The sequence below is a fragment of the Musa acuminata genome, chromosome BXJ1-1, assembly GCF_036884655.1.
Source record: "Musa acuminata AAA Group cultivar baxijiao chromosome BXJ1-1, Cavendish_Baxijiao_AAA, whole genome shotgun sequence".
NCBI lineage: Eukaryota > Viridiplantae > Streptophyta > Magnoliopsida > Zingiberales > Musaceae > Musa > Musa acuminata.
The window spans coordinates 32,953,131-33,025,219 of NC_088327.1; the positions used below are offsets into that span (position 1 = coordinate 32,953,131).

At 31.1% G+C, this 72,089-nt stretch overlaps 1 protein-coding gene and 1 long non-coding RNA gene across 3 annotated transcripts; both read right to left on the reverse strand.

Moving 5' to 3' along the window:
- Positions 1-8,206: 8,206 nt before the first annotated feature.
- On the reverse strand, positions 8,207-15,473 carry LOC103974440 (B3 domain-containing protein Os05g0481400). 2 transcript variants are annotated; one of them, XM_009389276.3, is made up of 7 exons: positions 15,264-15,473; positions 11,600-11,665; positions 11,069-11,167; positions 9,880-9,914; positions 9,638-9,809; positions 9,347-9,553; positions 8,207-8,631 (listed from the first exon to the last, which is right to left on the reverse strand). In XM_009389276.3, the coding sequence occupies exons 1-7, from the start codon at positions 15,333-15,335 to the stop codon at positions 8,446-8,448; spliced, it is 837 nt and encodes a 278-aa protein (XP_009387551.2). In that variant the 5' UTR covers positions 15,336-15,473; the 3' UTR covers positions 8,207-8,445. The 2 variants fall into 2 exon arrangements, with proteins under 2 accessions (XP_009387551.2, XP_065046286.1); XM_065190214.1 differs by lacking the exon at positions 11,600-11,665.
- A 23,977-nt stretch (positions 15,474-39,450) lies between these two features.
- Positions 39,451-40,042, reverse strand: LOC135587609 (uncharacterized). Its single transcript, XR_010475929.1, has 2 exons — positions 39,881-40,042; positions 39,451-39,545 (listed from the first exon to the last, which is right to left on the reverse strand). It is a non-coding gene; the product is annotated as an uncharacterized LOC135587609 (long non-coding RNA).
- Positions 40,043-72,089: the final 32,047 nt, after the last annotated feature.

The following is a 72,089-nucleotide window of genomic DNA, read 5'->3' on the forward strand; positions in this document are numbered from 1 at the left end:
TGCGCCAAATATCGAAAGTCGTTTCGAACAAAGAAACCTGATTAAATTTGTTTTTGTCTAAAGCGCAAAATAAGGCATTCATAGCCTTTGCATTTAAAGAAAAAGCCTTCTTCTCCAAATCATTCCAATGGATCATTGGAAGAGAAGACTTTAAAAATCCATTTTCAACAAGATTCCAAAGTTCAAAATCCATGGAAATAAGGAAGATCCTCATTCAGGTCTTCCAATAGGTGTAGTCCGTCCCATTGAACATGGGCGGACGTGTAATAGAGTGGCCCTCTTGGTTTCCAGCGTATGCATCTCTCTTGAGTTTTAATCCGATTGAGAGTTAACCCCACTTTGATATCAATTGTTAGGATCAAGAGCACTAAGAGAGGGGGGGGGGTGAATTAGTACAGCGAAAAACTTTCGACGATTTAAAATGATGTTCGTATGATAAAAACGATTTCGATACGAAAGCTGATTTGGAAGTACTTCAACTTAAGATTAAACGAAAGTAAAGTTGAAGTATAGTAATGGAGGCAGTTTGTAGTTTAAGATAGAGAGCAGAATGTAAATGCAAACCGAGATTTAGAGTGGTTCGGTCAATCTTGACCTACATCCACTTTTGGCTTCCTCCTCCGATGAGGTCACCGATGTCCACTAGAGGTCTTCCTTCAATAGGCGAAGGCCAACCACCCTTTTACAGCTTTACTCCTTTTGACAGACTTAGGAGACAACCCTTACAGATTTTTCACTCCTCTCTTGAATGATCAAAACTTAGAAAAAAAGAGGGAGAAGAACTTTTGGCCTTTACAATACTTTTGAGCTCTAGATTTCATAGAATAACATCAAGATTTCGGTGTCCTTTCATGCAGGAAAGGGTGGGGTTTATATAGGCTCCAAACTGGTTTGAATTTGGAGCTCAAATATGTCATCTCTCAAATTTCTCGGGTCCTAGCGGTACCACCGCTTGGCAGAGCTCGGAGACTAAGCTTAAACGGTACCACCGCCCAGCCTCACTCGGAGACCAAGCTCAGGTAGTACCACCGCCTGATAGGGGCGGTTCCACCACTAGTATTCCTGGGAGACTGAGCTCCTGGGCGGTGCCACCGTTGGCCAAGAATTCTAGGTCCAAATGGGCTAATCCATTCAGCCCAATTTGGGTCTGTCAAGGGCCCAATTGCCCCCAGATTAAGTTAATGCGATCACCTCCCATTTCTAACTTAATCTATATGCTAACTACAATATTTAATACATTAATATTGTAACTTATGCTCCGGTGCGTCAATCGCTTCTTCCGGCGAGCTTCCGGTGAACTTCCGGCGAACATCCGACGATCCCTCGGCGATGCTCCGATAGACTTCTGACAAACTCCTAGACTTGCGATGATCTACTTGGTGAGTTCCGACGAGCTTCTTTAGTAAGCTCCTAGACTTCTTGGATTTGTTCCTGTAGAACCTCCAACGACCGTCCGGACTTCCGTCGAACTCTCGAACCCCCAACGTGATCATGGTCTTGACTCCGGCACAACTCATACTACATATCTTACTTCCATTATAGTTAATCCTATACATGCAAAACATACTTCGATCTAGACAATTAATACTAAGTAATAATCAAGTTGTTTGGCATGTCATTGGTCCCTCGACGCTTCGTCTGATTCTTCGGCGCATCGTCCTCTCCTGCGGCCTATTGCCCAATTGGCTAGTTGACTCCGCAACTTCGATATCCTTGGCACAATGTTCGCTCTTCTTGGCCCGATGCCCGAATCCACAACCTAAAGCCTTATGTCGACACGTCGACTGATCTACCGGCCCGAGGTCGAATCTTCTAACATGTTCCTCTGGCCCAACATGATTTTTCCTGTTTTAATTATCTCATCTTGACCGAAGCATCCCGTGTCACTCGAAACGCAGATTAAAACATAAACACATATCAATTAGTTTTATCATCAAAATACGAGATTCAACAAGAAGCTCGTCGGAACTCGCCAAAGAATATCGTCGTGAAGTCCAAGAGCTTTCTACGAGTCTGTTGGAACATTGTCGAGAGATCGTGGGAAGTTTGCCGGAAGATCGTCGGAAGCTCACCGGAAGAAACTAAGACCTGGGGACTTGTTTAGCTTAGTGTATGCCTTAAGTTTCGTAGTTAGCACATAATTAGGTTTGGATTTCGGCCAACCCAATTAGGGGCCAGTTGGGCCCATGTAAGGACTGTGTTGGGCCCAATGAAATGCCCAAATAGTGACCCAAGAAGTGACATCGTCATGGCATAGTCCCCTAGTATGGTGCCAGGTGGTGGTACCGCTAGTCTGAACGGTGGTACTACCCAATGGTAGGTTGCCAGGTGGTGGTACCGCCCAACGTAGTGTCAGTGTCAGACTGACACTGGCAGTGGTACCGCCCAGCATAAGCGGTGGTACCACCCATACCTAGGAAACCAGAGATGAGATGTTTTTAGGCTCCAAGTTTGAATCAACTTGAGACTTATAAATACCCCTCTTATCCCTGGTTAACTAACACAAGACTTGAGAGTAAAAATAGAAAGAAACGCTGCTACAATCTTATGTGAGCTCCTCTCAAAAGTTCCAAGTGTTAGAATAGTTTGAGAGAGGAGTAAGTGGGGATGTAAGGGTTATCTCCTAAACCCGGTAAAAGGAGAATCAAGTTGTAAAAGGTGGTTGGTCTTCGCCTATTGAAGGAAGACTGATAGTGGATGCCGGTGGCCTTGACAGAAGAGGAATTGGTAGAGTGGATGTAGGTCACGATGATCGAACCACTATAAAAATATGGTTTGTGTTTCCTTTGAGTACTTTACTTTTATAGCAAACTGCCTCTCCTCTTTACTGTGCTTTTACTACGCCTACACTTGCATACGCTTTCAAGTTTTCGAAATCAATTTTCAACGTACGAAAGAATTTTCAGAACCGACGTTTTTACTGCTGCACTAATTCACCCCTCCCTCTTAGTGCTGACTCTTTTCCTAACAGTTGGTATCAGAGCCTCGTTTTTCTCATTTGGTTTAACACCCAAAGAGAAATAGCTCTTTTCGGCTTTTAAGAGGGTCACTCTCTCATTCGTCCTCCCTTGTTCAATGGGATGGACTACACATATTGGAAAACTCGAATGAGAGATTTCTTGCTTTCGTTAAATTTCGATTTATGGAATATTATCAAAAATAGATTTCAAAGGTCTTCTCTTCCAATAAACCATTGGAATGATTTGGAGAAGAAGACTTTTTCTTTAAATACGAGAGCTATGAACGCTTTATTTTGCGCTTTGGATAAAACTGAGTTTAATCAGGTTTCTATTTACAAAACGGCTTTCAAAATATGGCACACTCTCGAAATCACACACGAAGGCACAAGTAGAGTAAAAGATTCTAAAGTCAATCTTTTAATCCACGATTTTGAACTATTTCATATAAAACTAAGCGAAACCATTGGAGACATATACACCAGTTTTTCATATGTCGTCAATGGTTTAAAAGCACTTGATAGAAGTTTTTCGGATTTTGAACTCGTTAATAAGATTTTACGATCTCTTTCTAAAAATTAGGATTCGAAAATAACAGCAATACAAGAAATCTAGTTTGTGTTTCCTTTTAGCACTTTACTTTTACAGTAAACTATCTCTCCTCTTTTCTGTGCTTTTACTATGCTTACACTCGCATACACTTTCCAGTTTCCGAAATTGGTTTTGAATGTACGCAAGAATTTTTAGAACCGACGTTTTTACTGCTGCACTAATTCATCCCCCTCTCTTAGTGCCGACTCTTTTCCTAACAGCTTTGAGTGTCACGAGTAGGTATCAAGCGGATCTAGGCTTGGAGCATTAGAAAGTAATAAATTGTATCCTTAAGTACTTAAGAAGGACTAATGATCTTTTATTGATATATGGAGGAAGCAGCCTTAGGGTTAAGGGCTATATAGACTCGAGTTTCCAATCCGATATTGATGATAGTGAGTCTAATTCAAGGTATGTGTTCACCCTAAATGGAGGAATAATATGCTGAAAGAGTTCCAAGTAAGATACTATTGTTGACTCGACCATAGAGGCAGAGTACATTACTACGGTAGAGGTAGCAAAGAAGGGAGTCTAGATGAAGAAGTTCATTACCGATCTAGGAGTTGTACCGAGCAACAAGGAGCTTATTCTCTTATATTGCGATGACAATGAGGTGATTGCTCAAGCAAAAAAACCCATGTCTTATAAAAAATCTAAGTATTTCTAAGGAAGTTTTACCTGATCAAAGAGATCATGGCCTGAGGAGATGTAGTAGTAGAAAGAGTTCCATCCGAAGATAACAATATAAATCCACTAATAAAGTCATTATTTCATATTGTCTTTGAGCGTTACAAGGGTTTGATGGGGATCAAGCATATAGGTGATTAGCTTTAGGTCAAGTGGGAGATTACTAGTCATAGGTGCCCTATAAGCCAATCATGTGAGTGATAATATATATGACATGATACATACTCTTTTTGCTAATTATTTATTTAGTATTTTTCTCACTTTATATTGCTTATTGTATGTATTATGATGTCCATGGATCTGTGTAATGAGAATCAAATCATGATGAGGTCACAATAATTAGATCGATTCACCTTTAAACACAAACCCTAAATAATCTCGGTCATAGGTCACTCGAGAGGGACATCAAGATGACCGGATAGATTGGTGTGCTATATACCCATCCATATGATAGAGGCGACTAGTCTCATAGCTGCTTGTGCAAGGATACTAGGGATATCGCGTAATTGCTCATTGGAGAATATGTTCACTGATTGATCTACTCACGGAATGTTGGATAGTTGATGATATCTCATTGTCAAATAGCGATTTCATCATCCCAATGGTGTATTTAGTCTTTAGACTTCAGATACCAAAGATGTCCTATATGAGTACTCCACTCTTTGATACCAAACTTATATGCTTGGAAGTTCTAGATCTAGCATAGCTAGTCATCGGGAGTGACAACCAACCTTATGAGGGTTATTGAGTATCAATAGATGATCATCCTCTTTCGATATCATGAGAGAAATATCTCATATGTTTTTACTTAAGCAAATCCCTAGCCATGGTCATTTGAATGAAGAGAGAAAGAGTTCTCCGAGAGAATTCGATTAGAGCGAGACTCGAGTAGATTTTGTATGGGCCTAATAGCACCATGCCCGGTATACGATATCTAGGATATTAGATAGATGAATGACTCTAGATACATAGTAATTGAGGACAGATAGGTCTAATGGATTTGATTCCCCTATATCCTCTAGGGACTACGATGTAATGACCTAGTACGTTCGCAATCGATGAGTCGAGAGAATTATTATGGAGACAATAATTTATTGAGCCAGAAGGAGTTTTGATAAGTATGACTCATCACCAACTCGATATTAGGCCTAGAGGGTCACACACATATGGTAAGTGTTCCAACGAGTAGAGGTTCAAATATAAGATATCTACTTGAGCTCATATCTTATTATATATCCATAAGCCCCTAAATTATTGGATCCTATAGATTATTGGGTAGAGACCCACTAATCTAAGTGGCTTGGATAGTTAGATGGAGATCTAGTACCCAATTGGGCATGATTCATTAGGGTTAAGTTACTATAGGGCTTCTATAAATATGAGGGAACCAAAGAGCCATAGGTCATTTCGCTGCCACCTCCTATTCTCCTTTCTCTTCTCCTCCTCCTCAATCAGTAGCCTATATTTGGGGCTTGTGGATAGCAAGAAGGGTCGGCCCCTTTTTTATTGTGTGGTGCGCACAGCGAAGAGATTTGGGCAGTGATTTCAAGAGCGTCTTCGTAGCCCCTGCCATGTGAATTACTATTGGAGAGGAAGATAGTTGACTTTCTTCATCCTGTCCCACATATCTATAGGATTTCAAGGATATACGATCTCCCTAGATAACACACATCCCTTAACATGTGCATTTTTCGATTTCGTAGGTTTTTGCGCATAAATCTTCATATGACGATAAGAGACTATTTTTCTATAGAAATCTAAATTTTTTTTTTTTTTCTTCTTATGCTCATGTGATATGTAGATTTTTAAGGGAAGAGATGTAGAGAGGAAGTAGAGTCACGATAGTAGATGGTAGGGGGGAGGGGCATTTAAAGAAAGTAAGAAAAGTTGACGACTTTTGTGGTGATGGAAAACGTATGTGACCATAATTGTAACACATATCAAATCTACATTAAAAGTATATTTTTAGCCATGGTTTGAAAAAATTATAACTAATATGTTGTAGTGTAAAGTATAAATTATTATAATGTAAGGAATTGTTGTTTCTCACTCTTGATAGTATATATATATATATATAACAATTGGACTGTCAGATACGTACAAAACTTGGGATAAATAGAACTAATTTGAAAATATATGAATACTTAAAGCAATGTATATGATACTTTATCATATCCAAACACTAAAATAATATGCTTACCTTGATTTTTATTGTTCAAAAATAATAATTAAATTATTTCAAAAAAAAGTGGACGAGTAAATCAACCATATAAGCCCTAAAGAAAGAGTCAAATTTTGGTTATTTAATCGTACAATAAAAACAAAATCTTTCCTTTTTATTTTATTTTTTTTAAAGATAGTCTTACTTCAAAATTATTCAAATATAATCCATCTGCTACATTTCTATATAGTCAGTCCATTTCATTTATCATACAGTTGGTTCTACTGTCGTCTTCACATTCACAATTACACAAAACTTAAGACACAATCATAATCTTCTGCTCAAAGGTTTAAGTCACACACACACATTAGGTTTTCTATCATCCCATATACTTTGCACTCCCGCTTGTTTACTTCACTATCATGCAAAGGACTTGCTGTTGGATACTTTATTATTGTGTCAAGAACTCTTCATCTATTTCTTGAAGGCTAAAACTGATATCTTGTAGGCAAGTCAACTAAGCAAGTCAACAAGCAGCCGATCATAACAAACAGTCTCGTACTAAGCATCCCATTTGCTAGCTTGGTAAAAATAAGCGGACACGATTTCGATGGTCATGTCATGTTCACCAACTTCCTTATTGGGCCCATAGAAAGTTGAGATGATGGCATGGGGGTTTAAATTTTAGGGTTTATCAAAAGCAGTTCTGATCGATCTTTCAATTGATCTTTCTCTTTGTCTCTAAACTCGAGACTCACTCCTTATCTCGATAAGGATGAGCAATCATCACCGACGACGACGATAGCTCAACACACATTTAAAAAAGAGCATCCTCCTCAGGTAGAAAATCCTAACACCTTTTTTTTCTCTAATATTACCCATAATATGTCTAACATAATTTATATTAAACCTTGTCATTCTAAATAATAAAAATATTAATCTAATCCTAAAATTACTTATCGTTACAATGGATCCTCAATCTACACCAAGAGAATGCTTTAAACAAGCACTCCACAAAATTATTAAGATTCGAAAAAGATGGTATAAGTCATAAAAGAACAATCTTATGTTATGACTCTAGCTAGGAAAGTCATAATTGAGAGGGGCATTCATGTTAACCTACCTAGCCGACCCCTATTAAAGAGGCGAAGAGGTCAAGTAGGATTAGAAAATTATTTCTTAAAAAAGCATTTGCAATGGATCCTCAATCTACACCAAGAGAATGCTTTAAACAAGCACTCCACAAAATTATTAAGATTCGAAAAAGATGGTATAAGTCATAAAAGAATAATCTTATGTTATGACTCTAGCTAGGAGAGTCCTAATTGAGAGGGGCATTAATGTTAACCTACCTAGCCGACCCATATTAAAGAGGTGAAGAGGTCAGCTAGGATTAGAAAATTATTTCTTAAAGAAGCATTTGGAGTTGTAAAGAAAGATGAGTCTTAAATATGAGTTCTATTAGGAGTTGTTCTTAAAAAACATTATGAATTGTAAAGGAATAAAAGTCCTGAGTAAGAGTTCTATTAGAAGTTAGGATTTAGAAGCCCTATAAATAGTTATGTATTCATCCTCTTTTAATAAGCAATAGATGAATCTTTTCTATAGCCCTTGAGCAGCAATTTGAAGAAAGAAACCCCTGTAGAGTTCCAAGGATACCGATCTCCTAAAAAGATCAACTCTAAGTTTAGAATTTGCAAAGATTCTAACATCTTATCTCAAAATCACTCCAACTACTTCCTGTATCACTTCAACATTAAAAAAAAAAAATCATTATCAAAGCCCAAATCGGCTACAGGAAGACTGTATATAACATAAAAAACATATCTTTCATTTCCCTCCAGGAGTTCATACAGTCGTTCACTGATAGATCACTAGTGTCAACCAAGCCAGTAAGCATCAAATCAACTCAACCGCAATCTATTCCAGGTTGCAACCTCACTGCAGCTTGATAACCACGTCACACATTCTACAGGCCAATAAAATGTTTCCAAAATGGACTGACATGAATGCCAGAATATATGATCTATCTTTCTTTATAATGACAATCTAACTGTAGGCAGATTTTTTAGTCTTTGCGGGTTTTCTTCTAGAGCCAGATCTTGTTTTGAGACTTTGAGAAGCAAGTAACTGCTCCGGAGATTCTTCTGTTCCCTGTGATTCTGTGCCTTCTGTATGCCTATTCGTAATCTTATCCTCGTGAGCTTCACTATCAATGGCTTTTATAATGTAAATCTGCAATCACATAATTAATGTCATGAACTTGATGCAGTTGTGATAATCAAACAAGAAATGGCTTCACTATCAATGGTTGATAATTAATATCAACCAACACCCGAGATATGGACAACTCTACCCAAGTCTAACTCCAGTTATAAGTATATACTACAACAGTACTTGATGCAGTAAATGTCATGAACATTGATGTAGGTGTGGCAGCATCCGGTTGTCATCTCGGTAGAGTTCTTCGAATATCATTCATCAAAGTATGGTATCTTTGATATCTTGATCCGTCAGAATGATATCAGCTTCCAATAAGTAAAAGTTCTCCTTCGGTAATGTAATTAGATATGCTCAGATGTATGCTGCAAAAACTGGAGTGACATAAAATGGATTCACTACCTACCGAATTAAATTTTCACAAGAGCAGACCCTTTCCCTTTTTTACTGTAAACTTTCATTTAGTGTTATTTAAGTCCAACAATCAGATTAGTTTGCTATTCATGACAATTCAATTTTGATCCTGCTACAAGACAAATATTCAAGTGTGTACATATTGATTCCTACTAGTTAAATGGTTTCAGATATAATATTATGAAAGGCAAGAATTATCAGTCCTAGTGGTATTCAATATATAATAGTTGAGAGCATTCAAGTCCAGTTTAATATGCAAACTGATCAGTAAATTGACAGACAAAAGATGAGAGCATAAAGGTGCACAGAAAGTTACCTTAAATCTAGCTGGTTCCCTTAACTCAAATACCAAGACATCACCATCTTCCAAATTGTGTTCCATAGCAAAACCTCTCCATCCACCACTTAGACCAGTCCGGTTTCCGATGTAGATGGCATCAAATTCATTTCCATTCTCATCTTCCAGTACCATTTTCAGTTCATATGGAGGAAGATGTTCCTTGCAAAACCTCGTCGGAAGACCCTTATTACAGCATATAAACCCTTTTTATGCTTATCTTAGGCAACTATGATATATCTCAGCTTCATATTTAAGCAAACAACTTACAAGCCAAAAGCAACTAGACACATGCGATCGAACCATAGATTTGATAAAAGATGGGTAGATTGGATCTAGATTGCTTTGAAGTTCCTCAGCTTTCTCTACAGCACGATGTTGTTCTTCGTATGATGCAATTCTTCCGGTATACACCCTTCCACGTTGTTCACTCTTACAGTATCTGGTGAAAATGATATGCATCAAAGTAACATACTTCAAGAAACATTGCAGTAGAGATCAATAAGTGATACCTTCTGCGATGTGATCGAAGTTCTATATCATCCACCTGAGGAAAATTTCTTAGTAACTTTAATGAACTAGCTTTTGTAATTGGAAATTCTCAGCATGAGGTAATGGCAGAGAGCAATAATTAATTACAGGTGACAGGCTCCTCAGGTTCAAGAGAGGATTTGTAGTTTGTCATGACATGAACTTACCTTTCTTTCTAAGCCTCAGAGCTAAAGAGCTATACCACACCTTAGAGAGAAATCTGACCTTTTGCATATTAAATCAACTAAACAACACTGATGCTACACAAGGGAGATAACTCATTTATCATTAGTGGTGAAGTTGTGGTCGAGATGAACCTAACAATTTGCATTACTACACAAAATTGCTACCAATCTCCAAGAAGTATTGGAATTTCATTGGACCGGCTTGCAATGGTCGAGCATGCTGCTGCTATCAGTTGTTATGCACATAATATTAATATCAGTATTTGAATGGCACTGCAACAGGCTACAATCACCCTAAGTGTACCATACCCTACTTTTGGATATAAACATTCATGTGCTACTTTGAATTAGGTTAAGAATGATGGTGCTTCCATAAATCAGCCCCCTGCTAAAATCATTTAGCATTTTAAATAGGCAGTGAATTTCTGGCCAGACATTTCGGCCATAGACTAGGTAAAGGTACAACTTTACTTTTCCAACAATTGGTCTATTCATTCACAGTCATCTCCCAATCCAAAAGAAAATACACTAAGATCTAGAAAGCACCCATATTTTCTAGACCTCCTGTCTTTATAAAAAAAAAAAAATTGAACACCTTCCTTCTAATCCAAACTGGTAAAATAAACAAAAGGATCAAGTGCACATACAAAAATAAACAAAAGGATCAAGTGCACATACATGCATTGCATGGTATCTCAAAGAATAGCACTTGTAAGTTTAGTCTTCTGATATGCTGGATACGAGGATATGTGAAGACAACTTTTGTGCTTAATCCATGGGCTTAATTTTTTCAAAGATATTTGTATTTCTAGAAACTATTGAAGGATATGTTTTGGACTAAAATCCAGAGTCAAAACCGAACATCAGATGTCAAGATATACACTTGTGATGTGAACCTTTTTTTTCCTTTTTCCCACAAGCCATGCGTGTACTTGAATTAAGACACAAGCCTTGTTTTTCTTGTCATGATACGACACATTCTTACTTGATCACGATATGAAGGAACTAGATTTCTAGCTCTTGAGGAACGCCTTATTTCCATCTTTCCAAAATTTTTCTTCATTTTGGGGCTTGCACGAGGTTTCTGCAATTAAAAAAAACTAATGAACACAACAAGGTCTCATATAAACTTTAATTTAAGAGTATGGTTTCTACTAAAGATGCAAAAGACATCACATTTCAGAATTCATTTATATTGAATATTCAGATGCACAATCGTTGTATGTTTTTGCAGTGACCAACCAGGCACCAAGAAGCAAAATAACAAGAATGCTTTCAGTTCTCTAAACAAATGTCCTAATCTTCACATCAAATATCTGATCAATAATTCAACTGCATACTCAAGAATAAATAAAAAAATAATGTACTTCAGACATAAAAGTTCTTGAATAAGCTAAAAAAGTGCAATTGTGTTAGCAAGATTTTTCAAAATTTATAATCAATACATAATAAACAAGTTAATTTTCAATTGCAATAGAAGTAATAAACCGAACCTCAGGCTCATAGCTGAACTTACCAATAGCTTATGCTCGCACTTTGCAACTTCTAAGAGGCTTTTTGAGATACGTGATATCCCTAATTCCTTCTCCACCAAAGAGAATTAAAAATAATAATTATTAATTAATAGAGAGATACAACATGGAAACTATCTTTACCATGAATCATATCCATCTCACGTCTACAAGTGTAAGAATAATTATAAAAAAAAATGCTTTTCAGAGAAAATTTGTAACTACCAACATTCCCAAGGTTTTCCTCAACATGTGATTCAATACTAGTCATTTTATTCAGCACAAAATATGTTCATATCATTAAAATATATTATTCAGATTTTTTGGAATTTTTTTTTCAAGACAACTTGATCAATCCTCGTGGTTCTTCATGACCAACTGATCCAAGTAATGGTGAATTTATACCACATTATCCAATGGTCAGTTGGAAACACGGATCTCTTATTTACCACAAAATTAGTCATAAAACTTAGAATCCAGGTCACAAATTCCATCTAGATCCTTCTTTTAAAATATAATTAAATTTCCACAACAGTGTTAAGTCCAGAAAACAAGCAACAGCAAACGATTGTGTGTAAGAAATTGTGCATTTGACCTTACAGATAAAGAATAATTTCAGCTAAAATCTATGTTGTCCCTGAAGATATTGCACTAAAGCTCACAGATTCATGGTGGTGAAATTGTTTCCACATTAATTCAAGAATATATAGGCATCTCATTATGCACAAGCTATAATGAAGTATATCACCTAATAGTTAATATCAATTCAAGTTACAAGTTACAATGCCCAAGTTACAGTGTTCTAAAACTGGCAGGTTGCTTCCTGCTGCTAATAGTTAATATCAATTCAAGTTACAAGTTACAATGCCCAAGTTACAGTGTTCTAAAACTGGCAGGTTGCTTCCTACTGCTAGTCTGCTATCTATTCTCTTTTACATTGCTTTTCACACAGATCTATATATTATTCTTATATGGCATGTCACCTTCTTCCATGATAGGCACATAGGTATGAACCCAGCCTAATCATGGAATAGCACCCTTGTTCTGTGCTCTAGTCTCACTGTTCTATTTAGTTGTTGTGGCAAACAAAGACTTCCAATTTTCCTCCTCCGATTTACACAACTGCAGTGTAAATCTTAGTGACTTAGCATCTTACCAATTTTACCTATGTTTTCTCTGTTCTAAAAGGCAGATAAAAAGGTTGAGCTCATGCATCTCCCTCCTTGACATTCTAACTCGGAAATAAGCATTTTACTTTCTTGTGCAAGTCCAACAACTGACAGAAGTTGCCTTCCATTTCATGGTACCTCCATTTTGTTTGATAAATCTTATAATTGATATGTTTTATCTTGTTGTCATCCTCATAATGTTGAGAGGGTGGGCCTTGGTACAATAGTAAGATTGCTCCTTTGCAACCTAAGAGATCAAGATTTGAATCACGAAAATAGTCTCTTTAAATATTTAAAGGTAAGGCTGCGTGCATTAACCCCCTGCATTGGCGGGAGCCTCATGCACTCAAATGTTATACATAGAAAACTTCATAAGAATCAATTTGGTAATGTGAAAGTATATTAGCATTTTGTAGAAAAGCATTGAACTTAGAGGAGTAGGGAAAGAACAAAAATCTTTGAGGTGAATATGTGGAGAAATCCCTCTTACACCTGTGTGAGCAGATTTCCACTTTTGTCCACAACAATTTTCAGTATTTTTCTTTCTTATATTTTAACATCACAAGGAAAGTCTTTTTGTCATGAATTCCTTGGAATCTTATTGCAGTATGTTATTTCAAATAACCTCTTCTGAATACCATTAGAAGAATATTCAGCCAATATTGTTAATCCCAAGGTCTTCAATTTCGAATAATACCACCCAGTACGGGCGATACATATCGGTCCATCAGCAGACCAACATACAGACCGCTCGTTACCGGGCGGTTTATATATATATATATATATATATATATATATATATATATATATATATATATATATATATATATATATATATATAAGGTGATGTCACGTTGCGTCGGCAACATCACCTTTTATAAAAATATTTATATATAAAAAAATCTTTTATATATAAATATATATATATAATATTTTGGCGATGTTGCCGAGGCGACGTCGCCTCGATTTTCTGTGGCATCGCCCCGTGGGGAGAAGAGAGAAGCGACATTGCCGAAATTTTATTATATTATATATATATATATATATATATATATCGAACGGTATACCGCTCAGTATACAGTACCGTACTAAGCGAATGTCGAAACTTCAATACAGTACAATATTTCAATCCTTGGTTAATCCAATCATATTCTTGACCAAAAATATAATAGTTGCTCATTTATATCTGTACTAAATTCCTACATATTTTCTAGGTCATTCCTTGTCTTTATGCTATTCATATATACACTTACGATAATTAAAAATATTGCATTTTTTTTCATTCTACAATATCATTCACATGCATCTCATGTTTTCATTGTGAAATATGTTTGCTCCCATTTCTAATATCAATAAGTAGGTTTTTCGAGTTAAAATTATCATTCTGTAGTATTGAATAAGCAATTCTGGTCTGGCATACAATTGTTTGAATATGTGTTTGTGTTTCAGATTCCTATTCCACCATTCAAGCAATTATTAGCATCAGGCTAGAGAAAATTTTGAACTTTGTTAACTCATCTTACTTTGACTGGATCATATAGACCCCGTTTGTCACTGTTTATACTTACGAAAATGCTTATAAGAAAAACTACCTATATTTACAAGCTCATTTGTTGGTTTCTTTTTATAAAAGCACTTTTAAAGATAAGGTTGTTCGAAGAAATTCAAATAGAGTAGAGATGAGTTTGCAACTTCTACATAGGAATAAGCTTTCACAAGATATGTCAAATGCAAAGAATTAATAACTTGTAAAAAAAAACACTAGATTATCAGCATCTACTTTGTTTAGAAACTCCATTACAAACAAGTCACCAAACAATCTATCTTTCCCTTTTTTATTTTTGAAATGTCCAAATATACATTTTGAATTTCCAATTAGTTATGTTCTTTGGATAGTTGATCGACAATTCAGCAAACTTTGTCTGGTGGAATGCAACACGTCCATGATTAGATGCAAGATTGGAATTGAAAATCATACAAAATCTATTTACATTACGTTCAAGCTTGGAGTAACAGAAAAGAAACGTCTGGATTTTTCAAAGATAAAGATAGGATTTAATTCTCATTGCAGCTACACTCATAAGCCATTTGGCCATATACTTTTAGCTATAATGATGTATGGTTTCCTTCCACCGATAAGTAAAGCCATCTACTTTCCAGAAGATCCCATTAATCCTTTCCAGAGACTACCCGGCTCATTTGAGGCCTAAAAGAATCATCTACAAACCTAAAAGAAGAGCAAAACCGTGTAAAAGTGATCGATATAAGGCGTTTAATTACCAAAAGCACATGTTATAATCGTTATACAGCGTCAAAACTCTACCAAATGCAACAAAGTTCATCTTTTTTTGTCTGTTCAAGGAAAAGACACTTGATCAAACAGAGAAGATCTTATCTGTTCTAGAATGAACGGAGCTAAAACGAAGAAAAGAAAAAGAGATGAAGAATGAACCAAGCAGGGCGTGTACCATTTGCTCTTCCCGTTCATTAGGAGAGTTACCTCGAGATGCTTAAGGTTTTGCTTAACTCTCTGCCTCCGGAGCTCTTCATACGAGTTTGGATCGGCAGCCATTTGCTATTCTGTCAGATGAGGTGGTTGGGCTTAGCAGCCAAAGCCTGAGCTCATGGAGTGCTTGTTGTGGCGTCCTCGCACACTCCTTTGGGGCCAACAACGCGCAACAGTGGAGAAGAAAAGAAGAGAAAGCAAGGCGTCGAGAGTTGAGACGGAGTTTGAAATTTGAACCCCCCCACCATGGAAGCGTCTTGTCTTGTTCTGGTGCTGATTGATACATGCATCGCGGTCCGTCCGATTGCCTACCGAAGGTTGTGATGTTAGAACGGGGCTTTTATTTTGTATTTTGGGTTTGCCACCCGTTTGACGGGATACCTGCCTTCTAATTGGTGACAGGAGACGTACGTTGTCGGGTAATGTGTTTAACGATGAAGAAGGAATGGGGGTGGGGTGGGGTTTCCTAGAGTTCTTTAAAGGGCAGGGGGTGACGGGGAACTGCTTCGGGTCCCATGAAGCTCCTCCCGACTGTTGTGAGAGGAGGGCATTAGGGGAAGTTCTCTGAAGCACAGTATACGTCTTTCATTAATTAATAGAGGGAATTGAAGCAATGAGGCAGTCAAAGATGGCATGCTGATGCAAGTTGGGGGGAGTAAATACAGTCAAAGTTGGTACATCGTAAATATTATACTTTATGTCAATCGTGAATCAGTATTCATTGCAGAAATAATTTGGACCGTCATTTGATATAATATATTTTTTTTATTTTTTTATTTTTCAAGGAATAACTTGGACCCAACTTAAAAGAGATGAGCTAAATAAGTAACTGATCGGCTACTTATAATACGTACTTTACTTGTGTTTTGAAATCTCATTGTATTGAATAATTTTTCTAGGAAATATTCATATCTTTCAAATACTCTTAATTCAAAAAATATCTAAACTACATCGCCACTGTCTCCTCCGTCATCGTTCGTTGCATATGCCTGTCAACGTTACCTCTTTCTCCCACTGTCAGACCCTATCGACAGTGAAGAGGAGAGGAGAGAAAGGGAAAAGAAAAAGAATGCTGAAAGAAGGAGAGGGCAGGTGATAGGGAAGGAGGAGTGAGAAGAGAGTGAGTGACAATGACGAAGGGGGAAATGAAGGGATGAGACATGGGGAAGGATAGGTGACAGGAGAGGAGGAGGGGGTTGGGGGAAGGAAGAAGGGCGGACTACCGTGATGTTAGAGGTGTGGCAGTTTTGATAATTTTTTTTGAATTAGATGATCCTTCTATTAAGAAAAAAACTAAGATGAGAATATTATTTGAAAAATATGAAAATCGTCTTATTACTGCATTCATGGATTAGAATAAAAAAAAATGAAGCTGAGTTTTTTCTTCTCGTTCCTTATATAAGGTGAATAAAAAAAATTTTATGGACACCTTCTTAATGTAATATTTTTTTATTTTTGAATTATTTATGATATTCATGATTTTTATTTGATTATTTTATTTAATAAAAAATATTTTAATATAAAATTATTAAATGAATTCTTATTAGCAGCAGCAGCAGCATCTCACCAATAAAAAAGGGAGCTCCAACAAAAGAAGACTGACCTCCAATGCTTTGCAACTATTACCGAGTCTTCAACCTTATATTCCTCCACATTCATTCAATGCAAGGCAATGGCTACATAAACGACGACTTCCTCCAAATAGTGACAAGAAAATAACAACTGCGCCCACCTGAGCTGCAACGAACTACTTTCTTCCCCCTCTTACGAAAGATTCCTCTTTGTCTTTTGTTTCTTTGGCTTGGGTTCACAACCTACGAATGGAGACTGGCCTTTGGAAATCAGAAAAGGAGAAAGAAATATTGGAATTAGATGTAAAAAATGACTGGCATTGTGATTGTTAGTGGACAATTTTCAAAATAACCCAAACATAGAACCTTATAAAACTAAATTAGAAGCCACAAACTGTTCAAAAATACAAGCAGCTAATGCACATTAATTTGAAGAGGAAAACTCCACAATTAAGTATCAAGACCTTCCACACTGGCAGAATCATCTATTCATATGATGTTCCCATCTTTTGCAAGCTCAATTGAGTTATTGACGGCAATCAAAAAAGGCTAATCATATGTTACTAAGTGCCATGATGGGACTACAACTGCTAAAATTAGATACAGGTTGCTACGAACTGAAAAAGATTAGAAATACGTCACTATCAAACAATCGTGGTCATGTTTTATGACAACATTTCATGGATAGATTCATAAACTTTCAAGATTACAATAGTTTGAAATTTCTTTGATGCATCAATAACCTACACAAAAGTAATTTGATTTACATAATAGTGACATGAGAGCATTGAAAACATTTGAGATTCTCACTAGATTAGATCAGGTTTCTTAGCAGTCTTATGATAAGTTTTTAAACTGGCTAGCAAGTAATATATGATTGAATCTCAACCTTTATTAAAGATTCTGTGTCTCCATGATAATGCTCTTACACCATCTGTTTGGAGAATAATTTATGCATTCCTCCAAATTTCAATAGGTTTATAATCAACAAGCAGTGCATACACATCACATATATATAGGACTACAAGAAGAAATTGCATGCTCAACAAAAAGACATTATAAAATAAAGAAAGACCAGTGTTTGATTTCAAATCAAGTTCAACTAGCATAAGACACAAGATAGCTAATTGGATTTCTCTATTCTTATTCAGCTTTATACATTTCACTTCTTCCATTTTATACATTATTAAAGTTGCTATATACAATGAAGATTTCAATTTAAATAAAAAGTGTTAAAATAATATAGTCTTGTGCATAAAATTCAATTGATCCTAATATTTATATTGCCTCACTCTTATGATGAATAATTCATCCATCTACACATTACTTCAATAATGCAAAATTTATTTTTTTTACGAATAATGAAATGTTAGTCCATCACGTTTCGAAGACAACTTCTTATTGGCCTAACGATCTTCCTTCTTTTAACGACAATGTAATTTTTTGCACTAGCATATAAAGAGATTGCTTCAACATCATCTATATATAAAGAGATAGCATATAAAATTTAATTGACCCTAATCTTTATATTGCCTCACTCTTGTGATGAATAATTCATCCATCTATACATTACTTCAATAATGCAAAATATATTTTTTTTACGAATAATGAAATGTTAGTCCATCACGTTTCGAAGACAACTTCTTATTAGTCTAACAATCTTCCTTCTTTTAACGACAATGCAATTTTTTGCACTAGCATATAAAGAGATTACTCCAACATCATCTTGAGAATTAGAATAATTAGCTAAAATCTTATATTAGTAATTGATAGAAATAATAGAAGATAAGAACAATAATTGAAGAAGCTTTATTGTAGAAATGAAATAGCTTTAGCTTGAATACATTAACATGTTCCTCTCCTATTTATAGGATTAGGAGGAAGGATTTTCCTCAACAGAATAGAGGATTTTCCTCAACAGAATAGAGAAATTTCTTCATATAGTTAGGAAAATCTTATCTTCTATCATGCCCCCGCAAGATGGTGCTCCTGACAAGGATACCAATCTTGGATCGATGCAAAGAATTGTTTACAAGCGAGAGGCTTCATGAGTAAGATAAGTGTAGATCGCTGCTGCTGCTGCGATTGCTGTTGCTGTGATGGCACAGGCGTTCCCTTCATTCTCTAAGTCTGCCGAATGTTGACAGATCAGCGAAGACTACCACGGTGAGGAAGATGAGGATTGACCACGGAGCCTCTTAGGAATGCAACGGCATTGATCGCTGGCCGAAGGGTGAAGCTTCACTTTTCTCAGCGACGTTGGTCGTTGGCCGAAGGCAAGAGCGAAGCTTCGCTTTTCTCAACGACGTTGGTCGTGGTTGCGATTACGACGGCTGCGACGGTAGAGAAGAAATCTACAGCAATGTTGCAGTGATGCTACTACAGCAAAGGAGGAAACTGCAATAGAGGAGGAAGTTGTAGCAGAAGAGGAAGGAAAATAGCTACAACGAGGAAGAAAGGTGGGGCAGTGCTGATGAGCAGCACTAGAGATGCCGTAGCGGAAGGGAACGGACGTTGGCGCAGAGTGGCAACACCAATGATGAATTGGCAGCGAGAAGAGAGCTTGCTCTAGGCAAGCGGCTCTGATACCATGATAGAATGAGAGAATGAAGAATGAAATTATAAGGATAAAGCAAAAAGGCACACTTCAAGTAGTATCATCATGTGAAGTCTATTTATAGATAGTGAAAGAGGATATTTCTTTAACTGAGTAGAGAGATTTCCTCATGCAGTTGAGGAAATCTCATCTGCTATGCAGTTGAGAATATCTCTCTTTTATCAGAGAAAATCTCTCTGTTATCATAACTATATGATAAGATTTTCCTCATATAGTTAGAAAAATCTTATCTTCCGCAAGATGGTGCTCCTGACAAGGATACCAATCTTGGATCGATGCAAAGAATTGTTTACAAGCGGGAGGCTTCATGAGTAAGATAAGTGTAGATCGCTGCTGCTGCTGCTGCGATTGCTGTTGCTGTGATGGCACAGGCGTTCCCTTCATTCTCCTTAAGTCTGCCGAATGTTGACAGATCAGCGAAGACTACCACGGTGAGGAAGATGAGGATTGACCACGGAGCCTCTTAGGAATGCAACGGCATTGATCGCTGGCCGAAGGGTGAAGCTTCACTTTTCTCAGCGACGTTGGTCGTTGGCCGAAGGCAAGAGCGAAGCTTCGCTTTTCTCAACGACGTTGGTCGTGGTTTCGATTACGACGGCTGCGACGGTAGAAAAGAAATCTACAGTAATGTTGCAGTGATGCTACTATAGCAAAGGAGGAAACTGCAACAGAGGAGGAAGCTGTAGCAGAAGAGGAAGCTGTAGTAGAAGAGGAAGGAAAATAGCTACAACGAGGAAGAAAGGTGGGGCAGTGCTGATGAGCAGCACTAGAGATGCCGTAGCGGAAGGGAACGAACGTTGGCGCAGAGTGGCAACACCAATGATGAATTGGCAGCAAGAAGAGAGCTTGCTCTAGGCAAGTGGTTCTGATACCATGATAGAAATAATAGAAGATAAGAACAATAATTGAAGAAGCTTTATTGTAGAAATGAAATAGCTTTAGCTTGAATACATTAACATGTTCCTCTCCTATTTATAGGATTAGGAGGGAGGATTTTCCTCAACAGAATAGAGGATTTTCCTCAATAGAATAGAGAAATTTCCTCATATAGTTAGGAAAATCTTATCTTCTATCAGTAATAATATAGTTTCACTTACTGAAGATATTTGGAATAATATATGATCACGAATTATGCATGTTTCGAATTTTGCATTATTGAAGTAATGTGTAGATGGATGAATTATTCATCACAAGAGTGAGGCAATATAAAGATTAGGGTCAATTGAATTTTATGCATAAAGCTATATTATTTTAATAATTTTCATGTAAACTGAAATCTTAATTGTATATAGCAACTTCCGTAGTATCTAATAATGTATAAAATGGAAGAAGTGAAATATATAAAAGTTGAATAAAGAATCGTGATAGCATATAATTTATAAACTATGCTTGTTATATCAATAAAGTAAATATTTTATAAGAATATTATCATCTTTTGACATGATACTTATAGTTTATATAACACTATTAAGATTTAAATTAAAAAAAAATTATTTCATATCTTTCAAGTGCATAAAAGTAACTAAGAGAAGAATTAAAGTTTATTTTATGAATTACTAATTAATAACTTAGTAATTTAATATGTTATGCTCTTCTTGCGATGAAGTATATAAAGTATGGTGTAAAACTCTCCATTCATAGAATTCTTATTTGAAAAGAGACCCAACTTAATTTTTTATGTTATCAATTTAGTATTCTTGTAATATGTAAAAATCTAAATGTGGATTGAAAATTCTCAATATTACAATTTTATATTTGAATAATATCTTGTTTACCTTGTTCAGGAATATAGTTGATGATCCTCTTCGTACAAGTTAAAAATATTAAAATACAGATGTATTGATTATCAACTTGACTTTTTCGACTCCTTTGTTGATTATTTTATATCAAAAGAATAATATTTTAAAATAAAAATATATTATCTCATGATAATTTAAATCAAAATATGATGTTATCAATATTGTATTTATTGATAATAAACCTGAAAATATTTGTAATAATTTATCTTTGCTTTTATGTTAATTCTTTTACTCAAATCCTAAAAAAGATAAATTTTAGTAATGTATTGTTAAAAGGAGTGAACTAAAATGTCAAACATATTTAAAATCTAAAATGTCTCAATTGTATAAAAATTTTACAAAACTTTAGTTTTACCTACTCTAAGATTATAACCACTTAAAGATCAGGATGAGTTTATTTTAATGGTCCAATGCTAGTTTATCATAGGCAACTAATAAGGTATTTATACTTTCTTTTTATAGCAATTTTTTAACTCATTACCAACTAGTGATTTGAAATTAAAATTTTTTCATTTAACTATCATGTAAGTTATTCATCATTAAGAAATAAGAGCTTAGAATATTGTTATAATATAATAGAGTGAGGATTTTGTGTGTTGGTCTACTTTTGTAGTAGAAATTGGAACTGTCTCACGAATTATCAATTTATGGCAATAGACTATATAATTAAATAATATTGAGAAACAATACATTATATTGGAACAATTATGTAATATAATGACATAACAATATTTTATGTGGTAATAGTTATATCCAACATTCTTTTCAAGAAAACATAGAACTGATTGTTATAATAATATTTTTCATGGATGAAAGTTAATATTTGAAATTTCATTTGCGTTATCTTTTCTACAAGTTCACATTTAACCATTTCAATTTTATCGATAATATTTAAGAGACATGTATATTAATAATTTTTAGATCATCTCGAAGTAAAATAATGACAACGCAAAATGCATTACAGTTTATTGTTTATAATATTAAGACAATGAGCTTATAGGTGTATAGGGACTACAGGATTATGTAGATGAGTAATGATAAAAGGTTTTATATCGAATGATTTGATGTAATCTCCAACTATAGCCTCTTTGATAGCAATGGCTAAAGAACAAAATTAATTCAATTAGTAAAATATTTTGAAACAAGATCTAAATTTTAACAAGCATACGAAGCAATAAAAACTATAGTTGAATATAGCAAAATTAGTAAAAGAAACAAGCTTTTAGATTTGCATGAAAAGAATTGAAGATAACTCTTCACGTAACATATTTCCCATATTGTTCACATTTAGTAGAACTTGGAGTTATTTATCATTAGTTTTAATATCAAAACTATAATAATGCTGGACCCTACTTTATTTAAAATACTATAAACAAATAAATAATAATTATTACTAACCTAAGATTTTTGTCAACTTTTCTAATGCTGAAAATGATGTTGGAGCAAGCTCATCAGACGCTACCGGAAAAAATTACATTGTCGTTAAGAGGAGGAAGACCATCATACTAATGAGAAGTTGTCTTAGAAATATGATGGGCCAACACTTGATTATTTGTAATATTGAAGTAATATTTGATGAATTGTTCGTCACAAGAGTGAGTTGCTTTAAAGATTAGGAACAATTAAACATTATGCATAAGGTTTTAGTTTTTGAAACTCACCATGGTCGTCTAGAAACTGAAATCTTCATTGTATATTGTAACTTTCTTTTTTTGCAATAATATATCTCATGGTAGAATTGAAATGTATATAAATTAAATAAAGAATTGTGACCTGATACACTATGCTTATTATATTTATTAATTAAATATTTTATAGAAATAATGTAATCATTTAACATAATGCTTATACTTTATGTAACAATCTAAGATTGTTGTACGGTAAGTTAAAAAAAATCTATTCCATATCCTTCAAGTGCATAAATATAATTGAGAGAGGAATAAGCATCTCTTTTGTAAATTAGTTAGTAATCCTTTAGCCATCCAATACTTTATGTTATTTTTGGTATCAATTACACGAAGCATGGTTCTAAACTCCACATAGAGAAATCTTATTTAAAAATAGAACCAACTTAATTTTTTTGACGATCAACTTTCTTGTAATTTTTGAAAATCTAAACATAATGCAAAAATTCTCACTCTTAGAAATGATGATTTGAATAATATCTTATTCACCTTCTCCATGAACCTAGTTGATGATCCTCTTCGTACAAGTTAAAAATATCAAAATGTGGATGAAATTATTGTCAATTTGACTTATTAGAGATGTTTGTTCATTTTTTTATATTAAAAGTATAAAACATTTTAATAAACATCAAGTATATCATGATAATTTGAGTCATAATATGATGTTATCACAATTTTAAACAAGCATGGTAAAGTTAGAAATATTTGTAAAAAAATATTTTTCATTTTGTGTTAATTTGTTTCCCTCATGCTAAATAACAGAGATAAATTTTAATAATCAAGTGTATAAAGGTGTGAACTAAAAAGTCAAACATAATCAAAATCTAAGAAGACAAATTTGATATTTTATTAAAATATCATAAATATTTGTTTTGCCAACATTGACATTACAATCACTTAAATTTTAAGATCAGTAAATTCTAATGCTCTAAGATTATTTTATTATAGGTAAATTATAATGTATTGAGAATTTCTTTTTATAGAAATGTTTCGACTTGGTAAATGCTAGTGACTTGAACTAAGAATTTGTTCATTTAACTAGTGACTACATTATTCATTATCAAAACCTAGTAGCTAATAATATAATTATACTTTAATAAAGTTAGTGTTATGTACATTGCTTTGCATTTGTAGAGGAAATTGAAAATCTACCCCTATTACAAGAATTGCACATTTATAATAATAAACTATATAATTGAATAATTTCAAAAAAAATATCCATCTTGTTGGAAAATTTCTATAACATAATGATATAACTTTATTTCATGTGGTAATAGTGATGTCAAAACTTCTTTTCTTATAAACTTGGATGTTTCTATTTCTAGAAATAGAAATAGAGCATTCTTTGATATAATAATACTTGTCATGATTATGGACAATCTATAACTGCTCAAAATTGAGATGTATAATTTCATTTGGGTCATTTTTTCCTCAAGTTGACATCTAACAAAATTAATTTTATCAATAGTATTAGAGACTTTTATTTTATCATTTTTTATTCATCACATATTATGATAATGATAATGCATAATGTATTAAAATTTATTTTTTATGATATTAGAAAAAATTAGCTTAAGGAGATGTAAGGTGTAATGGATTATAACGGGGAGGTATGATTAAAGGTTTAATATCAAAAGATATGATCTCATCTCCAACTATCGCCTCTTTGATAGCAATAGATAAAAAATAAAAGTAATTCATGTTAGTAAAATATTTTGAAAGAAGATTTAAATTTTAATAATCATATGATATTATATAAAATGTTGAATAATACAGCATAATTAGTTTAAAAAAAAAAGATATCTTGATGGCATTAAAAATACTAGACAAATTTTCACCAACCACTTGTTTTTATGGTCCACATTGAGGTGAACTTGGTATGATTGATTATAAGTTTTAAAATCAAAACATGCATAATGTGTGATCGTATATTACTCCAAATATCTTAAGCTAGTGAAACTATATTATTACTAATATAAGATTTTAGCCAACTATTCTAATTTTCAAGATTACATAGGAGCAATCTCTTTATATACTAGTGGGAAAATTTCCATTGTCGTTAAAATAAGGAAGATTGTTAGGTCAATAAGAAGTTTTCTTCTAAATGTGTTGGACTAACATTTCATTATTCATAAAAAAATAAATTTTGCTTTATTGATGTATTGTATAGATGGATGAATTAGTTATCACAAGAGTGAGGCAATATAAAGCTCAAGAGTGAGACAATATAAAGATTAGGGTCAATTGAATTTTATGCAAAAGGCTACATTATTTTAATACTTTTCATGTAAACTGAAATCTTTATTGTATATAGCAAAATCCGTAGTATTTAATAATGTATAAAATGGAAGAAGTGAAATGTATAAAAGGTGAATAAAGAATCGTGGCACCATACAATTTATAAACTATGCTTGTTATATAAATAAAGTAAATATTTTATAAGAATATTATCATCTTTTGACACAAAACTTATAGTTTATATAATACTATTATGATTTAAATTAAAAAAAATTATTTCATATCTTTCGAGTGCATAAAAGTAACTAAGAGAGGAATTAAAGTTTACTTTGTGAATTACTAATTAATACCTTAGTAGTTTAATATGTTATGCTCTTCTTGAGATAAAGTATATAAAGTATGGTGTAAAACTCTCCATGCATAGAATTCTTATTTAAAAAAGACCCAACTTAATTTTTTATATTGTCAATTTAGTATTCTTGTAATATGTAAAAATCACAATATGGATTGAAAATTCTCAATATTATAATTTTATATTTAAATAATATCTTCTTCACCTTGTTCAGGAATATAGTTGATGATCCTCTTCGTAAAAGTTAAAAATATTAAAATACGGATGTATTGATTATCAACTTGACTTGTTCGAGTCCTTTGTTGATTATTTTATATAAGAAGAATAATATTTTACAAAAAACATCTTGTTAGGATCGAGAGCACTAAGAGGGGGGGGGGGGTGAATTAGTGCAGCGGAAATCTTTCAGCGATTAAAAACGAAAGCTGCGTTTGTTCGATAAGAACTATTTCGATGCAAAAGCCGATTCTAAGATTACTTATGATTAAGTGCAGTTTACGTCTAAACACAGTTACGTCTAAGCGCAGTTTACGCAGTTTGCGTCTAAATGCAGTTTGCGTCTAAGCGCAATTTGCGTCTAAATGCAGTTTGCGTCTAAATGCAGTTTGCGTCTAAATGCAGATTGCGTCTAAGCGCAGTTTGCATCTAAGCGCAGTTTGCGTCTAAGCTCAGATTGCGTCTAAGCGCAGTTTGCGTCTGAGCGCAGTTTGCGTCTAAGCGCAGATTGTGTCTAAGCATGGTTATAAATGGAGTCAAAACGTAAACGTAAACTGCAAAGAAACTCGTTCGTAAAAGCGCAGAAGACAGTTTGCAGTTATAAATAGAATCAAAACGTAAATGTAAATTGCAATGTAAAGATCGTACGAAAACACCGATTTACGTCTGAATGCAGATTCGGAAAGATCAGAACTTAGAAACTTGTTCGTAAGAGCGCAGAGAGCAGTAGCTATGTAGGAGGTTTGCAGTAATGATAAAGTGCTCAAAATAAACGGAAACCAGAGATTTAGAGTGGTTCGGTCAGTCTTGACCTACTCCACTTTTGGCTTCCTCCACCGACGAGATTACCGACATCAACTAGAGGCCTTCCTTCAATAGGCGAAGGCGAACTGCCCTTTTACAGTTTCACTCCTTTTGACGGGCTCAGGAGACAACCCTTACAGAACCTTTCTCTCCTCTCTTTACAACTCAAGACTTGAAGAACAGAAAGAGGAGAACTTTTGGACTTTACACAAATTTGAGCTCTTAGAATCACAGAAAAGATCAAGAATTCGGTGTAGGTCTGTATCTTTTCAGTGCTGAATGGGTGGGGTATTTATAGGCCCCAACCCAGTTCAAATTTGGAGCTCAAAACAATCAAATCCCGGAATTCCGGGATCAAGCGGTTGCACCTCCTGACTGGAGAGGTTGCACCGCCTGGCAGAGCTCGAAGACTGAGCCTTTGGGCGGTGCTACCTCTGTCAGGGGCGGTTGCACCTCTCTGCCAGAGCTCGAAGACCAAGCTCAGGCGGTTGCACCGCCTGGCAGAGCTCGAAACTTGAGCTCTGGCGATGCTACCTCCTAACAGAGGAGGTTGCACCGCCCAGTCTCGCTCGGAGACTGAGCCCTGGGCGGTTGCACCTCTTGGCTGGGGCGGTTGCACCGCCCAGTCTCGCTGGGAGACATAGCCTGGGCGGTGCTACCTCCCTGCCTGGGCAGTTGCACCTCCCACAGCAACCTGGGTCCGAATGAGCTGAACCATTCGACTCAATTTGAGTTCTTCAGGGGCCCAATTGCCCCAGGATTAAGCTAATGGGATCACCTCCCATTTCTAACTTAATCAAAGTGCTAACTACGATTATTTCCTAAAACATATTCTGCAGCTTGCTTCGGTGCGTCACTCGCTTCTTCCGGCGAGTTTCCGGCGAACTTCCGTCGATCATCCGATGAACCCTCGGTGATGCTCCTGCGGACTTCTGGCAAACTCCTGGACTACGACGATCCACTTGGCAAGTTCCGACAAGCTCCTTTGGCAAGCTTCTGGACTTCTCGGATTTGTTCCCGCAGAACCTCCGACGACTGTCCGAACTTCCGTCGAGCTCTCGAACTCCCAACGTGATCATTGTCATGACTCCAGCGTAACTCCTGCTGCATGTCTTACTTTCATCGTAGTTAATCCTGCACACTTATCTCAACACATACATTAGACAACAAATGACAATTGACTTCATCATCAAAATCCAAGATTCAACAATCTCCCCCTTTTTGATGATGACAATCAATTGATAATGGAGTTAACCTTAACTCCCCCTGTCTATATGCCATACTTCTTGAATTTAAAAACTTTATAAATTCAAGAGACATATTCCCATCATGATTCCTATCATGATGTATCTCTTTGAAGATGATGTCAAGGCTTGACATTCATTTTCAAATATAACAAGTTTGAATGATGGTAATTGTAGCAATTCATCATATTGTAAGATATCGACATGTAAAGCTGTGAATCAAGATTTTGATATCATTACATGATGTACACATTTCGAATATTTTAGCAAGTGTAGCATTGCATCACATGGTAAGATATCAGTTCGTACGATGCAAATTTTTGTTTGATATCTTGATCCAGGGCATATGGCAATCATATATTTCTTGGTGATGCAAGTATGGCCTAATCATAGCATCAGTGATAGCAACCATATCAACATCAGTAATAGCAACCATATCATTATAAGTGATAGCAGGTATGGCCTAATCATAACATCAGTAATGGCAACCATATCAATTCATATTTTTCTCCCCCTTTGTCATCAACAAAAAGCATGGTAGCATTATCAAAAAGCATGGTAGATGTGATTCCAGCAAGTTATCAAGCACATAAAGGAAGGCATGACATATATAATACTTTGAATATCTCTTCTCCTTGTTATGCTATAGTTCGTTGCTTGAAGGAGGAAACTCATTTTTCAAAAAGTTTTCATAAGAGTGTACAGGAAAATCCTATTTTTAGCATTCAAACCGAAAATAAGATGATCTTCTTACATGCATTCAGATATGAGTAAGCTACTAATTTTCAAAAACATTTGTCACATAATTTCCAACATGTTATTTTATCAAGTGATACCAAGGCATGTAATAGTAATCAATAACGTCCGAAAAATAATTTTAACTAGTTTAAGTATTGGGACACATCAACATTCCTAATTCTCTTCTTATGAAATCAAATTGTTCTTCACTTAGAGGTTTTGTAAAGATATCAGCTAGTTGATATTTCGTATCAATGAATTCTATTATTACATCATGATTCGCAACATGATCTCGTATAAAGTGATGTCTGATATCAATATGTTTTGTTCTTGAGTGTTGTATAGGGTTTTTTGTTAGGCATATTGCACTTGTGTTATCACATTTAATGGGAATATTTTTAAGATGAACTTTATAATCTTCTAAGGTATTTTTCATCCAAACAACTTGTGCACAGCATGCACTTGCTGCAATATATTCAGCTTCGGTTGTTGATAGTGCAACCGAGTTTTGTTTCTTAGATGACTAGGAAACAAGGGCATGTCCTAAGAATTGACATGTTCCTGATGTGCTTTTTCTATCCAATCTACAGCCAGCGAAGTCCGCATCAGCATAAGCAATTAACTCAAGCTTATCTGATTTTGGGTACCATAATCCTAGATTTGTGGTACCATTAAGATATCTGAGTATTCTTTTAACTGCTTTGAGATGAGATATCTTAGGGTTTGATTGAAATCTAGCACAAAGTCCTACACTGAACATTATGTCTGGTCTAGTTGCGGTGAGGTAAAGTAAACTTCCTATCATACCCCTATAGGTTTTTTGATCGAAGCTTTCTCCACTTTCATCAATTTCTAACTTAGTGGAGGTGCTCATAGGAGTGTTAATAGCTTTTGAGTTATTCATATTAAACTTCTTTAGTAAACTCATAGCATATTTAGTTTGACTAATAAAGATGTCATTGCTTAGTTGTTTAATTTGTAGACCTAAGAAGAATGTTAACTCTCCCATTAGACTCATTTCGAATTCAAGACTCATAGTTTTAGCAAAGAATTCACAAAGAGATTCATTCGTAGAACCAAAGATAATATCATCAACATAAATTTGAACAATGAGAAAATTATTTTCAAAGTTCTTGATGAATAATGTAGTATCAACCTTGCCTTTTATGAAATTATTTTCAATAAGAAAAGAACTAAGTCTCTCATACCAAGCCCTTGGAGCTTGTTTTAAACCATAGAGAGCTTTAGTTAATCTAAACACATGATTAGGGAGACTATTATTTTCAAATCCAGGAGGTTGTTCAACATAGACTTCTTCGGAAATAAAGCCATTAAGAAAAGTGCTTTTAACATCCATTTGAAATAATTTAAAATTATTACTACTAGCGTAGGCAAGGAGCATTCTTATGGCTTCCAATCGAGCCACAGGAGCGAAGGTTTCTTCATAATCGATACCTTCTTCTTGGTTGAAACCTTTGGCCACTAATCTAGCCTTGTTTCTAACCACGATACCATTTTCATCTTGCTTGTTTCTAAAGACCCATTTAGTACCAATAACTAAATGGTCATTTGGCCTAGGAACAAGCGTCCACACCTCATTTCTCTCAAATTGATTCAATTCATCTTGCATTGCGATAATCCATGAATCATCTTTCATGGCTTCATCAACACATTTGGGTTCAATTTGGGAGAGAAAGGCGGCGTTGGCATAAAAATTTTTAAAAGAAGATCGTGTTTGAACCCCCTTTGATGTGTCTCCTAAGATTAGCTCCTTAGGATGAGCATCTACATACTTCCAATCCTTGGGTAAGGAAATATGGGAAGTGGATGCATCCAAGTTGCTAGTTGGAGACGGGGTTGCGTTTAAATTCAAAGAATCAAAATTAACATCATCGTCAAGATCATTTTTCCTAATTTCGGGAATCTCATTGAAAACAACATGGATGGATTCTTCAATAATTAAAGTTCTTTTATTGAAAATACGAAAAGCTTTAGAAACCGAAGAATAACCAAGAAAGATTCCTTCATCAGATTTAGCATCGAATTTTCCTAAGTTATCCTTTTCATTTAAGATAAAACATTTACACCCAAAGACTTTAAAATATGAGACATTGGGTTTTTTGTTATTCCATAACTCATAAGGAGTTTTGGTGAGTAAGGGTCTTACTAGAACTCTATTCAAAATATAGCATGCAGTGTTTACGGCTTCGGCCCAAAAATATTTGGGTAGGCTATGTTCATTCAACATGGTTCTTGCCATTTCTTGTAGATTTCGATTTTTTCTTTCTACTACCCCATTTTGTTGAGGATTTCTTAGAGTAGAGAAGTTATGGTTGTATCCATTGAGTTCACAGAATTCTTGGAAGTCATGGTTTTGAAATTCTCCACCATGATCACTTCTAATTGACGAAATCATAGAACCCTTCTGATTTTGAACAAGTTTACAAAACTTGGTAAAATATTTAAAGCATTCATTTTTTTGTTTTAAGAAGTAGGTCCATATATATCTGCTATAGTCATCAACAATGACAAAGGCGTACTTGCTACCTCCAAGACTCGATGTAGAGATTGGTCCGAATAAGTCCATATGGATCAATTGTAAGGGCCTAGAGGTGCTTATTTGATTCTTAGCTTTGAAACTACCCTTAATTTGTTTACCTAATTGGCAAGCATCACATACATTATCTTTGATGAACTTGATATGAGGAATTCCTCTTACAAGTTCTCTAGATGATATTTGAGTGATTAGTTTCATGCTAGCATGACTTAATCTTCTATGCCATAGCCAAGCATCCTCATTCATAACCACAAAACACATTTCATCACATAAATCTGTTAGGACTCTAGCTTGGATGAATCTTTTCTGCAGCCTTTGAGCAGCAACTTGGAGGGAGGAACCCCTATAGAGTTCCAAGGAGGCCGATCCCCTAAAGAGATCAACCCCAAGTTTAGAATCTGCAAAGGTTCTAACACCTGGTATCAGAGCAGCATTCTTGGCATCTCGCTGCCCTTCCATAGCCATCCATCAACCCTCCACAACCATCTAAAGCAATTCCCACAATTGCTTAAAAGATCGTCACCGAATTCCGCCATCATCTCCACCACCGCGGATCATCCTTTGATCTCCCCGTGAATTGCAACAGGTTCTAGTTTCCTACCTTACTGCTACTGCAATTTAGTTATCCTTATTTGAAAATCAAAAAAAAAAAAATCGTTCTTATATTGCTGCATAAACTTTTCGTCACAAAGTTTTCATCTCTACGACGAAAGATACATTGCAGAATTCCAGCCGCATAGCACCATCTTTTTGATCTTGCTACTATACTTTTTCTATCCAAATTTCTACGAAATTTTTATGACATCTTTGACACTTCCTAACAGTGGATTTCCCTTTGGTTTCATCAAAAAATTCTCAGTATAAACTACTGATCTTTTATGTCCAATCTGCTGCACTTGAATTGCAGAATTCAAGCCGCATAGCACCACCTGTTTGATCTTGCTACTGTGCTTTTTCTATCCAAATTTCTACGAAATTTTTATGACATCTTTGACACTTCCTAACAGGAGATTTCCCTTTGGTTTCATCGAAAAATTCTCAATATAAACTACTGATCTTTTATGTCCAATCTGCTGCACTTGAAAATCTTTGCTGCAGAAAATTTCATCTGCATATCGTTGCCTTAACCCATCTATTTGCAATCTTTTTTGAATGAAATTTCTTATAGACTTCATATATCATCTTGGCTTCCATCTAATATTGATCTATTAAGAAATTCATCTCTAAAAACGATTTTATGTTGCTGCAAATTTTCATCGTAACCCGCTGAAATTTTTCGACGATAATTCTGTAATTGCAACTTGCACCAATTTCTTTGCTGTTATACTGCCGAAATTTTCTTGATTAAATTAGATATCCTTGCTGTCATATAAACTGTGATTTTGCTATCAATTCCCTCCTCATTTCTCTCAAGTTTTTGGTGGAAATTACGTCGAGAAACCTTTGTTTCTTCGACGACAATTCTACTCTTACAAGACAGCACATACTTGCTGCAACTTCCACGGATTTCTGTCAAACCTTTGCTACCATCTACCATAGATCCAAAACTTTCATCTACAGCCCTAAAACTCTACCAAACCACACCCTCAAACTGCACCCAAAATAGCCACAAAACAAGCCTAAACCGCAGCCTACATCCACTAATCCACCAACCCTTTCGACCATCACTTCTCTCAACCTATACATGCCTTTAACCCAACAACAAAAGAGAGATCTTAACATCATAGATTTGGGGGCATATACTATGGCATCTAAGGAGGCAATCAATGCTAAATTCGAAGCCTTGGAGGCGCGAATGGAGGATAAGATTCGGACGCTCTTTACCGAACTTAGATTGGGCCGACCACTAAGCCCGAAGAAATCATATCAAGGAGAGAGCTTTGCCCAATCACACCAAGCCCGAAGAGATGACTTCCAAGGGAGGAGAGGCTCTATGACCGACCCCAACTATCCATGCATGAGAGTGGACTTCCCTAGATGGGAAGAAGGAGACCCGATTGGTTGGATCTCGCGCGCGGAGCGATATTTTCAGTACCACAAAACCGCAGATGCATCTATGGTGAAAATTGCAGCTATATATCTTGAAGGGGATGTTGTACAGTGGTTTAACTGGTTTGAAAATACTTATGGAGTCCTTTCATGGCAACAATTCAAAGAAGGACTGCTGATCCGCTTTAGACCAACCGATTACGAGAATATTGATGGACAACTAGCAAAGATCCGACAAACTTCCACCATTCAGGAGTACCAAACCAGGTTTGAAAGGTTATCTAATCAAACTCATGATTGGTCTCAAAAATAGCTATTGAGGACCTTCATTGAGGGCTTGAAGCCGGAGATCCGAGGAGAAGTTAAAGCGCGACAACCGTATACGCTTATGGCAGCCATCTCTTTTGCACGACATCAAGAGGAGCAATTGAATCATGAAGCTCGGAGGACTAGGGTCGCTCCTCAACTAGTAATATTGAAGCCCTCAGCCCCCCCTACTGTCGACCAAGTCCCTACACCAAAGAGGTTAACAAGAGAAGAGCTTCGGGAGCGATATGCGAAGGGGTTATGTTGGCATTGTGACGAGCCGTGGAGCCGTGAGCATCGCTGTAGTAAAGGAGGACTTCTTATGATTGAATCGATAGAAGAAGAGGTCATTGAACATCTAAAAGAGAGCCTTGAACATGAAGAAGAAAATGTGGAAGAAGAGCCACAACCGACTGACGTTACAGTACACGCACTAGCCAGCTACTCAAACCCGCAAACGATTAAAGTTGGAGGCCTTCTCAAACAACAACCGATCACTGTTCTCATCGACACGGGCAGTACTACTAACTTCCTATATAGTAAGCTTGTTGTTCGGATAGCATTACCTATCGAGAATCGCTGCAGGTTTGATGTTAAGGTCATCAACGGACGGATTTTGAATTGTGATCGTAGGCGCCCGCAGGAGAAACTATTGCTGAAAGACCAAGAGATAATTGCAGATTTCTTCCTTTTCCCTCTTAACAATCATGAGGCCATGCTCAGAATTAAATGGTTGACGACATTAGGTGATATTTTCTGGAATTTTATGAAACTAATTATGAAATTGTATAATAAGGAGAAAAAGGTGACATTGCACGGGAAACGTGGGGGCGACATAACAACGATTTGCACACAACAAATGGAGAATGTTTTGCATAAAGAATGCAGTGGCTTTTTGGTACAACTTGAGCAGCAAACTAAGGGAGAGCCAATAGAATTTGAAGATCCAAATCTACTTCCTTTGCTTGCTGAATTTTCAAATATATTTGACTAACCGTGCAACCTACCTCTTACCCGTCGGCATGATAATTGTATAACGATTCTTCTAGGCAAATCTTCAGTAAATACTTGGCCATATCAGTATCTACATCTCCAAAAGGATGAAATAGAAAGGATTATAAAAGAGATGCTCGAAACAGGAGTTATTCGGCCGAGTTGCAACCTCTACTCTTCACCGGTGCTAGTTGTACACAAGAAGGACGGAACATGGCGAATATGCGTTGATTACCGAGCTCTCAATGGCATAACCATCAAGGATAAATACCCTATTCCAATACTAGATGAATTGCTATATTAAAGGGAGCACAAATCTTCACAAAGATGGACCTTTGATCCGGGTATTATCAAATACGAGTGTACGAAGAAGTCATACCGAAAATCGCCTTTCGAACACACAACGGCCACTAGAAATTTTTACTTTCTTCAACAAAAGTTGAGATATCTTGGGCATATCATATCAGAGGAAGGTGTGACGGTGGACCCCTTCAAGATTGGAGTAATGCAAAACTGGCTGACCCCGAGAAAAATAAAATTGCTATATGGCTTTCTAGGTTTAACAGGCTACTACCGCAAGTTCGTGAAAAACTATGGAAAGATCAGTGCACCACTTACTTCCTTACTGAAAAAAGATGTCCTCCAATGGTTGGACAGAGCCTCCACGGCCTTCGACAAACTTAAGGCAGCCATGACGACAACGCCGATGCTAACACTACCAGATTTCAACCGACCCTTCATTATTGAGGCCGACACATCTGGAGTCAGAATTAGAGCCATTCTCATGCAAGATGGTCGAACACTCGCATACACTAGCAAAGCATTATCTCCCTCCTATCAAAATAAGTCAACATATGATAAGGAGATGCTCGCCATTGTGCGCGTAGCAACGCGGTGGAGACCCTACTTGATTGGTCGACGATTTCAAATTAAAACCGACCAAAAAAGCCTTAAGTACATTTTGGAGCGAAAGATATCATCCCTTGAGCAGCAAAAATGGGTAACAAAACTTCTTGGATTTGATTATGAAATAACTTACAAAAGGTGGAAAGAGAATATTGTTGCAGATGCGCTTTCGCAGCTACTTGAGCAAGCTGAATTTTCGATCGTTTTACTTCCAACCAGCGACTTCCTTGAGGATATTAAGATGGAATGGCAGGAAGATTTGGAGACTAGTAAGATCAAAAAAAAAAAAAATAGAGGAAGCACCAAGCTCCGTGGCTCATTACAATCGGGACTCAAAAGAATTATGCTATAAGGGACGCATTGTACTTGTGACAAATTCTACTTGCATCTTCAAGAGCAGATTTTGGACAAAGTTATTCCATATGCAGGGTACTAAATTGAAAAGGAGTGCGACATATCACCCACAAATCGACGGCCAGATAGAAGTTGTAAATAGGTGCTTGGAGACAGCCCAAAGCCACCCACCAAATATGACTACCCAAAGAGAACTCCAGACCCAGCCAAGTGCCATTATTGATCGACGGATCGTGACTCGACGACGACGACCCACTAATGAAGTGCTAATACAGTGGGTGAAACTACCAATAGAAGATGCCACTTGGGAGAACTATGATGACTTGAAGATCAAATTCCCAGAATTCACGAATCATCAGCCTCGAGGACAAGGCTGATTTGAAGAGGGCGGGTCTGTTAGGACTCTAGCTTGGAGAGTCCTAATTGAGAGGGACATTCATGTAAAACTGTTAAGACTAGCTAGGAGAGTCCTAATTGAGAGGGACATTCTGTTAGGACTTTAGTTAGGAGAGTCCTAATTGAAAGGGACATTCATGTAGGAGGTTGTTTCTTAGAGAAGAATTAGGAGTTATAAAGGAATAGGAGTCTTAAGAATTAGGAGTTGTAAAGAAATATGAGTCTTAAGTAGGAGTCATATTAGGAGTTGGTTAGAAGTAGGAGTCTTGAGTAGGAGTCCTATAAGGAGTTAGGGTTTAGAAGCCCTATAAATAGTCATGTATTCCTCCTCTTTTCATAAGCAATAGATGAATCTTTTCTGCAGCCTTTGAGCAGCAACTTGGAGGGAGGAACCCCTATAGAGTTCCAAGGAGGCCGATCCCCTAAAGAGATCAACCCCAAGTTTAGAATCTGCAAGGGTTCTAACAAAATCATTGATGTCAATAGTGTATACGTTATTTTGTTTTAATGCAATCATAGACATGTTCTTATGTGGTTTTTCAATGATGCAAGCATTAGATTCGAATTTGATAGTGTATCCTTTATCACATAATTGACTAATGCTCAAGAGGTTATGTTTTAAACCATCAACTAACAAAACATCTTCAATAAAGAAGTTGGATTTGTTACCTATGGTTCCTTTGCCAATGATTTTACCCTTGTTGTTGTCTCTGAAGGTGACATAGCCTTCGTCTATTGTAGTGAGCTTAGAGAATTGAGATGGATCTCCGGTCATATGCCTTGAGCATCCACTATCAAGGTACCATCTCTTGCTCCTAGCTTGTGATGGTTTAGTTTTCTATAAGAAAGGATGATCTTTAGGTACCCATTTGCTTTTGGGTACCTCACAAATAGATCTACATTGTCTATCATGTTGCATAGAATTTATCATGGTTCCTTTAGGAGCCCAAATTAATTTGTTTGGACTAATTTTCTTAAATGGACAATAATACGTTTTGTGTCCAAATTTACAACAAAAGTTGCATTTGTTTTGGTGTCGAACATGTAAGATGAGGCCTTTTATGAAGGTGGTTGGATTTTGGTGAGGACTTCTCACAAATCCGATTCCACTTCTTTTGGGAACGTGACCCTTGTTTGCAAGGATCATGTTCAATGACTTGCTACCAACCTCGAATTTCTTCAAGGTGTCCTTAAGTAGAAAGTTTTCCTTTTGGAGAGTTTCTAGATCATGACATTTTATGCATGAACTTAAACTATCATGATATTCAGTTTTTAACTTATCAAAATTACAAGTAAGACTATCATGCTCCTTTTTTAGCAATTTGTATTTTCTACTAATAATCTTACATTCATCAAATAAGTCATGGAAGGCATTTAATAATTCATCGAAAGATAAATCAGCATCTAATAAATTCGTTACCTCCTCTCCGATGGCCATTAAGGCGTAATGAGCAACTTGCTCGGTGTTGGACTCCTCTTCTTCAGACGCGCTCGAATCATCCCATGTTGCTTTGAGCGCCTTCTTTTTTGTTGTTCTCTTTTTGGCTTGGGGACAATCACTCTTGTAGTGTCCTGGCTTTTTGCACTCATAGCAAATAACTTGGTCTTTCTTGGGTTCAAGTTTACTTTTAGTATCATTCTTAAACTTGTTTCTTTTAATTAATTTTTTAAATTTTCTCGTTAGAAGTGCTAAGTCATCATCACAGTCCTCATCACTTGAGTTTTCTTTCAAGTGATCTTCCAAAGTTCTAAGTGCCATATCCTTCCTGTTCTTTGGAAGGATGTCTTCTTGCTCTTCATGAGCTTTGCAAGTCATCTCGTAGGTCATTAATGACCCAATTAGTTCTTCAAGAGGAAAGTTGTTTAGATCTTTTGCCTCTTGAATAGTAGTGACTTTAGGATCCCAACTCTTAGGAAGGGATCTTAGAATCTTATTTACGAGCTCAAAATCCGAAAAACTTTTTCCGAGTCCTTTTAGACCGTTGACAACATCCGTGAAACGGGTAAACATGTCGCCAATAGTCTCACTCGGTTTCATCCGAAAAAGTTCGAAAGAGTGTAACAAAAGATTGATTTTTGACTCTTTCACTCTACTTGTGCCTTCATGAGTCACTTCGAGTGTGTGCCAAATATCAAATGTAGTTTCACAAATCGAAACACGATTAAACTCGTTTTTATCAAGTGCGCAAAATAAGGCATTCATAGCCTTTGCATTAAGAGCGAAAGCCTTCTTCTCCGAATCGTTCCAATCGATCATTGGAAGAGAAGACTTTGAAAAACCATTCTCGACAAGATTCCAGAGTTCAACGTCCATAGAGATAAGAAAGATCCCCATTCGGGTCTTCCAATAGGTGTAGTCCGTCCCATTAAACATGGGTGGACGTGTAATGGAATGGCCCTCTTGGTTTCCGGCGTAAGCCATCTCTCTTGGGTTTCAATCCGTTTGAGAGTTAACCGGGCTCTGATACCAATTGTTAGGATCAAGAGCACTAAGAGGGGGGGGGTGAATTAGTACAGCGGAAATCTTTCAGCGATTAAAAACGAAAGCTGCGTTTGTTCGATAAGAACTGTTTCGATGCAAAAGCCGATTCTAAGATTACTTATGATTAAGTGCAGTTTACGTCTAAACACAGTTTGTGTCTAAGCGCAGTTTACGCAGTTTGCGTCTAAATGCAGTTTGCGTTTAAGCGCAGTTTGCGTCTAAATGCAGTTTGCGTCTAAATGCAGTTTGCGTCTAAATGCAGATTGCGTCTAAGCGCAGTTTGCATCTAAGCGCAGTTTGCGTCTAAGCTCAGATTGCGTCTAAGCGCAGTTTGCATCTGAGCGCAGTTTGCGTCTAAGCGCAGATTGCGTCTAAGCGTGGTTATAAATGGAGTCAAAACGTAAACGTAAACTGCAAAGAAACTCGTTCGTAAAAGCACAGAAGACAGTTTGTAGTTATAAATAGAATCAAAACGTAAATATAAACTGCAATGTAAAGATCGTACGAAAACACCGATTTACGTCTGAATGCAGATTCGGAAAGATCAGAACTTAGAAACTTGTTCGTAAGAGCACAGAGAGCAGTAGCTATGTAGGAGGTTTGCAGTAATGATAAAGTGCTCAAAATAAACGCAAACCAGAGATTTAGAGTGGTTCGGTCAGTCTTGACCTACTCCACTTTTGGCTTCCTCCACCGACGAGGTTACCGACGTCAACTAGAGGCCTTCCTTCAATAGGCGAAGGCCAACTGCCCTTTTACAGTTTCACTCCTTTTGACGGGCTCAGGAGACAACCCTTACAGAACCTTTCTCTCCTCTCTTTACAACTCAAGACTTGAAGAACAGAAAGAGGAGAACTTTTGGACTTTACACAAATTTGAGCTCTTAGAATCACAGAAAAGATCAAGACTTCGGTATAGGTCTGTATCTTTTCAGTGCTGAATGGGTGGGGTATTTATAGGCCCCAACCCAGTTCAAATTTGGAGCTCAAAACGATCAAATCCCGGAATTCCGGGATCAGGCGGTTGCACCTCCTGACTGGAGAGGTTGCACCGCCTGGCAGAGCTCGAAGACTGAGCCTCTGGGCGGTGCTACCTCTGTCAGGGGCAGTTGCACCTCTCTGCCAGAGCTCGAAGACCGAGCTCAGGTGGTTGCACCGCCTGACTGGAGAGGTTGCACCGCCTGGCAGAGCTCGAAACTTGAGCTCTGGCGGTGCTACCTCCTGACAGAGGAGGTTGCACCGCCCAGTCTCGCTCGGAGACTGAGCCCTGGGCGGTTGCACCTCTTGGCTGGGGCGGTTGCACCGCCCAGTCTCGCTGGGAGACATAGCCTGGGCGGTGCTACCTCCCTGCCTAGGCGGTTGCACCTCCCACAGCAACCTGGGTCCGAATGGGCTGAACCATTCGACCCAATTTGAGTTCTTCAGGGGCCCAATTGCCCCAGGATTAAGCTAATGGGATCACCTCCCATTTCTAACTTAATCAAAGTGCTAACTACGATTATTTCCTAAGACATATTCTGCAGCTTGCTTCGGTGCGTCACTCGCTTCTTCCGGCGAGTTTTCGGCGAACTTCCGTCGATCATCCGATGAACCCTCGGTGATGCTCCTGCGGACTTCCGGCAAACTCTTGGACTACGACGATCCACTTGGCAAGTTCCGACAAGCTCCTTTGGTAAGCATCTGGACTTCTCGGATTTGTTCCCGCAGAACCTCCGACGATTGTCCGAACATCCGTCGAGCTCTCGAACTCCCAACGTGATCATTGTCATGACTCCGGCGCAACTCCTACTGCATGTCTTACTTTCATCGTAGTTAATCCTGCACACTTATCTCAACACATACATTAGACAACAAATGACAATTGACTTCATCATCAAAATCCGAGATTCAACACATCTATTATCTCTCGATAATTTAAATCGAAATATGTTGTTATCAGTATTGTATTTAAGGATTTAAAACCTGAAAATATTTGTAATTATTTATCTTTGCTTTTATGTTAATTCTTTTACTCAAATCCTAAAAAGGATATATTTTAAAGATTAGGAACAACTAAACGTTATTCATAAAGTTTTAGTTTTTTTAAACTGACCATGGTTGTCTAGAAACTGAAATCTTCATTATATATTGTAACTTTCTTTGAATGCAATAACATATCTCATGGTAGAAGTGAAATGTATATAAATTAAATAAAGAATTGTGACCTGATACACTATGCTTATTATATTTATTAATTAAATATTTTATAGAAATAATGTCATCATTTAACATAATGCTTATACTTATGTAACAATCTAAGATTGTTGTATAGTAAGTTGAAAAAAATCTATTCCATATCCTTCAAGTGCATAAATATAATTGAGAGAGGAATAAGCATCTCTTTTGTAAATTAGTTAGTAATCATTTAGTTATCCAATACTTTATGTTCTTTTTGGTATCAATTACACGAAGCATGGTTCTAAACTCCGCACATAGAAATCTTATTTGAAAATAGAACCAACTTAATTTTTTTGATGATCAACTTTCTTGTAATTTTTGAAAATCTAAACATGGTGCAAAAATTCTCACTCTAAGAAATGATGATTTGAATAATGTCTTGTTCACCTTCTCCATGAACCTAGTTGATGATACTCTTCGTACAAGTTAAAAATATCAAAATGTGGATAAAAATTATTATCAATTTGAATTATTAGAGATGTTTGTTCATTTTTTTATATTAAAAGCACAAAACATTTTAATAAACATTAAGTATATCATAATAATTTGAGTCATAATATGATGTTGTCATGATTTTAAACAAGTATGGCAAAGTTAGAAATATTTGTAAAAAAATATTTTTCATTTTGTGTTAATTTGTTTCCCTCATGCTAAATAACAAAGATAAATTTTAATAATCAATTGTATAAAGGTGTGAACTAAAAAGTCAAACATAATCAAAATCTAAGAAGACAAATTTGATATTTTATTAAAATATCATAAATATTTGTTTTGCGAACATTGACATTACAATCACTTAAATTTAAAGATCAGCAAATTCAAATGCTCTAAGATTATTTTATTATAGGTAACTTATAATGTATGGAGAGTTTCTTTTTATAGAAATGTTTCGACTTGGTAAATGCTAGTGACTTTAACTGAGAATTTGTTCATTTAACTAGCGACTACATAATTCATTCTCAAAACCTAGTAGCTAATAATATAATTATACTTTAATAGAGTTAGTGTTCTGTACATTGGTTTGCATTTGTAGAGGAAATTGAAAATATACCCCTATTACAAGAATTGCACATTTATAATAATAAACTATATAATTGAATAATATTGAAAAAAATATCCATCTTGTTGGAAAATTTCTACAACATAATGATATAATTTTATTTCATGTGGTAATAGTGATGTCAAAACTTCTTTTCTTATAAACTTGGATGTTTATATTTCTAGAAATAGAAATAGAGCATTCTTTGATATAATAATACTTGTCATGATGGTGGGCAATCTATAACTACTCAAAATTGATATTTAAAATTTCATTTGGATCATTTTTTCCTCAAGTTGACATCTAACAATATTAATTTTATCGATAATATTATAGACTTTTATTTTGTCATTTTTTATTCATCACATATTATGATAATGATAATACATAATGTATTAAAATTTATTTTTTATGATATTAGAAAAAATTAGCTTAAGGAGACGTAAGGTGTAATGGATTATAACGGGGAGGTATGATTAAAAATTTAATATCAAAAGATCTGATCTCATCCCTAACTATCGCCTCTTTGATAGCAATGGATAAAAAATAAAAGTAATTCATGTTAGTAAAATATTTTGAAAGAAGATTTAAATTTTAATAATCATATGATATTATCTAAAATGTTGAATAATACAGCATAATTAGTTAAAAAAAAAAGCTATCTTTATGGCATTAAAAATACTAGATAAATTTTCACCAACCACTTATTTTTATGGTCCACATTGAGGTGAACTTGGTTTTATTGATCATAAGTTTTAAAATCGAAACATGCATAATGTGTGATCGTATATTATTCCAAATAACTTAAGCAAGTGAAAATATATTATTACTAATATAAGATTTTAGCCAACTATTCTAATTCTAAAGATGACGTAGAAGCAATCTCTTTATATGCTAGTGGAAAAAATTGCATTGTCGTTAAAAGAACGAAGATTTTTAGGCCAATAAGAAGTTTTCTTCAAAATGTATTGGACCAACATTTCATTATTCATAAAAAAAATAAATTTTGCTTTATTGATATAATGTGTAGATGGATGAATTAGTTATCATAAGAGTGAGGCAATATAAAGATTAGGGTCAATTGAATTTTATGCAAAAAGCTACATTATTTTAACACTTTTCATGTAAACTGAAATCTTCATTGTATATAGCAAAATCCGTAGTATCTAATAATGTATAAAATTGAAGAAGTGAAATGTATAAAAGTTGAATATCGAATCGTGACATCGTACAATTTATAAACTATGCTTGTTATATAAATAAAGTAAATATTTTATAAGAATATTATCATCTTTTAATATGATACTTATAGTTTATTTCATATCTTTCGAATGCATAAAAGTAACTAAGAGAGGAATTAAAGTATACTCTGTGAATTACTAATTAATACCTTAGTAGTTTAATATTTTATGCTCTTCTTGAGATGAAGTATATAAAGTATGGTGTAAAACTCTCCAAGCATGGAATTTTTATTTGAAAAGAGACCCAACTTAATTTTTTATGTTGTCAATTTAGTATTCTTGTAATATGTAAAAATCAAAATATGGATTGAAAATTCTCAATATTATAATTTTATATTTGAATAATATCTTGCTAACCTTGTTCAGAAATATAGTTGATGATCCTCTTCGTACAAGTTAAAAATATTAAAATATGGATGTATTGATTGTCAACTTAACTTGTTCGAGTCCTTTGTTGATTATTTTATATAAGAAAAATAATATTTTACAATAAACATCTATTTTCTCTTGATAATTTAAATCAAAATATGATGTTATCAATATTGTATATATGGATAAAAAACCTAAAAATATTTGTAATTATTTATCTTTTCTTTTATGTTAATTCTTTTACTCAAATCCTAAAAAAGATAAATTTTAATAATGTTTTGTTAAAAGGAGTGAACTAAAAATTCAAACACATTAAAAATCTAAAATGTCACAATTGTATAAAAATTTTATAAATCTTTAGTTTTGCCAACTCTAAGATTATAACCACATAAAGTTTAGGATGAGTGTATTTTAATAGTCCAATGCTAGTTTATTATGGGCAACTAATAAGGTATTTTTACTTTCTTTTTATAGCAATGTTTCAACTCATTACCAACTAGTGACTTGTAATTAAAATTATTTCGTTAAGTATCATGTGTGCCATTCATTATTAAAATATATGAGCATAGAATATTGTTATAATATAATGGAGTGAGAATTTTGTGTGTTGGTCAAGTTTTGTATCGGAATTGGAACTCTAACACGCTCTCACGAATTGTCAATTTATAACAATAAACTATATAATTAAATAATATAGAGAACCAATACATTATATTAGAACAATTATGTAATATAATAACATAATTATATTTTATGTGGTAATAGTTATATCCAACCTTCTTTTCTAGAAAACATAGAACTGATTGTTATAATAATGTTTTTCGTGGATGAAAGTTAATATTTGAAATTTCATTTGCGTTATCTTTTATACAAGCTCACATTTAACCATTTCAATTTTATCCATAATATTTGAGAGACATGTATATTAATAATTTTTAGATCATCTCGAAGTAAAATAATGACAACTCATAATGCCTTACAATTTATTGTTTATGATATTAAGACAATGAGCTTATAGGTGTATAGGGACTACAGGATTATGTAGAGGAGGAATGATAAAAGGTTTTATATCAAATGATTTGATGTCATCTCCAGCTATAACCTCTTTGATAGCAATGCCTAAAGAACAAAATTAATTCAATTAGTAAAATATTTTGAAATAAGATCTAAATTTTAACAAGCGTGCTAAGCAATAAAAACTATTGTCTAATATAGTAAAATTAGTAAAAGAAATAAGTTTTGGGATTTGCATGAATAGAATTGAAGATAACTCTTCACCTAACATATTTCCCATATGGTTCACATTTAGTAAAATTTGGTGTTACTTATCATTAGTTTTAATATCAAAACTACAATAATACTGGACCACACATGTTATTTAAAATACTATAAACAAATAAAGAATTATTATTACTGACCTATGATTTTTGCTAACTTTTCTAATACTGAAAATGATGTTGAAGTAAGCTCATCAGACGCTATTGGGAAAAATTACATTGTCGTTAAAAGAAGGAAGACCATCACACTAATGAAAAGTTGTCTTAGAAACATGATGGGCCAACACTTGATTATTTGTAAAAAAATTTATAATATTGAAGTAATATATCTTAATAGATGAATTGTTCGTCACAAGAGTGAGTTGCTTTAAAGATTTGGAACAATTAAACGTTATGCATAAGGTTTTAGTTTTTTGAAACTGACCATGGTCGTATAGAAACTGAAATTTTCAATGTATATTGTAACTTACTTTGTATGCAATAACATATCTCATGGTAGAAGTGAAATGTATATAAATTAAATAAAGAATTGTGGCCTGATACATTATGCTTATTATATTTATTAATTAAATATTTTATAGAAATAATGTCATCATTTAACATAATGCTTATACTTTATGTAACAATCTATGATTATTGTATGGTAAGTTGAAAAAAATCTATTCAATATCCATCAAATGCATAAATATAATTGAGAAAGGAATAAACATCTCTTTTGTAAATTAGTTAGTAATTCTTTAACCATCCAATACTTTATGTTATTTTTGGTATCAATTACACAAAGCATGGTTCTAAACTCCACACATAGATATCTTATTTGAAAATAGAACCAACTTAATTTTTTTGATGATCAACTTTCTTGTAATTTTTGAAAACCTAAACATGGTGTAAAAATTCTCACTCTTAGAAATTATGATTTGAATAATATCTTGTTCACCTTCTCCATGAACCTAGTTGATGATCCTCTTCGTACAATTTAAAAATATCAAAATGTGGATGAAATTATTATCAATTTGACTTATTGGAGATGTTTGTTCATTTTTTTATAATAAAAGCACAAAATATTTTAATAAACATTAAGTATATAATGATAATTTGAGTCATAATATGATGTTATCATGATTTTAAACAAACTTGGCAAAGTTAGAAATATTTGTAAAAGAATATTTTTCATTTTGTGTTATTTGTTTCCCTCATGCTAAATAATAAAGATAAATTTTAATAATCAATTGTATAAATGTGTGAACTAAAAATTCAAACATAATCAAAATCTAAGAAGAAAAATTTGATATTTTATTAAAATATCATAAATATTTGTTTTGCCAACATTGACATTACAATCACTTAAATTTTAAGATCAGCAAATTCTAATGCTCTAAGATTATTTTATAATAGGTAACATATAATGTATTGAGAGTTTCTTTTTATAGAAATGTTTCGACTTGGTAAATGCAAGTGATTTGAACTGAGAATTTGTCCATTTAACTGGCGACTACATTATTAAATATCAAAATCTAGTAGCTTATAATATAATTATACATTAATAGAGTTAGTGTTCTGTACATTGGTTTGCATTTGTAGAGGAAATTGAAAATATACCCCTATTACAAAAATTGCACATTTATAACAATAAACTATATAATTGAATAATATCGAAAAAAATATCCATCTTGTCGGAAAATTTCTATAACATATTGATATAACTTTATTTCATGTGGTAATAGTGATGTCAAAACTTCTTTTCTTATAAACTTGGATGTTTATATTTCTAGAAATAGAAATAGAGCATATTTTGATATAATAATACTTGTTATGATTATGGGCAATCTATAACTGCTCAAAATCAATATTTATAATTTCATTTGGATCTTTTTTTCCTCAAGTTGACATCTAACTATATTAATTTTATCGATAATATTAGAGACTTTTATTTTATCATTTTTTATTCATCACATATTATGATAATGATAATACATAATGCATTAAAATTTATTTTTTATGATATTAGAAAAAATTAGCTTAAGGAGATGTAAGGTGTTATGTATTATAACGGGGAGGTATGATTAAAGATTTAATATCAAAAGATCTGATCTCATCCCCAACTATCACCTCTTTGATAGTAATGGATAAAAAATAAAAGTAATTCATGTTAGTAAAATATTTTGAAAGAAGATTTAAATTTTAATAATCATATGATATTATATAAAATGTTGAATAATACAGCATAATAAGTTAAAGAAAAAAGCTATGCATTAAAAATACTAGACAAATTTTCACCAACCACTTATTTTTATAGTCCACATTGAGGTGAACTTGGTGTTATTGATCATAAGTTTTAAAATCGAAACATGCATAATGTGTGATCGTATATTATTCCAAATAACTTAAGCAAGTGATACTATATTATTACTAATATAAGATTTTAGCCAACTATTCTAATTCTAAAGATCACGTAGAAGCAATCTCTTTATATGCTAGTGGAAAAAATTGCATTGTCGTTAAAAGAACGAAGATTTTTAGGCCAATAAGAAGTTTTCTTCAAAACGTGTTGGACCAACATTTCATTATTCATAAAAAAAATAAATTTTGCTTTACTAATATAATGTGCAGATGGATGAATTAGTTATCACAAGAGTGAGGCAATATAAAGATTAGGGTCATTTGAATTTTATGCAAAAAGCTACATTATTTTAACACTTTTCATGTAAACTGAAATCTTCATTGTATATAGCAAAATCCGTAGTATCTAATAATGTATAAAATTGAAGAAGTGAAATGTATAAAAGTTGAATAAAGAATCATGATATCGTACAATTTATAATCTATGCTTGTTATATAAGTAAAGTAAATATTTTATAAGAATATTATCATCTTTTGACATTATACTTATAGTTTATATAACACTATTATGATTTAAATTGAAAAAAAATTATTTCATATCTTTCTAGTGCATAAAAGTAACTAAGAGAGGAATTAAAGTTTACTTTGTGAATTACTAATTAATACCTTAGTAGTTTAATATTTTATGCTTTTCTTGAGATGAAGTATATAACGTATGGTGTAAAACTCTCCATGCATAGAATTCTTATTTGAAAAGAGGCCCAACTTAATTTTTTATGTTGTCAATTTAGTATTCTTGTAATATGTAAAAATCAAAATATGGATTGAAAATTCTCAATATCATAATTTTATATTTGAATAATATCTTGTTCATCTTGTTTAGGAATATAGCTAATGATCCTCTTCGTACAAGTTAAAAATATTAAAATACGGATGTATTGATTGTCAACTTAACTTGTTCGAGTCCTTTGTTAATTATTTTATATAAGAAGAATAATATTTTACAATAAACATCTATTATCTCTTGATAATTTAAATCAAAATATGATTTTATCAATATTGTAAATATGGATAAAAAACCTGAAAATATTTGTAATTATTTATCTTTTCTTTTATGTTAATTCTTTTACTCAAATCCTAAAAAAGATAAATTTGAATAATGTTTTGTTAAAAAGAGTGAACTAAAAAGTCAAACACATTAAAAATCTAAAATGTCACAATTGTATAAAAATTTTACAAAACTTTAGTTTTCCCAACTCTAAGATTATAACCATATATAGTTCAGGATTTGTGTATTTTAATGGTCCAATGCTAGTTTATCATGGGCAACTAATAAGGTATTTATACTTTCTTTTTATAGCAATGTTTCAACTCATTACCAACTAGTGACTTGTAATTAAAATTATTTCGTTAAGTATCATATGTGCTATTCATTATTAAAATATATGAGCATAGAATATTATTATAATATAATGGAGTGAGAATTTTGTGTGTTGGTCAAGTTTTGTATCGGAAATTGGAACTCTAACACGCTCTCACGAATTATCAATTTATGACAATAGACTATATAATTAAATAATATAGAGAACCAATACATTATATTAGAACAATTATGTAATATAATGAGATAATTATATTTTATGTGGTAATAGTTATATCAAATCTTCTTTTCTAGAAAACATAGAACTGATTGTTATAATAATATTTTTCATGGATGAAAGTTAATATTTGAAATTTTATTTGCGTTATCTTTTATACAAGCTCACATTTAACCATTTCAATTTTATCGATAATATCTGAGAGACATGTATATTAATAATTTTTAGATTATCTCGAAGTAAAATAATGACAACGCAGAATGCCTTTCAATTTATTATTTATGATATTAAGACAATGAGCTTATAGGCGTATAGGGACTACAGGATTATGTAGAGGAGGAATGATAAAAGGTTTTATATCAAATGATTTAATGTCATCTCCAACTATAGCCTCTTTGATAGCAATGGCTAAAGAACAAAATTAATTCAATTAGTAAAATATTTTGAAACAAGATCTAAATTTTAACAAGCGTACTAAGCAATAAAAACTATTGTCCAATATAGCAAAATTAGTAAAAGAAACAACCTTTTTGATTTGCATGAAAAGAATTGAAGATAACTCTTCACGTAACATATTTCCCTTATGGTTCACATTTAGTAGAACTTGGTGTTACTTATCATTAGTTTTAATATCAAAACTACAATAATACTGGACCACACACGTTATTTAAAATACTATAAACAAATAAATAATAATTATTACTGACCTATGATTTTTGCCAACTTTTCTAATACTGAATATGATGTTGGAGCAAGCTCATCAGACGTTACTGGGAAAAATTGCATTGTCGTTAAGAGAAGGAAGACCATCATACTAATGAGAAGTTGTCTTAGAAACAAGATGGGCCAACACTAGATTATTTGTAAAAAAATTTATAATATTGAAGTAATATATCTTGATAGATGAATTGTTCGTCACAAGAGTGAGTTGCTTTAAAGATTAGGAATAATTAAACGTTATGCATAAGGTTTTAGTTTTTGAAAACTAACCATGGTCGTCTAGAAACTGAAATTTTCATTGTATATTATAACATTCTTTGTTTGCAATAACATATCTCATGGTAGAAGTGAAATGTATATAAATTAAATAAAGAATTGTGACTTGATACATTATGCTTATTATATTTATTAATTAAATATTTTATAGAAATAATGTCATCATTTAACATAATGCTTATACTTTATGTAACAATCTATGATTATTGTATGGTAAGTTGAAAAAAACATATTCCATATCCTTCAAATGTATAAATATAATTGAGAGAGGAATAAGCATGTCTTTTGTAAATTAGTTAGTAATCTTTTAACCATCCAATACTTTATGTTATTTTTGTTATCAATTACACCAAGCATGGTTCTAAACTCCACACATAGAAATCTTATTTGAAAATAGAACCAACTTAATTTTTTTGATAATCAACTTTCTTGTAATTTTTGAAAATCTAATCATGGTGCAAAAATTCTCACTCTTAGAAATTATGATTTGAATAATATCTTGTTCACCTTCTCCATGAACCTAGTTGATGATCCTTTTCGTACAAGTTAAAAATATCAAAATGTGGATGAAATTATTATCAATTTGACTTATTGGAGATGTTTGTTCATTTTTTTATATTAAAAGTAAAAAATATTTTAATAAACATTAAGTATATCATGATAATTTGAGTCATAATATGATGTTATCATGATTTTAAACAAGCATGGCAAAGTCAGAAATATTGGTAAAAAAATATTTTTCTTTATGTGTTAATTTGTTTCCCTCGTGCTAAATAACAAAGATAAATTTTATTAATTAATTGTATAAAGGTGTGAACTAAAAAGTCAAACAAAGTCAAAATCTAAGAAGACAAATTTGATATTTTATTAAAATATCATAAATATTTTTTTTCCCAACATTGACATTACAATCACTTAAATTTTAAGATCAGCAAATTCTAATGCTCTAAGATTTTTTTATAATAGGTAACATATAATGTCTTGAGAGTTTCTTTTTATAGAAATGTTTTGACTTGGTAAATGCTAGTGACTTGAACTAAGAATTTGTCCATTTAACAGGCGACTACATTATTAAATATCAAAATCTAGTAGCTTATAATACAATTATACATTAATAGATTTAGTGTTCAGTACATTGGTTTGCATTTGTAGAGGATATTGAAATTATACCCCTATTACAAGAATTACACATTTATAATAATAAACTATATAATTGAATAATATAAAAAAAAATCCATCTTGTTGGAAAATTTCTACAACATAATGATATAACTTTATTTCATGTGGTAATAGTGATGTCAAAACTTCTTTTCTTATAAACTTGAATGTTTATATTTCTAGAAATATAATAGAGCATTCTTTGATATAATAATACTTGTCATGATTATGGACAATCTATAACTGCTCAAAATTGATATTTATAATTTTATTTGGATTATTTTTTCCTCAAGTTGACATCTAACAATATTAATTTTATCGATAATATTATAGACTTTTATGTTGTCATTTTTTATTCATCACATATTATGATAATGATAATACATAATGCATTATAATTTATTTTTTATGATATTAGAAAAAATTAGCTTAAGGAGATGTAAGGTGTAATGGATTATAACGGGGAGGTATGATTAAATATTTAATATCAAAAGATATGATCTCATCCCCAACTATTGCCTCTTTGATAGCAATGGATAAAAAATAAAAGTAATTCTTGTTAGTAAAATATTTTGAAAGAAGATTTAAATTTTAATAATCATATGATATTATCTAAAATATTGAATAATACAACATAATTAGTTAAAAAAAAAAGCTATCTTGATGCATTAAAAATACTAGACAAATTTTCACCAACCACTTATTTTTATAGTCCACATTGAGGTGAACTTGGTGTTATTGATCATAAGTTTTAAAATCGAAACATGCATAATGTGTGATCGTATATTATTCCAAATAACTTAAGCAAGTGAAACTATATTATTACTAATATAAGATTTTAGCCAACTATTCTAATTCTAAAGATGACGTAGAAGCAATATCTTTATATGCTAGTGGAAAAAATTGAATTATCGTTAAAAGAATGAAGATTGTTAGGCCAATAAGAAGTTTTCTTCAAAACGTGTTGGACCAACATTTCATTATTCATAAAAAAAATAAATTTTTCTTTATTCATATATTGTGTAGATGGATGAATTAGTTATCACAAGAGTGAGGCAATATAAAGATTAGGGTCAATTGAATTTTATGCAAAAGGCTACATTATTTTAACACTTTTCATGTAACCTGAAATCTTTATTGTATATATCAAAATCCATAGTATATAATAATGCATAAAATTGAAGAAGTGAAATGTATAAAAGTTGAATAAAGAATTGTGACATCATACAATTTATAAACTATGCTTGTTATATAAATAAAGTAATTTTTTATAAGAATATTGTAATCTTTTGACATGATACTTATAGTATATATAACACTATTATGATTTAAATTGGATAAAAAATTATTTCATATCTTTCGAGTGCATAAAAGTAACTAAGAGAGGAATTAAAGTTTACTTTGTGAATTACTAATTAATACAATAGTAGTTTAATATTTTATGCTCTTCTTGAGATTAAGTATATAAAGTATGGTGTAAAACTCTCCATGCATAGAATTCTTATTTGAAAAGAGACCCAATTTAATTTTTTATGTTGTCAATTTAGTATTCTTGTAATATATAAAAATAAAAATATGGATTGAAAATTCTCAATATTATAATTTTATATTTGAATAATATCTTGTTCACCTTATTCAGAAATATAGTTGATGATCCTCTTCGTACAAGTTAAAAATATTAAAATACGGATGTATTGATTGTCAACCTAACTTGTTCGAGTCCTTTGTTGATTATTTTATATAAGAAGTATAATATTTTACAATAAACATCTATTATCTCTTGATAATTTAAATCAAAATATGATGTTATCAATATTTTATATATGGATAAAAAACCTGAAAATATTTGTAATTATTTATCTTTTCTTTTATGTTAATTCTTTTACTCAAATCCTAAAAAAGTTAAATTTTAATAATGCATTGTTAAAAGGAGTGAACTAAAAAGTCAAACACATTAAAAATCTAAAATGTCACAATTGTATAAATATTTTATAAAACTTTAGTTTTCCCAACTCTAAGATTATAACCACATATAGTTCAGGATGAGTGTATTTTAATGGTCCAATGCTAGTTTATCTTGGGCAACTAATAATGTATTTATACTTTCTTTTTATAGCAATGTTTCAACTCATTACCAACTAGTGACTTGGAATTAAAATTTTTTCGTTAAGTATCATTAGTGCTATTCATTATTAAAATATATGAGCATAGAATATTATTATAATATAATGGAGTGAGAATTTTGTGTGTTGGTCAAGTTTTGTATCGGAAATTGGAACTCTAACACGCTCTCACGATTTGTCAATTTATGACAACAGACTATATAATTAAATAATATAGAGAACCAAAACATTATATTAGAACAATTATGTAATATAATGGCATAATTTAATTTTATGTGGTAATAGTTATATCCAACCTTCTTTTCTAGAAAATATAGAACTGATTGTTATAATAATGTTTTTCATGGATGAAAGTTAATATTTGAAATTTCATTTGCGTTATCTTTTATACAAGCTCATATTTAACCATTTCAATTTTATCGATAATATTTGAGAGACATGTATATTAATAATTTTTAGATCATCTCGAAGTAAAATAATGACAACGCATAATGCCTTACAATTTATTGTTTATTATACTAAGACAATGAGCTTATAGGTGTATAGGGACTATAGGATTATGTAGAGGAGGAATGATAAAAGGTTTTATATCGAATGATTTGATGTCATCTCCTGCTATAGCCGCTTTGATAGCAGTTCCTAAAGAACAAAATTAATTCAATTAGTAAAATATTTTGACACAAGATCTAAATTTTAACAAGCGTACTAAGCAATAAAAACTATTGTTGAATATAGCATAATTAGTAAAAGAAACAAGCTTTTAGATTTCCATGAAAAGAATTGAAGATAACTCTTCACGTAACATATTTCCCATATGGTTCACATTTAGTAGAACTTGGTGTTACTTATTATTAGTTTTAATATCAAAACTACAATAATACTGGACCACACACGTTATTTAAAATACTATAAACAAATAAAGAATTATTATTATTGACCTGTGATTTTTGCCAACTTTTCTAATGTTGAAGATGATGTTGGAGCAAGCTCATCAGACGTTACTAGGAAAAATTGCATTGTCGTTAAGAGAAGGAATACCATCATACTAATGAGAAGTTGTCTTAGAAACATGATGGGCTAACACTTGATTATTTGTAAAAAAATTTATAATATTGAAGTAATATATCTTGATAGATGAATTGTTCGTCACAAGAGTGAGTTGCTTTAAAGATTAGAAACAATTAAACGTTATGCATAAGGTTTTAGTTTTTTGAAACTGACCATGGTTGTCTAGAAACTGAAATTTTCATTGTATATTGTAACTTTCTTTGTATGCAATAACATATCACATGGTAGAAGTGAAATGTATATAAATTAAATAAAGAATTGTGACCTGATACATTATGCTTATTATATTTATTAATTAAATATTTTTTAGAAATAATACCATCATTTAACATAATGCTTATACTTTATGTAACAATCTAAGATTATTGTATGCCAAGTTGAAAAAAATCTATTCCATATCTTTCAAGTGCATAAATATAATTGAGAGAGGATTAAGTATCTCTTTTGTAAATTAGTTAATAATCCTTTAGCCATCCAATACTTTATGTTCTATTTGATATCAATTACATGAAGCATGGTTCTAAACTCCACACATAGAAATCTTATTTGAAAATAAACCCAACTTAATTTTTTTGACGATCAACTTTCTTGTAATTTTTGAAAATCTAAATATGGTGCAAAAATTCTCACTCTTAGAAATGATGATTTGAATAATATCTTGTTCACTTTCTCCATAAACCTAGTTGATGATTCTCTTCGTACAAGTTAAAAATATCAAAATATGGATGAAACTATTGTCAATTTGACTTATTGGAGATGTTTGTTCATTTTTTTATATTAAAAGCATAAAATATTTTACTAAACATCAAGTATATCATGATAATTTGAGTCATAATATGATGTTATCATGATTTTAAACAAGAATGGCAAAGTTAGAAATATTTGTTAAAAAATATTTATCATTTTGTGTTAATTTGTTTCCCTCATGGTAAATAACAAAAATAAATTTTAATAATCAATTGCATAAATGTTTGAATAAAAAAGTCAAACATAATCAAAATCTAAGAAGACAAATTTGATATTTTATTAAAATATCAAAAATACTTTTTTTGCCAACATTGACATTACAATCACTTAAATTTGAAGATCAACAATTTCGAAGCTCTAAGATTATTTTATTATAGGTAACTTATAATGTATTGAGAGTTTCTTTTTATAGAAATGTTTCGACTTGGTAAATACTAGTGACTTGAATTGAGAATTTGTCCATTTAACTGGCGACTACATTATTAAATATCAAAATCTAGTAGCTTATATTATAATTATACATTAATAGAGTTAGTGTTATGTACATTGGTTTACATTTGTAGAGGAAATTAAAAATCTACCCCTATTACAAGAATTGCACATTTATAATAATAAACTATATAATTGAATAATATAAAAAAAATATCCATCTTGTTGAAAAATTTCTACAACATAATGATATAACTTTATTTCATGTGGTAATAGTGATGTCAAAACTTCTTTCCTTATAAGCTTTGATGTTTCTATTTCTATAAATAGAAATAGAGCATTCTTTGATATAATAATACTTTTCATGTTTATGGACAATCTATAACGGCTAAAAATTGATATTTATAATTTCATTTGGGTCATTTTTTCTTCAAGTTGACATCTAACAATATTAATTTTATCGATAGTATTAGAGACTTTTATTTTATCATTTTTTATTCATCACATATTATGATAATGATAATGCATAATGCATTAAAATTTATTTTTTATGATATTAGAAAAAATTAGCTTAAGGAGATGTAAGGTGTAATGGATTATAACGGGGAGGTATGATTAAAAGTTTAATATCAAAAGATCTGATCTCCTCCCCAACTATCGCCTCTTTGATAGCAATGGATAAAAAATTAAAGTAATTCATGTTAGTAAAATATTTTGAAAGAAGATTTAAATTTTAATAATCATATAATATTATCGAAAATGTTGAATAATACACTATAATTAGTATAAAAAAAAAGCTATCTTGATGGCATTAAAAATACTAGACAAATTTTCATCAACCACTTATTTTTTTGGTCCACATTGAGGTGAACTTGGTGTTATTGATCATAAGTTTTAATACCGAAATATGCATAATGTGTGATCGTATATTATTTCAAATAACTTAAGCAAGTGAAACTATATTATTACTAATATAAGATTTTTGCCAACTATTCTAATTCTCAAGATGACGTAGGAGCAGTCTCTTTATATGCTAGTGGAAAAAATTGCATTGTCGTTTAAAGAAGGAAGATTTAGGCCAATAAGAAGTTTTCTTCTAAATGTGTTGGACTAACATTTCATTATTCATAAAAAAAATAAATTTTGCTTTATTGATGTAATGTGTAGATGGATGAATTAGTTATCACAAGAGTGAGGCAATATATAGATTAGGGTCAATTGAATTTTATGCAAAAGGCTACATTATTTGAACACTTTTCATGTAAACTAAAATCTTCATTATATATAGTAAAATCCGTAGTATCTAATAATGTATAAAATGGAAGAAGTAAAATATATAAAAGTTGAATAAAGAATCGTGACATCGTACAATTTATAAACTATGCTTATTATATAAATAAAGTAAATATTTTATAAGAATATTATCATCCATTGACATGATACGTATAGTTTATATAACACTATTATGATTTAAATTAAAAAAAATTATTTCATATCTTTCGAGTGCGTAAAAGTAACTTAGAGAGGAATTAAATTTTACTTTTTCAATTACTAATTAATAACTTAGTAGTTTAATATGTTATGCTCTTTTTGAGATGAGGAATTAAAGTATGGTGTAAAACTCTCCATGCATAGAATTCATATTTGAAAAGAGACCCAACTTAATTTTTTATTTATCAATTTAGTATTCTTGTAATATATAAAAATTAAAATATGGACTGAAAATTCTCAATATTATATTCTTATATTTGAATAATATCTTGTCCACCTTGTTCAGGAATATAGTTGATGATCCTCTTCGTACAAGTTAAAAATATTAAAATACGGATGTATTGATTGTCAACTTGACTTGTTCGAGTCTTTTGTTGATTATTTTATATAAGAAGAACAATATTTTACAATAAACATCTATTATCTCTTGATAATTTAAATCAAAATATGATGTTATCAATATTGTATTTATGGATAAAAAACCTGAGAATATTTGTAATTATTTATCTTTTCTTTTATGTTAATTGTTTTACTCAAATCTTAGAAAAGATAAATTTTAATAATGTATTGTTAAAAGGAGTGAACTAAAAAGTCAAACGTATTAAAAATCTAAAATGTCGCTATTGTATAAAATTTTTACAAAACTTTAGTTTGGCCAACTCTAAGATTATAACCACATAAAGTTCAGGATGAGTGTATTTTAATGGTCCAATGCTAGTTTATCATGGGCAACTAATAAGGTATTTATACTTTTTTTTTATGGCAATGTTTCAACTTATTACTAACTAGTGACTTGTAATTAAAATTTTTTCATTAAATATCATGTGCTATTCATCATTAAAATATATGAGAATAGAATATTGTTATAATATAATTGAGTGAGGATTTTGTGTGTTGGTCAAGTTTTGTATCGGAAATTGGAACTCTAACACGCTCTCACGAATTTTCAATTTATGATAATAGACTATATAATAAAATAATATTGAAAAACAATACATTATATTGGAACAATTATGTATTATAATGACATAATTATATTTTATGTGGTAATAGTTATATCCAACCTTTTTTTCAAGAAAACATAGAACTGATTGTTATAATAATGTTTTTCATGGATGAAAGTTAATATTTGAAATTTCATTTGCGTTATCTTTTATACAGGCTCACATCTAACCATTTCAATTTTATCGATAATATTTGAGAGACATGTATATTAATAATTTTTAGATTATCTCGAAATAAAATAATGATAATACATTATGCATTACAGTTTATTATTTATGATATTAAGACAATGAGCTTATAGGTGTATAGGGACTATAGGATTATGTAGAGGAGAAATGATAAAAGGTTTTATATCGAATGATTTGATGTCATCTCCAGCTATAGCCTCTTTGATAGCAATGGCTAAAGAACAAAATTAATTCAATTAGTAAAATATTTTAAAACAAGATCTAAATTTTAACAAACATACGAAACAAAAAAAATATTATCGAATATAGTAAAATTAGAAAAAGAAACAAGCTTTTAGATTTCAATGAAAAGAATTGAAGATAACTGTTCACGTAACATATTTCCCGTATGGTTCATATTTAGTAGAACTTGGTGTTATTTATCATTAGTTTTAATATCAAAATTAAAATAATGCTGGACCATACGCTATTTAAAATACTATAACAAATAAATAATAATTGTTACTGATCTAAGATTTTTGCCAACTTTTCTAATGCTGAAAATGATGTTGGAGCAAGCTCCTCAGATTCCACCGGAAAAAATTGCATTGTCATTAAAAGGAGGATGAATTGTTCGTCACAAGAGTAAGTTGCTTTAAAGATTACGAATAATTAAACGTTATGCATAAGGTTTTAGTTTTTTGAAACTGACTATGGTCGTCTAGAAACTGAAATCTTCATTGTATATTGTAACATTCTTTGTATGCAATAACATATCTAATGGTAGAAGTGAAATGTATATAAATTAAATAAAGAATTATGACATGATACACTATGCTTATTATATTTATTAATTAAATATTTTATAGAATTAATGTCATCATTTAACATAATACTTATACTTTATGTAACAATCTAAGATTGTTGTATGGTAAGTTGAAAAAAATCTATTCCATATCTTTCAAGCGCATAAATATAATTGAGAGAGGATTAAGCATCTCTTTTGTAAATTAGTTAATAATCCTTTAGCCATCCAATACTTTATGTTCTATTTGATATCAATTACATGAAGCATGGTTCTAAACTCCACACATAGAAATCTTATTTGAAAATAGACCCAACTTAATTTTTTTGACGATCAACTTTCTTGTAATTTTTGAAAATCTAAATATGGTGCAAAAATTCTCACTCTTAGAAATGATGATTTGAATAATATCTTGTTCACTTTCTCCATAAACCTAGTTGATGATTCTCTTCGTACAAGTTAAAAATATCAAAATATGGATGAAACTATTGTCAATTTGACTTATTGGAGATGTTTGTTCATTTTTTTATATTAAAAGCATAAAATATTTTACTAAACATCAAGTATATCATGATAATTTGAGTCATAATATGATGTTATCATGATTTTAAACAAGAATGGCAAAGTTAGAAATATTTGTTAAAAAATATTTATCATTTTGTGTTAATTTGTTTCCTTCATGATAAATAACAAAGATAAATTTTAATAATCAATTGAATAAATGTGTGAACTAAAAAGTCAAACATAATCAAAATCTAAGAAGACAAATTTGATATTTTATTAAAATATCATAAATATTTGTTTTGCCAACATTGACATTACAATCACTTAAATTTTAAGTCTTGTTGGAAAATTTCTACAACATAATGATATAACTTTATTTCATGTGTAATAGTGATGTGAAAACTTATTTTATTATAAACTTAGATGTTTATATTTCTAGAAATAGAAATAGAGTATTCTTTGATATAATAATACTTGTCAGGATTACGGACAATCTATAACTGCTCAGAATTGATATTTATAATTTCATTTGGATCATTTTTTCCTCAAGTTGACATCTAACAATATTAATTTTATCGATAATATTAGAGACTTTTATTTTGTCATTTTTTTTTCATCACATATTATGATAATGATAATACATAATGCATTAAAATTTATTTTTTATTATATTAGAAAAAATTAGCTTAAGGAGATGTAAGGTGTAATGGATTATAACGGGGAGGTATGATTAAAGATTTAATATCAAAAGATCTGATCTCATCCCCAACTATTGCCTCTTTGATAATATGGATAAAAAATAAAAGTAATTCATGTTCGTAAAATATTTTGACAGAAAATTTAAATTTTAATAATCATATGATATTATCTAAAATGTTGAATAATACAGCATAATTAGTAAAAAAAAAAGAGCTATACTGATGGCATTAAAAATACTAGACAAATTTTCATCAACCACTTATTTTTATAGTCCACATTGAGGTGAATTTGGTGTTATTGATCATAAGTTTTAAAATCGAAACATGCATAATATGTGATCGTATATTATTCCAAATAACTTAAGCAAGTGAAACTATATTATTACTAATATAAGATTTTAGCCAACTATTCTAATTCTAAAGATAACGTAGAAGCAATCTCTTTATATGCTAGTGGAAAAAATTGCATTGTCGTTAAAAGAACGAAGATTGTTAGGCCAATAAGAAGTTTTCTTCAAAACGTGTTGGACCAACATTTTATTATTCATAAAAAAAATAAATTTTGCTTTATTGATATAATGTGTAGATGGATGAATTAGTTATCACAAGAGTGAGGCAATATAAAGATTAGGGTGAATTGAATTATTTGCAAAAGGCTACATTATTTTAACACTTTTCATGTAAACTGAAATCTTCATTGTATATAGCAAAATCCATAGTATCTAATAATGTATAAAATTGAAGAAGTGAAATGTATAAAAGTTGAATAAAGAATCGTGACATCATCCAATATATAAACTATGCTTGTTATATAAATAAAGTAAATATTTTATAAGAATATTATAATCTTTTGACATGATACTTATAGTTTATATAACACTATTATGATTTAAATTAAAAAAAAAATTATTTCATATCTTTCGAGTGCATAAAATTAACTAGGAGAGTAATTAAAGTTTACTTTGTGAATTACTAATTAATACCTTAGTAGTTTAATATTTTATGCTCCTCTTTAGATGAAGTATATAAAGTATGGTGTAAAACTCTCCATGCATAAAATTCTTATTTGAAAAGAGACCCAACTTAATTTTTTTATGTTTTCAATTTAGTATTCTTGTAATATGTAAAAATCAAAATATGGATTGAAAATTCTCAATATTATAATTTTATATTTGAATAATATCTTGTTCACCTTGTTCAGGAATATAGTTGATAATCCTCTTCGTACAAGTTAAAAATATTAAAATACGAATGTATTGATTGTCAACTTAACTTGTTCGAGTCCTTTGTTGATTATTTTATATAAGAAGAATAATATTTTACAATAAACATCTATTATCTCTTGATAATTTAAATCAAAATATGATGTTATCAATATTGTATATATAGATAAAAAACCAAAAAATATTTGTAATTATATATCTTTTCTTTTATGTTAATTCTTTTACTCAAATCCTAAAAAAGATAAATTTCAATAATGTATTGTTAAAAAGAGTGAACTAAAAAGTCAAACTCATTAAAAATCTAAAATGTCACAATTGTATAAAAATTTTACAAAACTTTAGTTTTGCCAACTCTAAGATTATAACCACATAAAGTTCAAGATGAGTGTATTTTAATGGTCCAATGCTAGTTTATCATGGGCAACTAATTAGGTATTTATACTTTCTTTTTATAGCAATGTTTCAACTCATTACCAACTAGTGACTTGTAATTAAAATTTTTTCGTTAAGTATCATGTGTGCTATTCATTATTACAATATATGAGCATAGAATATTGTTATAATATAATGGAGTGAGAATTTTGTGTGTTGGTCGAGTTTTGTATCGGAAATTTGAACTCTAACACGCTCTCACGAATTGTCAATTTATAACAATAGACTATATAATTAAATAATATAGAGAACCAATACATTATATTAGAACAATTATGTAATATAATGACATAATTATATTTTATTTGGTAATAGTTATATCCAACCTTCTTTTCTAGAAAACATAGAACTAATTGTTATAATAATGTTTTTCATTGATGAAAGTTATTATTTGAAATTTCATTTGCGTTATCTTTTATACAAGCTCACATTTAACCATTTGAATTTTATCGATAATATTTGAGAGACATGTATATTAATAATTTTTAGATCATCTCGAAGTAAAATAATGACAACGCATAATGCCTTACAATTTATTGTTTACGATATTAAGACAATGAGCTTATAGGTGTATAGGGACTACAGGATTATGTAGAGGAGGAATGATAAAAGGTTTTATATCAAATGATTTGATGTCATCTCCAGCTATAGCCTCTTTGATAGCAATGCCTAAAGAACAAAATTAATTCAATTAGTAAAATATTTCGAAACAAGATCTAAATTTTAACAAGCGTACTAAGCAATAAAAATTATTGTCAAATATAGCAAAATTAGTAAAAGAAACAAGCTATTAGATTTGTATGAAAAGAATTGAAGATAACTCTTCACGTAACATATTTCCTATATGGTTCACATTTAGTAGAACTTAATGTTACTTATCATTAGTTTTAATATCAAAACTACAATAATACTGGACCACACATTATTTAAAATACTATAAACAAATAAATAATAATTATTACTGACCTATGATTTTTGCCAACTTTTCTAATGCTGAAGATGATGTTGGAGCAAGCTCATCAGACGCGACTGGGAAAAATTGCATTGTCGTTAAGAGAAGGAAGACCATCATACTAATGAGAAATTGTCTTAGAAACATGATGGGCCAACACTTGATTATTTGTAAAAAAATTTATAATATTGAAGTAATATATCGTGATCGATGAATTGTTCGTCACAAGAGTGAGTTGTTTTATAGATTAGGAACAATTAAACGTTATGCATAAGGTTTTAGTTTTTTAAAACTAACCATGATAATCTAGAAACTGAAATTTTCATTGTATATTGTAACTTTCTTTGTATGCAATAACATATGTCATGGTAGAAGTGAAATGTATATAAATTAAAAAAAGAATTGTGACCTGATACATTATGATTATTATATTTATTAATTAAATATTTTATAGAAATAATGTCATCATTTAACATAATGCTTATACTTTATATAACAATCTAAGATTATTGTATAGTAAGTTGAAAAAAGTATATTCCATATCCTTTAAGTGCATAAATATAATTGAGAGAGAAATAAGCATCTCTTTTGTAAATTAGTTAGTAATCCTTTAACCATCCAATGCTTTATGTTATTTTTGGTATCAATTACCCCAAGCATGGTTCTAAACTCCACACATTGAAATCTTATTTGAAAATAGAACCACCTTAATTTTTTTGACGATAAACTTTCTTGTAATTTTTGAAAATCTAAACATGGTGCAAAAATTCTCACTCTTAGAAATTATGATTTGAATAATATCTTGTTCACCTTCTCCATGAACCTAGTTGATGATCCTCTTCGTACAAGTTAAAAATATCAAAATGTGGATGAAATTATTATCAATTTGACTTATTGGAGATGATTGTTCTTTTTTTTATATTAAAAGCACAAAATATTTTAATAAACATTAAGTATATCATGATAATTTGAGTCATAATATAACGTTATCATGATTTTAAACAAGCATGGCAAAGTTAGAAATATTTGTAAAAAAATATTTATCATTTTGTCTTAATTTGTTTCCCTCATGCTAAATAACAAAGATAAATTTTAATAATCAATTGTCTAAAGGTGTGAACTAAAAAGTCAAACATAATCAAAATATAAGAAGACAAATTTGATATTTTATTAAAATATCATAAATATTTGTTTTGCCAACATTGACATTACAATCACTTAAATTTTAAGTCTTGTTGGAAAATTTCTACAACATAGTGATATAACTTTATTTCATGTGTAATAGTTATGTGAAAACTTATTTTATTATAAACTTGGATGTTTATATTTCTAGAAATAGAAATAGAGCATTCTTTGATATAATAATACTTGTCAGGATTATGGACAATCTATAACTGCTCAAAATTGATATTTATAATTTCATTTGGATCATTTTTTCCTCAAGTTGACATCTAACAATATTAATTTTATCGATAATATTAGAGACTTTTATTTTGTCATTTTTTTTTCATCACATATTATGATAATGATAATACATAATACATTAAAATTTATTTTTTATGATATTAGAAAAAATAGCTTAAGGAGATGTAAGGTGTAATGGATTATAACGGGGAGGTATGATTAAAGATTTAATATTAAAAGATCTGATCTCATCCCCAACTATTGCCTCTTTGATAGCAATGGATAAAAAATAAATGTAATTCATGTTCGTAAAATATTTTGACAGAAGATTTAAATTTTAATAATCATATGATATTATCTAAAATGTTGAATAATACAGCATAATTAGTTAAAAAAAAGAGCTATACTGATGGCATTAAAAATACTAGACATTTTTTCACCAACCACTTATTTTTATAGTCCACATTGAGGCGAATTTGGTGTTATTGATCATAAGTTTTAAAATCGAAACATGCATAATATGTGATCGTATATTATTCCAAATAACTTAAGCAAGTGAAACTATATTATTACTAATATAAGATTTTAGCCAGCTATTCTAATTCTAAAAATAACGTAGAAGCAATCTCTTTATATGCTAGTGGAAAAAATTGCATTGTCGTTAAAAGAACGAAGATTTTTAGGCCAATAAGAAGTTTTCTTCAAAATGTATTGGACCAACATTTCATTATTCATAAAAAAAATAAATTTTGCTTTATTGATATAATGTGTAGATGGATGAATTAGTTATCATAAGAGTGAGGCAATATAAAGATTAGGGTCAATTGAATTTTATGCAAAAGGCTACATTATTTTAACACTTTTCATGTAAACTGAAATCTTCATTGTATATAGCAAAATCCGTAGTATCTAATAATGTATAAAATTGAAGAAGTGAAATGTATAAAAGTTGAATATCGAATCGTGACATCGTACAATTTATAAACTATGCTTGTTATATAAATAAAGTAAATATTTTATAAGAATATTATCATCTTTTAATATGATACTTATAGTTTATTTCATATCTTTCGAATGCATAAAAGTACCTAAGAGAGGAATTAAAGTATACTCTGTGAATTACTAATTAATACCTTAGTAGTTTAATATTTTATGCTCTTCTTGAGATGAAGTATATAAAGTATGGTGTAAAACTCTCCAAGCATGGAATTTTTATTTGAAAAGAGACCCAACTTAATTTTTTATGTTGTCAATTTAGTATTCTTGTAATATGTAAAAATCAAAATATGGATTAAAAATTCTCAATATTATAATTTTATATTTAAATAATATCTTGTTCACCTTGTTCAGGAATATAGTTGATGATCCTCTTCGTACAAGTTAAAAATATTAAAATACGGATGTATTGATTGTCAACTTAACTTGTTCGTGTCCTTTTTTGATTATTTTATATAAGAAGAATAATATTTTACAATAAACATCTATTATCTCTTGATAATTTAAATCAAAATATGATGTTATCAATATTGTATATATGGATAAAAAGATAGAAAATATTTGTAATTATATATCTTTTCTTTTATGTTAATTCTTTTACTCAAATTTAAAAAAAGATAAATTTCAATAATGTATTGTTAAAAGGAGTGAACTAAAAAGTCAAACACATTAAAAATCTAAAATGTCACAATTGTATAAAAATTTTACAAAACTTTAGTTTTGCCAACTCTAAGATTATAACCACATAAATTTCAGGATGAGTGTATTTTAATGGTCCAATGCTAGTTTATCATTAGCAACTAATAAGGTATTTATACTTTCTTTTTATAGCAATGTTTCAACTCATTGCCAACTAGTGACTTGTAATTAAAATTTTTTCGTTAAGTATCATGTGTGCTATTCATTATTAAAATATATGAGCATAGAATATTGTTATAATATAATGGAGTGAGAATTTTGTGTGTTGGTCAAGTTTTGTATCGGAAATTTGAACTCTAACACGCTCTCACGAATTGTCAATTTATGACAATAGACTATATAATTAAATAATATAGAGAACCAATACATTATATTAGAACAATTATGTAATATAATGACATAATTATATTTTATTTGGTAATAGTTATATCCAACCTTCTTTTCTAGAAAACATAGAACTAATTGTTATAATAATGTTTTTCATTGATGAAAGTTATTATTTGATATTTCATTTGCGTTATCTTTTATACAAGCTCACATTTAACCATTTGAATTTTATCGATAATATTTGAGAGACATGTATATTAATAATTTTTAGATCATCTCGAAGTAAAATAATGACAACGCATAATGCCTTACAATTTATTGTTTATGATATTAAGACAATGGGCTTATAGGTGTATAGGGACTATAGGATTGTGTAGAGGAGGAATGATAAAAGGTTTTATATCAAATGATTTGGTGTCATCTCCAGCTATAGCCTCTTTGATAGCAATGCCTAAAGAACAAAATTAATTCAATTAGTAAAATATTTTGAAACAAGATCTAAATTTTAACAAGCGTACTAAGCAATAAAAATTATTGTCAAATATAGCAAAATTAGTAAAAGAAACAAGCTTTTAGATTTGTATGAAAAGAATTGAAGATAACTCTTCACGTAACATATTTCCCATATGGTTCACATTTAGTAGAACTTAATGTTACTTATCATTAGTTTTAATATCAAAACTACAATAATACTGGACCACACATTATTTAAAATACTATAAACAAATAAATAATAATTATTACTGACCTATGATTTTTGCCAACTTTTCTAATGTTGAAAATGATGTTGGAGCAAGCTCATCAGACGCTACTGGGAAAAATTGCATTGTCGTTAAGAGAAGGAAGACCATCATACTAATGAGAAATTGTCTTAGAAACATGATGGGCCAACACTTGATTATTTGTAAAAAAATTTATAATATTGAAGTAATATATCTTGATAGATGAATTGTTCGTCACAAGAGTGAGTTGTTTTAAAGATTAGGAACAATTAAATGTTATGCAGAAGGTTTTAGTTTTTTAAAACTGACCATGGTAATCTAGAAACTGAAATTTTCATTGTATATTGTAACTTTCTTTGTATGCAATAACATATGTCATGGTAGAAGTGAAATGTATATAAATTAAAAAAAGAATTGTGACCTGATACATTATGATTATTATATTTATTAATTAAATATTTTATAGAAATAATGTCATCATTTAACATAATGCTTATACTTCATGTAACAATCTAAGATTATTGTATGGTAAGTTGAAAAAAATCTATTCCATATCCTTCAAGTGCATAAATATAATTGAGAGAGGAATAAGCATATCTTTTGTAAATTAGTTAGTAATCCTTTAACCATCCAATACTTTATGTTATTTTTTGTATCAATTACAACAAGCATGGTTCTAAACTCCACACATAGAAATCTTATTTGAAAATAGAACCAACTTAATTTTTTTGACGATCAACTTTCTTGTAATTTTTGAAAATTTAAATATGGTGCAAAAATTCTCACTCTTAGAAATGATGATTTGAATAATATCTTGTTCACCTTCTCCATGAACCTAGTTGATGATCCTCTTCGTACAAGTTAAAAATATTAAAATGTGGATGAAATTATTATCAATTTGGCTTATTGGAGATGATTATTCTTTTTTTTTATATTTAAAGCACAAAATATTTTAATAAACATTAAGTATATCATGATAATTTGAGTCATAATATGATGTTATCATGATTTTAAACAAGCATGGCAAAGTTAGAAATATTTGTAAAAAAATATTTTTCATTTTGTGTTAATTTGTTTCCCTCATGCTAAATAACAAAGATAAATTTTAATAATCAATTGTATAAATGTGTGAATTAAAAAGTCAAACATAATCAAAATCTAAGAAGATAAATTTGATATTTTATCAAAATATCATAATTTTTTTTTGTTGCCAAAATTGACATTACAATCACTTAAATTTTAAGATTAGCAAATTCTAAGCTCTAAGATTATTTTATTATAGGTAACTTATAATGTATTGAGAGTTTCTTTTTATAGAAATGTTTCGACTCGGTAAATCCTAGTGACTTGAACTGAGAATTTGTTCATTTAATTGGCGACTACATTATTAAATATCAAAATCTAGTAGCTTATAATATAATTATACATTAATAGAGTTAGTGTTCTGTATATTGGTTTACATTTGTAGAGGAAATTGAAAATCTAACCCTATTACAAGAATTGCACATTTATAATAATAAACTATATAAATAAAAAATATCAAAAAAAATATCCATCTTTTTGGAAAATTTCTACAACATAATGATATAACTTTATTTGATGTGGTAATAGTGATGTCAAAACTTCTTTCCTTATAAACTTGGATGTTTCTATTTCTATAAATAGAAATAGAGCATTCTTTGATATAATAATACTTGTCATGATCATGGACAATATATAACGGCTCAAAATTGATATTTATAATTTCATTTGGGTCATTTTATACTCAAGTTGACATCCAACAATATTAATTTTATCGATAATATTAGATTCTTTTATTTTATCATTTTTTATTCATCACATATATTAATGCATAATACATTAAAATTTATTTTTTATGATATTAGAAAAAATTAGCTTAAGGAGATGTAAGGTGTAATGGATTATAACGGGGAGGTATGATTAAAGGTTTAATATCAAAAGATCTGATCTCATCCCTAACTATCGCCTCTTTGATAGCAATTAATAAAAAATAAAAGTAATTCATATTAGTAAAATATTTTGAAAGAAGATTTAAATTTTAATAATCATATAATATTATCTAAAATGTTGAATAATACAGCATAATTAGTAAAAAAAAAAACTATCTTAATGTCATTAAAAATACTAGACAAATTTTCACCAACCACTTATTTTTATGGTCCACATTGAGGTGAACTTGGTGTTATTGATCATAAGTTTTAATATAGAAACATGCATAATGTGTGATCGTATATTATTCCAAATATCTTAAGTAAGGGAAACTATATTATTACTATTATAAGATTTTAGCCAACTTCTCTATTTCTCAAGATCACGTAGGAGCAATCTCTTTATATGCTAGTGGAAAAAATTACATTGTCGTTTAAAGAAGGAAGATTGTTAGGCCAATAAGAAGCTTTCTTCTAAATGTGTTGGACTAACATTTCATTATTCATAAAAAAAATAAATTTTGCTTTATTGATGTAATGTGTAGATAGATGAATTAGTTATCATAAGAGTGAGGCAATATAAAGATTAGGGTCAATTGAATTTTATGCAAAAGACTGTATTATTTTAACACTTTTCATGTAAACTGAAATCTTCATTGTATATAGCAAAATCCGTAGTATCTAATAATGTATAAAATGGAAGAAGTGAAATGTATAAAAGTTGAATAAAGAATCGTGACATTATATAATTTATCAACTATGCTTGTTATATAAATAAAGTAAATATTTTATAAGAATATTATCATCTTTTGACATGATACTTATAATTTATATAACACTATTATGATTTAAATTGAAAAAAATTTATTTCATAACTTTCGAGTGCATAAAAGTAACTGAGAGAGGAATTAAATATTACTTTGTGAATTACTAATTAATACCTTAGTAGTTTAATATGTTATGCTCTTCTTGAGATGAAGTATATAAAGTATGGTGTAAAACTATCCATGTATAGAATTCTTATTTGAAAAGAGACCCAATTTAATTTTTTATGTTGTCAATTTAGTATTCTTGTAATATGTAAAAATCAAAATATGGATTGAAAATTCTCAATATTACAATTTTATATTTGAATAAAATCTTGTTCACCTTGTTCAGGAATATAGTTGATGATTCTCTTCGTACAAGTTAAAAATATTAAAATACGGATGTATTGATTGTCAACTTAACTTTTTCGAGTCCTTTGTTGATTATTTTATATAAGAAGAATAATATTTTATAATAAACATCTATTGTCTATTGATAATTTAAATCAAAATATAATGTTATCAATATTGTATTTATGGATAAAAAATCAAAAAATATTTGCAATTATTTATCTTTGTTTTTATGTTAATTCATTTACTCAAATCGTAAAAAAGATAAATTTTAATAATGTATTGTTAAAAGGAGTGAACTAAAAAGTCAAACACATTAAAAATCTAAAATGTCACAATTGTATAAAAATTTTACAAAACTTTAGTTTTGCCAACTCTAAGATTATAACCACATAAAGTTCAAGATGAGTGTATTTTAATGGTCCAATGCTAGTTTATCATGGGTAACTAATAAGGTATTTATACTTTCTTTTTATAGCAATGTTTCAACTCATTACCAACTAGTGACTTGTAATTAAAATTTTTTCGTTAAGTATCATATTTGCTATTCATCATTGAAATATATGAGCTTAGAATATTGTTATAATATAATGGAGTGAGGATTTTGTGTGTTGGTCAAGTTTTGTATCGGAAATTGGAACTCTAACACGCTCTCACGAATTGTCAATTTATGACAATAGACTATATAATAAAATAATATAAAAAAACAATACATTATATTGGAATAATTATGTAATATAATGACATAATTATATTTTATGTGGTAATAGTTATATCCAACCTTCTTTTCTAGAAAACATAGAACTGATTGTTATAATAATGTTTTTCATGGATGAAAGTTAATATTTGAAATTTCATTTTCGTTATCTTTTATACAAGCTCACATTTAACTATTTCAATTTTATCAATAATATTTGAGAGACATGTATATTAATAATTTTTAGATCATCTCAAAGTAAAATAATGACAACGCATAATGCATTAAAGTTTATTGTTTATGATATTAAGACAATGAGCTTATAGGTGTATAGGGACTACAGGATTACGTAGAGGAGGAATGATAAAAGGTTTTATATCAAATGATTTGATGACATCTCCAGCTATAGCCTCTTTGATAGCAATGCATAAAAAACAAAATTAATTCAATTAGTAAAATATTTTGAAACAAGATCTAAATTTTAACAAGCGTACTAAGCAATAAAAACTATTGTCGATTATAGCAAAATTAGTAAAAGAAACAAGCTTTTAGATTTGCATGAAAAGATTTGAAGATAACTCTTCACGTAACATATTTCCCATATCTTTCACATTTAGTAGAACTTAGTGTTACTTATCATTAGTTTTACTATCAAAAATACAATAATACTGGACCACATGTTATTTAAAATACTATAAATAAATAAATTATAATTATTACTGACCTATGATTTTTGCCAACTTTTCTAATGCTGAAGATTATGTTGGAGCAAGCTAATCAGACGCTACAGTGAAAAATTGCATTGTCGTTAAAAGAAGGAAGACCATCATACTAATGAGAAGTTGTCTTAGAAACATGATGGGCGAACACTTGATTATTTGTAAAAAAATTTATAATATTGAAGTAATATATCTTGATAGATGAATTGTTCGTCACAAGAGTGAGTTGTTTTAAAGATTAGGAACAATTAAACGTTATGCATAAGGTTTTAGTTTTTTGAAACTGACCATGGTCATCTAGAAACTGAAATTTTTATTGTATATTGTAACTTTCTTTGTATGCAAAAACATATGTCATGGTAGAAGTGAAATGTATATAAATTAAAAAAAGAATTGTGACCTGATACATTATGCTTATTATATTTATTAATTAAATATTTTTTAGAAATAATGTCATCATTTAACATAATGCTTGTACTTTATGTAACAATCTAAGATTATTGTATGGTAAGTTGAAAAAAATCTATTCCATATCCTTCAAGTGCATAAATATAATTGAGAGAGGAATAAACATCTCTTTTGTAAATTAGTTAGTAATCATTTAGCCATCCAATACTTTATGTTCTTTTTGGTATCAATTACACGAAGAATGGTTCTAAACTCCATACGTAGAAATCTTATGTGAAAATAGAACCAACTTAATTTTTTTGATGATCAACTTTCTTGTAATTTTTGAAAATCTAAACATGGTGCAAAAATTCTCACTCTTAGAAATGATGATTTGAATAATATCTTATTCACCTTCTCCATGAACCTAGTTGATGATACTCTTCGTACAAGTTAAAAATATCAAAATGTGGATGAAATTATTATCAATTTGACTTATTGGAGATGTTTGTTCATTTTTTTATATTAAAAGCACAAAACATTTTATTAAACATTAAGTATATCATGATAATTTGAGTCATAATATGATGTTATCATGATTTTAAACAAGCATGGCAAAGTTAGAAATATTTGTAAAA

What these genes read in the sequence shown, in the direction of transcription:
- LOC103974440 (XM_009389276.3), bottom strand. Translation starts at nt 15,335, where the DNA reads ATGGCTGCCGATCCAAACTCGTATGAAGAGCTCCGGAGGCAGAGAGTT. An exon ending in AAAACCTTAAGCATCTCGAG is followed by an intron (nt 11,666 to 15,263) that starts GTAACTCTCCTA and finishes TTGGTGGAGAAG; the next exon opens with GAATTAGGGATATCACGTAT. An exon ending in TTCCTTCATATCGTGATCAA is followed by an intron (nt 9,915 to 11,068) that starts GTAAGAATGTGT and finishes AATTTTCCTCAG; the next exon opens with GTGGATGATATAGAACTTCG.